At 45.6% G+C, this 71,546-nt stretch overlaps 1 protein-coding gene across 1 annotated transcript; it reads right to left on the reverse strand.

Moving 5' to 3' along the window:
- Nucleotides 1-25,587: 25,587 nt before the first annotated feature.
- CALCOCO1 (calcium binding and coiled-coil domain 1) lies at nucleotides 25,588-42,811 on the reverse strand. Its single transcript, XM_049783382.1, has 14 exons — nucleotides 42,646-42,811; nucleotides 42,294-42,396; nucleotides 41,087-41,277; nucleotides 36,662-36,820; nucleotides 36,010-36,158; nucleotides 33,363-33,453; nucleotides 31,434-31,589; nucleotides 30,983-31,237; nucleotides 29,617-29,742; nucleotides 29,068-29,163; nucleotides 28,610-28,718; nucleotides 28,215-28,414; nucleotides 27,666-27,772; nucleotides 25,588-26,645 (listed from the first exon to the last, which is right to left on the reverse strand). Exons 1-14 carry the CDS (start codon nucleotides 42,799-42,801, stop codon nucleotides 26,468-26,470), a joined length of 2,076 nt encoding a protein of 691 aa, XP_049639339.1. The 5' UTR covers nucleotides 42,802-42,811; the 3' UTR covers nucleotides 25,588-26,467.
- Between the last annotated feature and the right edge of the window lie 28,735 nt (nucleotides 42,812-71,546).

The following is a 71,546-nucleotide window of genomic DNA, read 5'->3' on the forward strand; positions in this document are numbered from 1 at the left end:
TTTGTATTATTCAGGTTGTTGAGTTATGAGAGTTGTGTTAATCATAATAAAATGTTATTATTGAAATATTTATTATGTGCTAGATATTGTACTGATTTCACTACATGAATTATCTAAGTCCTAACAACAACCAATCATAGGTAGAATTATTAGCTCAACCTTACAGAAGAGCAAATGCAATGTACAGAGAGCTACTAAGCAGAAAAGTCAGGATTTGAATCCAGGAAACTTGATTCCACTTTGTGCTGTCTCTATACTTAATTAGGAGAGAAGAAATAAGTTCTAGAGCGGGCCTTGTCATTTTTTTGCTATAAGATGTGTAGAATTTGTTTCACTGCCATCTAATAGCTAAGAGCTACCACACTGGTTTCAAGGCACTTTTTTTGAATTCAAGTCCTATGCTCTTTGTAGCAGCATTACCTGCCCAAATCTTGTGATGAGTTTCAAAATTATTTTGCGGGGAGATTAATGCTTGGCTCTGCTCAGGGCTTATTCCAGGCTGTGTGCTCAGGGACTACTCCTGGTGGTGATCAGGGGATCATATATGGTGCCCAAGATCAAACCAGGGTTGACTGTGTGCAAGGTAAGCACCTGACCTGTTGTATTTTCTTTTCCACCCAAGCTCCTAAATCTTATCTTTTATATCTTTGTGGTTTCAGGGTCAGCTATTGTAATTCATAAAACAAGCTTTTTATTTATTAATTTTCTGAGAACCATGAGGGATCAAAACTGGGTGTTCTGTTCATAAAGTATATGAGCCTGGGGCCAGAGTGGTAGCACAGTGGTAGGGCATTTGCCTTGCATGCAGCTGACCCAGAATGGACCCAGGACGGACCCAGGATGGACCTAAAATGGATGCAGGCTCAATCCCCGGCATCCCACATGGTTCCCCAAGCCAGGGTCGATTTCTGAGTGAAGACCCAGTTTAGATACATGCAAGGCAAGCGCCATACCCATTGTGCTATTGCTTCTGCCCCAAGTTGCCTCTTTTAAATACATATGAGTATATATGAATATATATACACACATACATATATTTACTTCTTCATATCTTATGAGGCCAGGCCTCTCTATGCTTTGTATGCACTCAGCCCATTGAGTTATCTCTCCAGTCTGAAGATCTTGATAGCTTCATGAAAGGTGTGGTTGAGAGGGCATAAAGAGAACTGCAGGACACTTGATCCTGACTTTTGCCCCATAACTCCATCTCTCATTCTTAGGCTTACAGGAGAATATTGGTTAGAGATATAGCTCAGTCCTACAGTGCATGTTTTGTATGTGTTTGATCCCCAGAAATCCCCCTCCAAAAAAAAAAAAAAAGAGAGAGAGAGAGAGAGAGAGAGAGAGAGAGAGAGAGAGAGAAACATTTCCCTATTAGATTGCTATACAGAATACTTGCTATTTTTTGTTGTTTGGTTTGGTTTTGGTTCACATCCAGTGGTGCTCTGGGCTACTTCTTGACCTAGTCCATGGGGTTGCTCTCACTATGAGGTGCTCTGGATGGAATGTGGACATTCTCAGTGTGTTCTGGACTATTGACCTAACTCTCTAGCCTCCAGCTTTATTTTTGTCACTGTTGTTTTGGGCTCATATCTGGCAATGCTCAGGGGTTCAGAGTTACTCTTAGTCTTACTCAGAGAACCATGTCCTGACAGGGATTAAATCCTGGCCTCCCACATGCAAAGCAGACACTCAATCCATTGAGCTATTTCTCCAGCCCCCAGAATTCATTTTTGATTGTGGAATTATTTTTGGCATGGGTAAACTGAATCAGGTAACATAAAAGAGCATGCAAAGGTCAACTTATTTGTGGAGCCTCCACATAGAATCTGAAGCTGCCTAAATTCTCCGTTTTGTTTCCTCTTAGATGGATTTCTTTCTTCCTATGGTATGCAGACAAAGGATAATTATCTGCAAGGTTGGCTGGCATCAGTCAGTGTTTTAAATTGGTGTGCTTGAATAAAAATTGGCTTGCTCAACCCCCCCTTTTTTGACTTCAGTTCTCTCTTTAATCTCTGTTGTCTGATATCAGAAGTAGCTCTCGGTTCTGATCTCCCCAGGGCAGATCTTTTGGCTGTTGGGGGAGGGAAGTTCTGCTAATGTCTTTCCTGAGAAGGCCTTTATAGTCCTAACTCGGTCTTTCAAGCTTCTAGTTTTATCTTATTATTTTGTAAAGCAATGGCATGGTTTTAATTTGCCTTTTTCCAACCTACTTCTCTATTTTTGCTTACAGTGCTTTAAAGAGCACAAATTCTCAGGACACCCCCTACTCGTGCTTTTCTATACTCCCCAATATCCAATGTACTGTTACTCCCAAAATAAACAGCAGTGATGACAAGACTTTTTGCACTCTTCTGAAGTTCTTAAAGAGCAGAATTATTTTTCTTTCTTTTTTTCTTTTCCATTTTTTTGGGCCACACCCAGCGATACTCAGGGCTTACACCTAGCTCTGAGCTCAGGAATCACTCCTGGTGGGGCTCAGGGGACCTTTTGGGATGCTAAGGACCAATCAAGCTCAGGTCAGCAAGCACCTCTGTACTCTCTGATTCCAAAAGGCTAGAGTTTCTGAAGCAACATTTACTGCATTTACTTATGCAGCTGGGGACCTTGGTGCCTTGTGATTTGGGATGTCTTCACGAGGATGTGAAATGTTTGTAAATAGGGTTTTTGTTTTTTTCCCCCCCACCAGCAGAATGGTAGCCTGGAAAGAAGATCAGATCAGACTTTAAAGTGTGTGTGTTGGAGGAAGGTGGGGGAACCAGGGTATATGGGGGGCTCATATTTAAGAAAAGCATATACCCTGGTATATGCCTAGATCTCTGGGGGATCTGGGGGCGACTTTGATTCCGATTTAAGTAAACTGGGTTTGCGGGGCCTGCAAAGGACCCCTGCAGAGGACCACTTGGTTTCCTAAGCCACAAGCAAAGGCCTGCAAATAGATTGACGCAGGAACCGCCGAGAAAGCAAGCCGGGGCCAAGGCCAAGGCCGCAATGAGAGCCAGAAGGCAAAGCCGCTTGCAGGCAGCGGCTCCAGGGCCCTCTGGGGCTGGGCTGGCGGGGTGGGGACAGGCACCCCTCTTCTTCCACCCCTTTTCTCCCCGGCTAATCTCCCGACACCTCTTCAAATCCAATTATCGAATTAATTGACGGACGGGACCGAGAGGCAAACAGAAAGGGGCGGCAGAGCCCGGGCCACTCAGATTTATCCTCCGGCCTCCTTGGGGCCCGGCCGGTTAGATTTACTAGGCCTCGAACACGGCGGCCGATCAAGCCTTTGATTAATCATGTTTTTCTCCCGGCCCCATAATTTAGTTGCTGCTTTTTTTTTTCCCCCTCTCTCTCCCTCCCTGTCTTTTTTTTTTTTTTATCAGCGGAAACAGAGTCAGAGTCGTCAGCTTCAATTACAAATATTAAGCCCCCGGACAGTACTTTGACAGAGAGGCGTCCTGCCACCCCACCGCCTGCCCGCCCCCCTAAATCATCCCCGAATTAACATCACAATCGGCGGCTGGCGCGCGCTCCCATGTAAATGGTGGCATATTGTTCGCGGCTGGTGCGGTGCAGCCCGTCGGGAGCCCGGCCCCCCGGTCGGATGCCCCCCGCCTCTGCTCGCTCTGTCTGCTGCTGCCCGGCTCTGGGCCTCCGGAGGCGGCGACTGGGGGAGCTTCGGGAGGGCTCTGGCGCTCGGTCTCCAGCAGGGGGTGCAACACGCGGGGGTGTCTGCTGGGGGGCAGGCTGGCTGGCAGGGAGAGGTGGGTGTGCTTGGGTTGGGTCCGAGTGGGACCTGGGTTGGGATACTCAGAGATTCTAATCGAGGCATCAAAAACGATGAGCTAGGGAAGGCCTCTAAAATGCACGTTCCCCCCACTTTTTGTTTTTTGTTTTTTGGGCTATGCTGCAGTGGCTAAGGGTTACTTCTGGCTCTGCACTTTGGAATTACTCCTGCTGGGCTTAGGGGCCGGGCTGTATTACTACTTGTCCAGCCTTAACATGCCCTTTGGCAGAACACAGGCTGTTTTGTTCCCTCTCCCGGTTTGCAGGACATCTCTGGGTCGAAGTGGAGAGACCAGGGCATAGGGAACTCTCCTTTTCGACGTTGTGCTTCGGTATATGGAGGAAGCATGCGTGTGCAAGGACTTTTCCTTTTCTGAGCATGTTAAAATTTTTTATCCCTGACATGGGGCAATATAGGTCTCACCCCTGGAAGGACTTCTCCAGTAGCCAAACAGGGCTGGAGGTTGAAATCGATGGGGGGGAATTTTGAATGACAAATTCTTCCAAGTAGCAAGATTTCTCTAAAGTTTCATGGAAAGGTGCAACTATGTGGCTGATTCCCCTGAAATGAAAGAAAAAAGGGGAAAAAGTGAAAGTTATTCCCCCCCCCCATTAATCCTTTTAGAATAAAGTAGTTTGCGAAGAAAAACATGTCAACCCAAGAGCCTAGCTTTCCCAGATGCTTCGCTGTCTATCTACCTGTCTCTTCCCTCTTCCGGGCATCAATTTCCTGGACCCCATTTTTGCCCAGCAACATCACAACCAATCAAGATGCAATTATGTCTGGCAGCTGGGCGCATCCTTCACTGCGATTGGTCGCTCGCTGGAGGCACTTACCGAGCTCTCATTGGCTGATGGCCACCTGGATGGAAATGAGAATGACAGGGGACTCAGCCCGTTCTCCCAGATGTGGACCTGTGGCTCACTGCACTGAAACCTGCGAGATCAGAGGGAGCGAGAACCCGTGGGCTGCTTTCTTTCTTTGCCCTCCGCCTAATTTCTCAGGGACATTTCTGATAGTGATATCAGAAATCCCCTCCATCTGCCTGAGGCCTAGGCGGAAAGATCAAATAACGCAGAAATAATGCGGATTTGTATGTGGGTTATTTTATTTTATTTTTTATTTTTCATACCCTCCCGGGTTCAATGTCAAGAATCTCCCCCTTTTGACCAAGGCCCCTATTTCTCAGCTACCTTAGCCCAAGGGGTGGCAGTTCTCTGTAGAGTCTTTTAGTCCAGGTTCTGGATGCCCTGAAATCTTCAACTCCAATTCCTGATTGCACTCCCCTTCACTTAGGATCTATCTAAGGCGTCTGGCCCAACAATCTGAAGCTCAGTTTAGGTGGGGAGAGGACCCCTAAAAAAAAAAAAAAAAAAACAACCTCCATCCTCACTTCCCATCCATTTTCTCCGAGGGAGCCGAGTTTGACAGCGAATTCATTCCGAGCGGGGAGGGTGATTTATTCTTCAAATATACCGACAAGTGCGGGCATGATGGAGCCCATTAAAATGTTGGGAGATTGTTTTTATGATTGAAGTCTGTATTACTCCAACCATAAAGAAAGAGAGCAAGGAGTCATTAGCATTTTCATGATGGTGTATTTCTGCTTGTCTCCCCGCCATCACTCATCTTTACTGCCCGTCCCTTTGCTCTCGCTCTGCTACAACGAGGAGAGACTGCAGCCCGAGTTGGGGTTGGGGGTGGGGAGAGGCATGGGCCAGAGATCCCCCAGCCGCTGTGCCCTTCACGCCAAATCCTCTCTCCCTGGGATGCAGAGCTAGGGGTGAGAGACTGGACACCACCATCGGCTTGTGCCTCCGCTTGCTCATGCCGGCAGCCTCTGAGCTGAAATGAAGGCAAGAGGGGCTTGTGAATTTGGGCAGTTTGAGTCCAGGCAAGGGAAGTACCATTTAGAGTTCTCTAGAGCTACCTATATAGGAGAGATCAAGGAGACCCAGAGTTCTTGGCTCTGGGAACTGTTGACAAGAAGATGGGTGTCCAAACATGTGGCTTCTGTCTCTGGGATGGGTTTAGGTCTCCTGTCTTCATTTCCATTCTACCTCTCCTTTCTCCTCTTTATTTTGTACGTTCTTTGAGCATTTATAGGACTCGCCTGTACTCCAAGTAACGAATCTATACATACTCTCCATGTAAATAATGGAGAATATATATATAGATGGTCTCTGCCATATGCTAGGGGGAGAACCCAAAGATGGTTAGTCATTTGCCTCTCACCCTGACTCCTGAAAGACACTCACCAGAAAGAAACATTCATAGGAGGCTTAGCACAATCTGCCTGCCAGTCTGATCAATCAGATTGTATGTGAGTAACTGAATAGGGTGGTTGGGAGAAAAGCTAGTTAAGGGGTGATGGAAAAAGGAAATGTTAATGAGTAAGATCATTTTAAGTGGCCCACTTTCTTATTGGGCCAGTGTTTCCCCACTAAGATCTCATACAACCTGAAAAAGGTAGATTTTATTACTGCCATTTCATAGATGAGGAAACCAGATCAAATGAGTTTGTATGTGAGATATCCAAGGTCATGCAGCTAGTCAACACAAGAATCAATATCTAACAGTGAGGTTTCATTTTCTCAAGCTGCTTGAGAAGTTCAACAGCACAAAAGTGGGAGCTAGGATGACTGATTACCCCAGTATCGTATCTGAGATCATAAAAAAAAAAGTGGAAGACTCTGAAAGTGCTTCAAGTTTTAGAAAGAACTCCCAAGAAGTATTCATCTCTTGGTCATTGCAACTGCATAGTTGGGTGGTGATAGTTTTGTTGGGATTGTCTCCTCAACCAGGGAACATTTATTGAGCAACTATTATGTGTCGCTTTTTGACTGACCACACGCCCCTTTTAAAGGCTTTCTCCCCTGTGAAGATGGGTAACTACTAGGGCTCTAGGGTCTTGGGCAGGAGAATATCCTCCATTTGTCCATTTGGCTGGACAGAGATAGAGCAAAAGGGGGGGGGTGTACACGGCAGTAACAACCCCCTTTCAGTCTGCACAGTGCCCAGAGGCGGCTGCAGCAGCGGCCCCAGATTTACAGCTGCCCTGGTGCTGATGCCATAAAAGCAAACGATCCTTCTCTGTACTAATTTCTGTGTAATTAGATCTCTCCTGGCATGGAAAGTGAGGAGTGGGGGTGACCAGGAAGGGAGGGTGCCAAGGACTCTTCACAGAGGCGGGAGCAGGAGTTACAGAATATGCATAACTTTATGTGGGGTAGTTGGGTACACGGACCTGCATGTATAGTGACAGATGAGAAGCGTGATGATGCACACATGGAAGGTGAGGAGACAGATGAGTCCTGATATGACAACACCCATACCAGGTGGGGACAGACAAGCATAGGATCTCATCCAAAGAGCCTAAAATCAGACGAGCTCCTGGCGGATCTGTGCACAGAGCATTCAAATCCTTGGAGAAGGTTGACAGAATCTCTCACTGGGAGTGAAATACAGATATCTTTCAGAAGCTTTTGTAAAGAATTTCTACCCATTGCATTGCTACCTTTATAGAGCCACATATACATTTATATGTATATACACACTTATCTACATGAGAGCAGGTGCAGACACACACACTTTAATGCAAAAATTTACAGCATCTGTACTAACTAGAAGCTTAGATATTTGTTGTCCCCCACCCCACATGGCCTGTTTATCTTTTTTTTTTTTTTTTTGGTGTGGCTTTTGGGTCACACCCGGCAGTGCTCAGGGGTTATTCCTGGCTCCATGCTCAGAAATTGCTCCTGGCAGGCACGGGGGACCATATGGGATGCCGGGATTAGAACCGATGACCTTCTGCATGAAAGGCAAACGTCTTACCTCAATGCTATCTCTCTGGTCCCGGCCTGTTTATCTTTTAGGGTGAAAGGTTAAGGAGGATTTCCTTCTGCGGGGAGCACACGAGGCAGTGCTCAGGAGCTACTCCTGTCTCTGCACTCAGAAATTACTCCTGGAGAGGCCAGAGCGGTGGCACAGTGGTAGGGCATTTTCCTTGCATGCGGCTGATCCAGGACGAACCTGGGTTTGATCCACAGCATCCCACGTGGTCCCTCAAGCCAGGAGCAATTTCTGAGAGTATAGCCAGGAGTACCCCTGAGCGTCACTGGGTGTGGCCCAAAAACCAAAAAAGAAAAAGAAAAAGAAAATACTCCTGGCAAGCTCAGCATCACAAGGGATGTTGGGGTTTGAACCTGGGTCAGCCTCGTGCAATGCAAATGCCCTACCTGCTGTGCTAGAGTCCTGGCTCCAGAACTCTTCCCCTATTAAAAGGGGTGCCCATGGTAAGAATAATTGTAGAGCAGAATCTAGAAGTGGCTTCATGTTTTCGAGAGAATGTCTCCCTGCCTCCTCATAGTTTCCAGTGCTCCACACATTCAGAGAAGCTTTTCCAGTGATGACCTATAGGACTCTTCCCTCCAAGTAGAATTGCAAAGCCCCTTTTTTAAGAATGACTTTCTTGTGGGAGCTCAAGAGATAGTACAGTAGGTACATGTGCCTTGCACAAAGGCAATTCGAGTTTGATCTCCAGCACCTCATATGGCCTTGTGTGAGGCATGCCAAGAGTAATTCTTGAGTGCAGAGATGGAAGTAAGCATTGAGCAGCCCTGTGTGAGACCCCAAAACAAACAACAACAAAAGAAAGACTTTCTTGGGCTGGAAAGGTCGATCAATGTGCTGCTTTGCATGTTAGAGGTCTGTGTAATAAAGAATCTTTTGGTCCCCCAATTACCTCTCAGTACACTGGGTGAAACCCATCACTCAGCACCAAGAATAAAAAGAAAAAAAAATTTTTTTTGACTTTTGGCTCATACCTAGCTGTGCTCAGGTGTTACTCCTGGCTCTGCACTCAGGATTAATTCCTGGCAGTGCACGGGGGATCATAGGGGATGCTGGGGATCTAATTTGAATACAAGGTAAGCATCCTACTTGCTATGCTATCACTCTGGCCCCCAAAAGCTTTTTTTTTTTTTTTAAATCTCAAAGGTGAACTCTTTCAGGTCAAGAAAAAAAATTGCAAAAGAAACAAAATCAGTGGGGACCAGGGCTGATGTGGTTAGAGAGGAAAAATCTTGCTTTTTGCCAGGACTAACTGCCTCAGAGAGGAAGGAATATACTTGTTATTATTACTTTCCTCTCCATCTCCTCCACCCCAGTGACAGAGACCCCTGGTTAAGGTAGCATTGCCATTTGGAACAACTCTTCTTCCAAGCTAAGTATTTATTATGCACTGGAGTGTATTTGTAAAGGGACCTCAGAGAGTCTCTTATCCAATCTCCCTCTGCAGCGGAATTGCTTTCACAGTGAGTCTGCTGGGAGCTAGCCAGCCTCTGCTTCTGCACTGCTGCTGAAACGGAGCTCTTTACTTGGAAGTACTTTGGCCCTTGCACTGGACAGCTGCGGGGCTTAGAATATTCTGCTGTGGAATTGAAATCAGTCTTTTCTCCTTGAGTTCTTCTAATGTTTTAAGGCTGGTTCAATCAAGGCATTAATGATCCCCCCACAACAGCAATAACCATTAGATAACCATTGAAAAATCAGGAGATTCTGATCTCCACAGATGACTGTCATGTACTTATCTTAAGCCCTTGTTCTAATGGGTAATTCCTGATTAACCTGAGTAATGAAAATGTATCACAATAAGGAAAGATTTGTCATGCCTTGTTATCACTTCATAAGGTCATTCTTCTAGACACACCCATCCAGATACCAGGTTTTCTCTTTCTTTCTTTCTTTCTTTCTTTCTTTTCTTTCTTCTTTCTTTATCTTTCCTTTTTCTTTCTTTTTCTTATTTCTTCTTCTTTCTTCTTTCTTTCTTTCTTTTTTCTTTCTTTCTTTCTTTCTTCTTTCTTTCTTTCTTTCTTCTTCTTTCTTTCTTTCTTTCTTTTTCTTTTCTTTCTTTCTTTCTTTCTTTCTTTCTTTCTTTCTTTCTTTCTTTCTTTTCTTTCTTTCTTTCTTTTCTTTCTTTCTTTCTTTTCTCTTTCTTTCTTTCTTCTTCCTTCCTTCTTCTTCTTCTTCTTCTTCCTCTTCTCTCTCTCTCTCTCTCTCTCTCTCTCTCTTTCTTTCTTTCTTTTTCTTTCTTTCTTTCTTTCTTTCTTTCTTTCTTTCTTTCTTTCTTTCTCCTTCCTTCCTTCCTTCCTTCCTTCCTTCCTTCCTTCCTTCCTTCCTTCCTTCCTTCCTTCCTTCCTTCCTTCCTTCTTTCTTTCTTTCTTTCTTTCTTTTTTCTTCTTTCTTTTTCTTTCTTTCTTTTTCTTCTTTTTTCTTTTCCTTCTTTTCTTTCTTTTCTTTCTTCTTTTCTTTCCTTTCTTTCTTTCTTTCTTTCTTTCTTTCTTTCTTTCTTTCTTTTCTTCTTTCTTTCTTTTTTCTTTCTTCTTTTCTTTCTTCTTTCTTTCTTTCTTTCTTTCTTTCTTTTTTCTTTCTTTCTTTCTTTCTTTCTTCTTTCTTTCTTTCTTTCTTTCTTTCTTTCTTTCTTTCTTTCTTTCTTTCTCTTTCTCTCTTTCTCTCTTTCTCTCTTCTCTCTTCTCTCTTCCTTCCTTCCTTCCTTCCTTCCTTCCTTCCTTCCTTCCTTCCTTCCTTCCTTCCTTCCTTCCTTCCTTCCGTCCTTCCTACCTTCCTTCCTTCCTTCCTTCCTTCCTTCCTTCCTTCCTTCCTTCCATCCTTTTTTTTTTTTTTTGGCCACACCTGGCTTTGCTCAGGGGTTACTCCTGGCTGTCTGCTCAGAAATAGCTCCTGGCAGGCACGGGGGACACCGGGATTCGAACCAACCACCTTAGGTCCTGGATCGGCTGCTTGCAAGGCAAACACTGCTGTGCTATTTCTCCAGACCCTTTCTTTTTTCTTGCTCTCTCTCTCTCTCTCTCTCTCTCTCTCTCTCTCTCTCTCTTCCTTCCTTTCTTGGCATCAAATCCAGTGCCTCATCCATGGATATTTTATTTTTCTTTTCTTTTCTTTCCTTTTCTTTTTCTCTTTTGGCTATACCTGGCAGTGCTCAGAGGTTAGTCCTGGCTCTGCACTCAGAAATTAATCCCAGAGGACTGGACTGGCAGGATCATATGAGATGCTGGGGTGTGTGTGTTGAACCTGGGTTAGTACTATATGAGATGATGGGGGGGTCAAATCTGGGTTAGTGGCGAGCAAGGTAAACACCTGACCCACTGTACGATTGCTCTGGCCCCATTCACCAGAATATTTCTATTCTAATAAAACATAATCATGATGATGTGCTTGGCTAATAAAAAGGGAAAAAGCAAGCATTAAAAATGTGTTTAAAATGATTGGCCAGAGTGATGTCAATATAAAACTCTGCCATCAGCATTGTCAATATCATCCTTGGTTTATTTGCCTTTTGAAATTCTTGCCTGAGCTTGGGAGTAGAAAGTAGCTAAAGGGGGAAAGAGGCAGAAAATCGGTATCTATTAAATGCTTCTGATCGCCAGGCCCTGTGCTAAGTGCTCCCAAGGCCTGTGCTGAACAGAGAAAACTGGACTTGAAGTCATACCACTTGCCCGAAGAAATCCTACACTAATTACTGGCGATTGAAAATTTATTTTATTTTTTAGTTTTTGGGCTACACTCAGTGATGCGCAGAGATTATTCCTGGCTCGGAACCCAGGAATTACTCCTGGTAGTGCAAAGGGGATCATATGGGATGCCAGGGATGGAACCCTAGTTGGGCATGTACATGCAAGGCACGCGCCCTACCCCCTGTGCTGTCGCTCTGGCTCTGGGATTGGAATTTTAGACCCAAAACTTCTTCCCCTAGCTAGGAAGGACTTGGTGGCCACAGAGCCATAGCCAGAGCATCTAGACTTCTGATGTAATAGTGCAGCTCCAGACCACACCTTCCCAGATCCCCACACACCCCGAAGTCATCGAGGAGTTCAAAGCCCAAAAACTGTGATTCTGTATTGGTCACATTATCGTGGTCCCCAGAGGGACCAGCACATGCCCGGTTGCACAGAGACACTCTCATATTGCAGGTTCACCTTTTGCTCACGGGGCCTTCCAGAGGAGCAGCTCCGTAGCAGTGGAGTGTGTGGCCAGCAGGGGTCGCCGGCACACCAGGAATTACAACTACCTGGGTCGGCACTTCAGGCCTTCAATCGGGAAGGAAAAGTTCTTCCTCTTCGGTTCTCCTAAGACTGCTGCAAATTGCTCCCCTTCCCGGTTTTCCTCTTCCATCCGCGCCCCCCAAAGACTCCATCGGTTACTGGCAACGAGTTGAGCAGTTGCCCACTATGCAACCCTAAACTGGCTCAGTCCTGCTTTAGGAATGGCCTGCAAATGGCAGGAAGCCTGCTTACAGGGTCTGGCTTCTGCTTCCCCCCTTTTAGGAGAGCAGATTGTTTCCTCTTGTTGTTCCTCAATATCCATTGTTTCTTAGTAGTCTTCACCACACCCTGTCTTGATCACCCAATGTTCATGTAAGCATTTACCCCAGAAATCCTCAGAATCCAAAGGGCCCTATAGCTTCTTTCCTCCTGTTGGGAGACCTAGGAATGAAGAAAGCCAATTCTCCTTCATTCCCAAAGAGGTATGGTAGCTATAACGAGGGAGTTAGCTGTGGCCTGTAGCTTGGGTTCTGTGAGAAAGCTTGGTTTGGGGAGTACAAGTGAGGGACCTGGGACACCCCTCTCCCCAGCGCAGGGGCTATGGATGCCTTTTTCGTTTGTTGTGTTTTGTTTGTTTTGGGGGACAGACCTGGTCAAGCTCAGGAGTCACTCCAGGCTCTACCCTCAAGGAGTTACTCCTGCTGATGCTCTGGGGACCATATGGGATGCCTGGAATCTAGTATGGGTCAGTTATGTGCAAGGCAAGTTCCTATCTGCTGTACTTTCTCTATCTCTGCTGCTTGGTAGTGGCACCCTCACCCCCCTCTTTTCTGCCTTCCTCCTCCCCTGCTGTAGCAACAGTGCCTGGCTTTTCAAACCCCCATCTCTGCAGCTCCCTCCCCACAATTCCCGGGGAGCCCGGTGATTGGCGGCTGCCTGCTGCAGGGCCGGCAGGGTTTATGGCTTTGCGGCAGCTGGGGGAGAGAACGAGGCCAGAGACAGGAAAATGGAAACCGACCAAGAAAGAAATTGAGAAGGATCAAAGAGAGTGAGACAGAGATCGAGGCAGAAAGGACTCAACATGACAGATACCAAAAATCTAAGTGATGGAGGGACAAGCTGAAACAGAGATGAACACAAAGAAAGACTTGAAGATGAAGAAAGGTGATAGGGATGGGGAGAAAAGAGAGAGAAAAATACTAACCAGGAAACATCTAGCTCACTCCAGAGAAAAGGGATGGATAGGCTGGTCAGGGAGTGGGACTGGCTAGTAGTTACAGAGGTCAGGTGAACACTGAGAGATTCCCTAACAGTCTATGGTACAGAAGAAGCTGGAAGACCTTGGGACATATCTAGATCTTTCCATACTTGGGCCTCTTTCTTTCTTGTCTCCAAACTCATGGAATTTGGAAATTGCTGTAATAGTTTCCTCCTAAAAGATGAATCAGGACCTGGTGTGAAAGACCTTGTCCAGCTTTCATAAAATAAGGGAGAAAACAAAACTGGAGTGTGTGAGGGGTTAATATTCAAGTTGCCCTTCGTTGAACATAGGTTAATTTGTCAGACTGTTGGCTGGTGTGACGCCTCAAATTGTCACAGATCGCATTTACCTTCTATCATAGTAATTCCTCTGCCTGTCCTTTTTACTAGTATACAAGCTCCTTAGCAGCAGATCTGTGTCTGGCTTCCTTTGTAGCTCCCATAGTGCCTTGTTCTTGTTTATTGAGTGAACCAGTGAATGGCCCCTGGAGATGTTTAAGCAGAGGCTGGATGACTACCAATGAGGAATGGAGTCCAGGGAATTTCTGCGCTGAATAAGAAGTTGGAAATAAATCTTGACGTATCCTTTTAGTTTTGAGATTCTATGAGTTCCTATAGACAAACCTGTTTGCTCTGATTATTTTTCTCTTTCTTTGAATAGGTCGGGTCAAAATACAAAGTGGAAATTACAAAATTACAAAACACTAACTGTGCGCCAGGCTCTGTATAAGACACTTGACATGGCTGACTTCACGGAATCATTTCAGTAACTTTTACAGATCAGTCATTAATATTTTGTAGACAAGGGCTTAAAGAGATGATGAACTATTTTAACCTGGTGACAGGAAGTACAACAAATTAGGTCCAGAGATCTCAAAAGTCACTGTGATGGCCTCAGCATCTCTCACTTGGGAGATTTCCAGCTTGAGAAAGGAAAAAATGAGAAATGGGGAAAATGAGGATATGACTTCTAAATTTAGAATTGGGAGAAAGATTCTGGGCAATAAACCACTTTAATGAGAAATTATTTTTATCTCACCTGGTTGCCAATTGTAAAGGAAAAACATGTAAGAACCAGGTCAACTAGTCAGGCTACTAAGCCCTGGGATCCTCTGACATAGGGCATGGCATTGAGTGCCATTGAGATAGGACAAAGGGGTGCATCTAGAGGACAGTTTTGGGAATTCCAGGAATTTTCTTCCTCCTAGGAAGAATGCTGAGAGACTTGAAGCCCTCAGGATTCCAGGTTCTATGGTTCCTATTCAGTGGCAGGATTTAGGTGCGTGTTGGGTAGTGGAAGCAATCTGGGTGATGGGTATGTTTTTCTAATACCCACATTTAGAAAGCAAGAGAGAGAGATCCTCCATGGACTGAGTGTGAGTTTTACATGCAGGAGGTTTAGTTCAATCCCTTGGCATTACATGATTCCCCGAACAACTCTGGAAGTGACCTCAAAACCCTGAGCTGAAGAACTGAGAACTACTAGGTGTGGCTCAAAAATAAACAAACAAACAAATAGTAAAAAGACTCTAAGAGATGTAAGGCACTTGCCTTGCATGCAACACAGTTTAATTCAATTCCTGCACTGAATATGTTCTCCTAAGAACTACCAGGAGTGATTGTTGAGCATAGCAGAGCCAGAAGTAAGTCCTGAGCACCACTGGATATGGCCCCCAAAGAAAAACAACAGCAACAAAAAGAATTAGGGGCCAGAAATATAGTGCAGGAGGTTAGGCATTTGCTTTACATGCAGCCAACTCTAGTTTGCTCTGTAGCATTGCATATGTCCCCCACCTCCCACCGCGCTCAAAAAATGATTCTTGAGCATAGAGCCCAAAGTACGCCTTGAGTACAGCCAGCTGTGGCTGCCCAAACTTTATTTACTTATTACTTTTGGGCCACACCCCAATAGTACTTAGGGCTTGGTCAATATTTAAAATTGAAGGCTCTATGCTCAGGGTGCTCAGGGATGGGACCCAGCTTGTCTGTCTGCGAAGTCTTCACTCAGTCCATTGAGTGCTGTCTCTGGATCATCTTTATTTTTATTTATTTATTTTTAACTATTTTTTGAAACTTTTCTGCAAACTGCCCTTACAATCTTTTATCTCAGATAAATAGTATTAAAATATATTATTTTAGGAGCTTAGCAATAGTCTAGTGGGGAAGGTGTTAGTCTTGCACATGGCCAACCTAGGCTAAATCTCAGCATCCCATATGGTCCCCAAGCATAGCCAGGAGTAATTTTTGAGTGCAGAGCTGCCAGCAGTAAACCCTGAGCATCATCAGATGTGGCCAAAAAACATCATTTTAGTAGGCCTTAGCGGTCATACAGATAGTACAGCTACCATCCCCTTGTGAATTGGTCACTTAAAATGGGTGGGTGAGCCAGAGCAATAGTATAGTGTGGGTAGGGTGCTTGCCTTGTATGTGATCGACACGGCTTCAATTTGCAGCATAACATAAAATCCCCTAATCTCTGCCAAGAGCGATCTCTAAGAACTGATTTTAGGAGTAAGCTCTGAGCAATGCCAGGTGTGGCTCAAAACCAAAAAACAAACAAACCCCTCCAAAACAAAAACCCAAACCCAAAACAAATCTTGTTTATTTCTATTTACTTTTTGTTTTGTTTTTCATCTTAACAAGTGCTCAAGGACTATTCCTGATGATACTTGGCCCAGCTGTGCAGGCCCAAAGCTTTGGTGCCCCGGTGCAGTGGTGCAGGGGCTACCAGGGACATTCTGGCAGAGCTCAGGGCCTTGGCTTACAAGACAAGTACTCTTGGTCTTTGAATAATCTCCTGGGCCTGCATCAGCTGTATTTTGGATGGATGGAGCACGATCAGAAGTTCTCAGGGTTTACTCCTGGCTCTGTGCTCAGAGCTCATTCTTGGTGGGATTCAGGGGACCATATATTAAGCTGTAAGTTGAACCTGTGTCAGTAACATGCATGGTAAATTCCCTTCCCACTGTCCTATAGCTCCAAATCATCATCTCTATGTATTTTTTGGGGGTAACACCCTGCCATGCTCAGGTTACTCCTGACTCTGTGCTCATAGTCACACTGGCAGACTCAGGGGAAACCATATGCTGGAGATGCTGGGGATTGAACCTGAGTCATCTGAATGCAAGATAAATGCCCTGCCTACTGCCTTCTATGGCTCCAGTCCCTGCCAGCCTCATTTTTTAAATGACCAATTCATAAGGGGGTGGTGGTTGTGGGCAGCTGAGCACAAACTTAGGCCTTAAAGTACTTTAAAGTTGTGTTTCATACCTGGTGAGGCAGAGGCAGCAGGATCTTTGATGTTGAACCCAGACATGTTGGTTCCTGCCCTTGCTTTTCCTTGCATAGTGACTCAGGAGCCCTTGTTTTGAAATGTGAGTCTGGAGACAAATCCCAGTTCCCAGGAGTCAGAAGTATGCATCTGTCACAGCCTCTGCAAAGTCCAGCTGCACACAACTTCCACCTGCTCTGTGCTTTTTAGCCTCCACTTTTATACCCCGTAGCCCCCTCCGAACTGCAACTCCCACACACATTTCTAGGACTCATTTGTGGGTCTCTGCTGCAAATGCATCTGCCACAGCTGCTTTCCCTGGCCTTCCTCCCTCTCGAGTTGCTTCTTCCCTGTCCTGTGGATCCCTGTCTTCCCAATGTTGTGTAGCCTCCTTTTCTGTGCACTGTCTCCTGGGTTTTGTCCTTGGCCCTGCTTCTCTCTCCTTTATATGTAGGGAGAGAGAATCACTTCACTTGCATCATCTTGACTTTTAAGGACTCCAGCTCCTACTCCAAGCTCTCCTGAGCTCAGTATTTATCCAGTTGCCTACTGTCTTTGTCTCTGTTGTTCCTCTCTATGTTGAACTTAGATCCTCACAAATGGGAGGTATGTGTTCTATCCCTGAGCCTTAACTCTAGCCCTGACTCTCTCATTTTTCCCAGAAAATCTCAAAGATCTTTGGGAATTCAAGTCAAAATTGTATAAGCAAATTCTCCCTCAGCTGTATTTCTCCATTTTGTATTATTTATTTGGTGAAAGGCATCTCTAGTTATCTTATCATTGAAACTAGAAACCTGGGATCAACTTGACCTCTTCTGCTCACATCTCCTCTCTCATTATCAAGTCTCATCCATTCTGCATCCTAAAGCATTTTGCCTCTTTGACACTGCTTCAGTTTGGTGCCCATACTTTGGGCTGGGTGATTACCACAGGTTCCTGATTGGTTTCTTGGGGATTTCATGATCTGGACAATAAGGAGGGGCTCATGACGGTCTGTATTGCTCTTGCTGTTTCCCCGGTGCCTGGATCAGCACATGCATGGCCCATAGCAGGTGCTCTTGTTTGTTGAGTGAATGTGGAAGCAATGTTAATGCGCCATCTTTCAAGTCTCATTTCATACTGTCATGGTCTTCAACTGGCAGCACAACCCCAAATGTTTGGACTTCTGAGCAAGTTACAGAATTGTACCTTTTCTGGGGTGCGTACACCTAGGTAATGCTCAGGGGTTGCTCCTGCTCTGCACTCAGAGATTCCTCCAGATGGGGGCTGGATAGATAGTACAGTGATAGGGTGTTTATCTTTCAAGTGGCCAACCTGGATTCAGTAACAGGCATCCCATATGGTCTTCTGAGCACCACCAGGAGTGATTCTGGTGAATGCCTGAGCATTGTCAGGTGTGACTCCCAAACAACAACAACAACAACAACAACAGCAACAATACCAAAAAGAATCACTCTTGGCAATGTTTGGGAGACTCTAGGGATGTTGGAGATCAAACTTAGTTTGCTGCATGTAAGGCAAAAGCCCTAGCCACTGTACTATCATCCTGGCCACTGCTTTGACATTTTGTCTTTTCTGTCTGCAAGCACTTGGCACACGTCTACTCATTCTTTATGACACAGACCCCACTTTGTATCTCATGGAAAATTCTTTCTCTCAAAATCTTGATGGAGCACCCCTCCTCTATGGCCCTAAACACTAATGTGGTATTTCTTTTGTTTTCTTCTTTTTGTAGACTTGTATTAATTATGAACTCTTTGAGGAAAGAGTTTTCAGTTTCCTTCTCTTCCCAGTATCTGACCTATACAGAGAACTTCACCATACATTTTAAAAATAAATATGGAATACGGTCAAATATGTCACCTATGTGATGCATGTTCTTTAAATAAAGTAAATTAAAAATAAATACGTTGGAAAGTAAATAAAAAAATAAATACATTGGAAAAAATGTAAGAACCAGGAGAGGGGACTGTTTAGGCTACTAAGCCCTGGGATCTTTGACATAGGGCATGGCATTGAGTGCATAGGACTAAGGGGTGCAACCCTAGTTGCCCTCTAGGGCTGTCTTGGAAATTCCAGGAATTTTCTTCCTCCTAAAATCCTGATTAACTGACATTTTGTTCTTTCAAGCCATAAAGGGATTTCAATGGACTTGGTAATTTTAATATGCTAATTAATTTGGTTCTCAGAGCCCACACCTGGGTAGTCTTTAGAGGCTGCTCCTGGTTCTATGCTCAAGGATCATTCTTAGTGGTGCTTCGAAGACCTGGTGGTGCCAACGATTGAACTAGGGTTGATCATAATCAAGGCAAGCACACCTTTCACCCTGATCTATCTCTGATCCTGTAATTTTATTTTTGTGTGGGAGGGTTTTTGGTCACATTCAGTAATGCTCAGGGGTATCTCCTTGTTCTATACTCAGGAGTCACTCCTAGAGGTGTTTGCGGACCTTATATAGGATGTCAGGGATGTCAGATCAGCCAAGTGTAAGGCTGAACTATCTTGCTTGTGGTTCAGTAATTTTTTGTTGTTGTTTATTTTGGGCCACACTCGGGGTTATTTTGGATACTCAGGGCTTATTCCTGGCTCTGAACTCAGAAATCACTCCTGGAAGGCTTGGGGGATCATACAGGATGCCAGGGATTGAATCTGCGTTCATCCTGAGTCAGCTGAGTGCAAGGCAAATGCCTTACTTCTGTGCTACCATTCTGGCCCTTAGCAATTTTTTGATAGCACTTCCCCTCTATGGTACTTGGAGGGATCTTTGGTGACAACTGCTGGCAATGGTTGACCAGGTAGTATGAATGTGATAGGTTAGTGCTTGGCCTAGTGGTAGTATTTGGCACCTTGCAGTATTTGGGCCTGGGCCTACGGTACCAGAGACAATTTGAACCTAGCATTGCCTTGTATGTTCACCACTTTGAAATGATGTCTCCCTGGCTCCAGGACTAGTAAACTGTGTGTGTGTGTGTGTGTGTGTGTGTGTGTGTGTGTGCCATATGGGATGCCAGGATTTGAACCGGGGTCCATCCTGTGTTGGCTGCATGCAAGGCAAATGCCTTATCGCTGTGCTATCATCGCTCTGGCCCCTGAACCCAGTCTTATTTGTGAATGTGCACTCCACCACTAGCTACATTCCTACCCTGGTAGTGCTGTAACTTTCCTAACCCCTTTCTCTCTCTTTCTTTTTTGGTTTTTGGGCCACACCTGGCAGTACTTGGGTTACTCCTGGCTCTGTGCTCAGAAATGGCCCCTGGCAGGTTTGGGGGACCATAAAGATGCAGGGAATCAAACCCAGATTTTTCTCGGTTGCTATGTGCAAGGCAAGTGTCCTACCACTTTGCTATTGCTCTGGCCCCTTTCTTTCTCTTTTGTTGCTGCAACTGTATGTACATGCTTGGTGTGGGCTTGTTAGGGCAATGTCCCTGGCTGTACTGTGTCAGAGTTAGCAGCACACTGTGGCACCAGCGGTTTCAAGGGAGTTTTACTACTCTTTAAGGTAATTCTTAGAATTAGACTCATGATATCCTAAGAGCTGGGAATATAGCTCCATAGTAGAGAACTTTCCTTTCATGTGTGAGGTTTTGAGTTCAATTTTATTTTTTTATTTTTTATTTTTTTGTGGTTTTTGGGTCACATCCGGCAGTGCTCAGGGGAAACTCCTGGCTCCATGCTCAGAAGTTGCTCCTGGCAGGCATGGGGGACCATATGGGAAGCCAGATTCGAACTGATGATCTTCTGCAGGAAAGGCAAACACCTTACCTCCATGCTATCTCTCTTGGTGTTGCCAAAATGCAAACAAACAACAAAACAGTCTTAGGGACTAGAGAGATAGTACAGCAGTTAGGGTGCATGCCTTGCATGCTTCTGATCTAGTTTCGACACTAAGCTCCCATATAATTTTCCTGAGCCTGCTGGGGCATGACTTGATGCAGAGCCAAGAGTAAGCTCTGAGCACTTCTGGGTATGGCCCTAAACAAAAACAAACAAACAAACAAAAAAGAAATAAAGGAATGGAGAAGGACAGAAAGAGAGGGAAAGAGAAGAGGAAAGAGAAAGGAAGAAGAAAAAAGAATGAAAGAAAAGAGAAAAAAAAAGAAAGAAAACACCAAAAGGTTTTTATGCTAAGGAGTTAGCTCAAGAGCTGATTCGCATGTGTTTGACCTCTGAGCTTTGGTACTGCATAGTCATGCTTTGTGTGATTCTCCCTCCCCCCCAAAAAAACCTAATCCTTTGCTTGCAATGAAAGTGCTTTTAGCCACTGGGTCATCTTCAGGGCTTGGTAGTGTGTTAAATTTTTTTTTTATTTTTTATTTTTTTGATTTTTTGGGCCACACCCGTTGACGCTCAGAGGTTACTCCTGGCTATGCGCTCAGAAGTCACTCCTGGCTTGGGGGACCATATGGGACGCCGGGGGATCGAACAGCGGTCCGTCCAAGGCTAGCGCAGGTAAGGCAGGCATCTTACCTCCAGCGCCACCGCCCGGCCCCAGAACTTGACTTTTTTTTTTTTTTTGGTTTTTGGGCCACACCCGGTAACGCTCAGGGGTTACTCCTGGCTATGCGCTCAGAAGTCGCTCCTGGCTTGGGGGACCATATGGGACGCCGGGGGATTGAACTGCGGTCCGTCCAAGGCTAGCGCAGGTAAGGCAGGCACCTTACCTCCAGCGCCACCGCCCGGCCCCATATTAAATTTTTTTTAAATTTAGTTATCATGCTTTATAAAGTTGTGTACAACGGGTTTTAGGTATACTATGCTCCTAACTCCAGTCCTCCATCTTAAGACCCCATCTCTCCACCCATGACCCTAGGCTCCTTTATTCCCAACCTGACTCCTCGACACTTTTTTTTTTTTGGTTTTTGGGTCACACCTGGCAGCGCTCAGGGGTTACTCCTGCCTCTATGCTCAGAAATCATTCCTGGCAGGCTTGGGGGGACCATATGGGATGCTGGGATTCGAACCACCAACCTTTTGCATGCAAGGCAAATGCCCTACCTCCATGCTATCTCTCCAGCCCCAACAGAAACATTTTGAGACTAATTATTGTAGTTCTGGTTTTATGCTTACAGTATGTTGGGCCTAGTGATTTAGATACATACATTTATCTCATCTCCACACCCATACTACCTCTTGCCCCTATACTACTTCCAGATTTTGCTTGCTGCTCCTGTATTTCTCTCCTTCCTAGGCATTTTTGTCTGATAACTTTTTTTTTTTGTTTGTTTTTGGGTCACACCCAGCGGTGCTCAGGGGTTACTCCTGGCTGTCTGCTCAGAAATAGCTCCTGGCAGGCATGGGGGACCATATGGGACACCGGGATTCGAACCAACCACCTTTGGTCCTGGATCGGCTGCTTGCAAGGCAAACGCAGCTGTGCTATCTCTCCGGGCTCCTGATAACTTTTTTATGTTTGTGTATTTTAAAAGCTGATTTAGTTCATGATGCTTTCCTTTATTCTTTAAGTATATGTGTATATATATATTTTTTGGGTGAAGCCTATATATGTGTGATGTATATATATGTCTATATATTCTATTTTCAGCTGTTCTTGGGGCTTACTCCTGGCTCTGCACTCAGAGATCACTCCTGGAAAGGCTTGAGAGGGCCATATGTGATACCAGGAATCAAACCCAGATTATCTCTATACAAGACAAGAGCCCAAGCCACTGTATAATCAATCTCTCTACCCACTAGACATATTCTTTCATATGCACAAAGTATTTTATTAAAATAATGGAAAATTGTGGCCAGAGTGATAGTACAATGGTAGGTAGGGTGTTTGCCTTATTCAGGACTGATTCAGATTTGAATCCTGGCATCCCATATAGGCTTCCAAACACCACCAGGAGTAATTCCTGAGTGCATGGCCAGGATTAACCCCTAAACATTACCAGACGTGGCCCCCCAAAATCAAATATTTTTTGTAATATGTAACCCTCTGTACTGGACTTTAGAAACATGAGATTACAAAAATATAATGTCCCCTCAAGTGGCTTATAAAGAGAAGGAAAACTAAACAAGATGTGTGTTTTCCCAAGGGAGCCACTGAGTGGGGTTAGCTCATAGAGTAGACTGACTTTGAGCTGAAGAGAAAGCATATGATTTGAAATACATAGAACTAAGCCTTGTAGGTACTGGAGTGATAACACAGCAGGTAGGGTGTTTGCCTTGCATGAAGCTGACCTGGGTTTGAGCCCTAGCATCCCATATGATCCCTTGAGTCTGCCAGGAGTGATTTCTGAGCATAGAGCCAGAAGTAACCCCTGATCACCACCAGGTGTGGCTCAAAACCAAAAACCAAAACCAAGCAAACAAAAAAGTAGGGCTTGTTTTGATGGAGTGGAGTTGTAAAGCTGGGGTACAGAGTTCCCAGAATTGATGGAAAATGGGAGGTAAAGTCAGACTAAATGGAGAAGATCTTGTGCATAATACTAATGATAGATGCTTCTGGTCCTAACAGGATACAGGCGATGTCCAAGATTCTGAGAGTGAGGACTGAGGTCTAGTCCTCATCTCTCATTGAATACTCACACCCAAATTCCAATCTGCTGATACTTGAACTGATGATGGGTTCAGGACCCTTCAGGTACATCAGTTTCTGCAAGGGTGTTGGGAAGAGGGATGTCGGTAGGGGTGGCAAAGGAATCATTTATAGGAGGGATAGTTTAGCAAGGCTAAGCTGCTAAATATCACAAGAGATTAAAGGAAGACTTGCATTGGGGTCAGAGACAGCATATAGGATAAGGCATGTGCCTTGCATGCAATCCAACCCAATCCTTGGTACCACCTGCTAGGAGTAATCCCTGAGTACAGAGCCGAGAATAAGCCCTGAGCACTGCCAGGTATGGCAAAGAAGACTTAAAACTAGTCTTGGAACCCAGTTTCCCATTCTTCTATTTTCTCCCAAGTCTTCCCACTCTACTCTGCACTCTGAGCGTTGCATTGGAGCTTAAGACAGGTACACAGGCAGGAAGAGAGGGAGTTCTTGACTCCTGCGTGAATGCCCAGTCAGACCTAGCAAGGGATAGAGGGGACTCTGGAAAGTAAGTGTTGGAATTGAGGAGTCTGAGGAGGCTTTTTAGTGGAAGGGAGCATGGAGCAAGTTTGGGGAGGTGAATAACTGGGCGGAGAAGATGAGAAGTGATGAATCACACTGTGAGATGGGCAAGAACCTCTACTTTGTAGTCGCATGTCTGCCAGCTCTGCATAAAAGGCCTTACCGTGTGGTTCCTCTGCCATTGTCTGTGGTTCCCTGACGGGTGGATGTGGCTTAGCAGAGACTCTGGGGTTGGGAGCAGGGTTTGTTTCTGTGTCCCTTCTTCTTTTTTCCTGTAGTAGGGGCCCCTCTTTGAGAAGCCAGGATGTCTGGGTTCCAGATTTTTCCATCCCCAACCTCCTCCAGACATAAATCACAAGTGATTTTTATTAAATGCACCTCCTGCTGGGGATGTTGGCTCATAATTCCTCTCTGATTAACCCCCACTACCCCGGCAAGTTTATAGGCCAAGAGAGGGAGGGGCTCGAAGGAGGGGAAAAGGAGGGTTGGGGGGAATCCCGGGCTGGTGATTGATGCCTCTGTCAGCCCAGCTCGTATTTATTAATAGTCTTAATACGGGAAGCAATAAAGGAAGAGAGGGATTCTATTAATTAAATCATTGTTATAATTAACTTTCATTAAAGGAGGATCAATAAAGAGGAGTTGAGATGGAGAGAGGAGAGATCCATTATCTCTAATTTCCTTGGAAGAGATTCAGGGAATGAGATGGGGTTGCTAGGAGACCGTGAGTGAGGGAAGGAGGAAGGATGTGAGATGTCATCCAGGTAGGGCTGGAAGGGGGGTAGAAAAGGAGGGGGAGAGGGAACATCAGTCCCACCTCTCCATTCAGGCACCCTAAAGGGACTGGAGAGTGCCAAGGAGCTGCAAGGAGCTGCTTGCAGGGATGAGCCGGGGCCAGGGACCTGGTTGTTTGGATCCTGCAGTGCTTTGCGAACTTCCCAGGTCCTTCATAAACACTTTATGACGCTACGTGCCTAGACTGGGAAGCTAGAAGTTTGAGAAGGCGACTGAGTTTTGTGACTTGCAGTCAAGAATGTGTGTTTGGGTGCATAAGGACAGTGAGAGAGGGAGGAAGGGATGGGAAGATTAATATTTTACTTAGACCTTTTTTTTTTTTTTGGTTTTTGGGCCACACCCGGCGGTGCTCAGGGGTTACTCCTGGCAGGCACAGGAGACCATATGGGACACCAGGATTTGAACCAACCACCTTTGGTCCTGGATCGGTTGCTTGCAAAGCAAACGCCGCTGTGCTATCTCTCCGGGCCCCACTTAGACATTTTTTGTGAGGGGACAGATAGCAGAGAGGTTTGATCCCTGGCATTGCGAATGGTCCACTAAGCATCACCAGGATAAGCTCTGAGCACAGTGGGGCATGTCTCTAAAACAAAACAAAATTTCTGTGGGGCATGTATGCTGGAGGCAAGTGCTCTCTTAAGGAGTCTCATTCTTGGTCCTTCAAATATCTTTTTTACAAATGGCCACACCCAGTAGTGTTCAGGGGTTTCCTGGTGATGCTTGGGGGACCATATGGGGTGTCTAGGATCAAACCTGCATCAGCCACCTGCAAGCAAGTGCCCTACTGACTGTATATCTCTTCAGTCTACCCACCCCCCCCATTTTGGATATACCAGTGGTGTTCAGTGCTTACTTCTGGCTTTGCTCAAGGATCACTCCTCATGGGGCCAGGTATTGAACTCAGATAGGGTGTGTGAAAGGTAAGCTTCCTACTAACTGTACTATCTCTCTGGCCCCTCATATGATCTTTAGGGATACAGGGGTTTAAAGTATGTTACAATAAGTGGATGCTCAAAGGTGTTACCTGTGGATGTTACTGAGATGGAGCCAAGAGCCTCACACACAGCCTGTGTGTGGAGTTTCACCCTTGGCAGGATGACACCTATTCTTTGGCCCAGTGTATGTGATGGCTGCTTTGGCTGGTGAAGATCTAAGCTCAGGGGATTCAACTTGCCTTTGAGACAACCACCTTGACCCTGGCCCTGGGTCCAAGGCCTGAACAGGACAGGCTCTCCAGGCGCAAGCAGGGGCTGGGAAGGGGAAATACTGTCAGCAGCTTCCAGCAAGTACGAGGAGGAACCCCCATGACCTCTCCTGGGTCTGAGTTACATGACTGCACCATCTGGGTCTCTGCTCTAGTCACATGTCATGATAAGAACACATTTTATTAGAATAATTATACATATCATATAAATATATTTGCTCAAACTACAGCTGGGGGGCTGACGGAAGCTCTTATTGCTGTGAGGGGACAGGGAGGCAGGGCTGGGAAACAGGAATACCTGGGACCATTTGTTCCCCCCATCCATCACAGAAGGCACAAATGCATTATTTCTTTCCATGTGAGGATCCTGGGGGCAGGGGATGACAAGGAGAGGTAGGGGAGAGAATGCACTAAACCTCAAAAATACAAAAGAAACATCCAAACTTAATATTTAACCGTATAGAAAAGGTTGAGGCAGGTGTGGAAGGCAACAGGGGAAACAGAAAGGAACCAATGAAATTTGGAACCGCAGACCTGAAAAGGCTGTGACATCCATGCTGCTGCCTCAAGGAGACCCCGGGAAAAGGCAGGTAAACAAACACAGACCCCAAATAAGAGGGTGGGGGCCCCGGGAATTGGCTTTGGGGCACCAGAGGGGTGTGTGTGTGCATGAGTGTATGAATGTCAGAGGTGGATGGTGGCTGGCAAGTAGCAGAATGACCAGGGCTGGGAGGGACTCTGGGTCCCCGGGAGGCCTCCTTCACCCTGGGTCCTTTCAAACTACTTTCTGAGGGAAATGGCAGCCACTGCTTGCAAGAAGGACCCTGCCTGGATCAAAGAGCCAGGTAGGGCCGAATCAAGTTGGTGGGGCTTGGGAGGAACCCAGCTCCTGGGAGTGTTTCTGAGGGAACAGAGGATCCTGGGCCCAGGGCAATGGAGATGGGCATGTGACCTACATGGATGTCTGTGCATGAGGTGTGTGCATATGTGCATGCGTGCACATGTGTGTGTGTGTCTATGACTGGACTCGGGAGGGGTGAGGTCACTCAAAAGTGAAGGAGTCCTGGGTACTGTAGTAGAAGTGTCCATCCATGTGGTCTTCCAGGACATCCTTGTCACTGTCAGCAGGGAAGTGCTCCTTACATATCGGGCATTCCTTCCACGGTGGGGTGGCCGGCCCACCAGTACTGGCCTCTGCCAAGGGATCCACTGCAAAGACACTATTGAGAGACAGGGGTGGGGGTGGACAAAAAGGTCGGTCAGTGTGTTTTCCTGTGTTCCAGACCACAGGGAAATGAACCTGGGTACCTGGGCTCCTAGAAAACTCTGTGGCAGACCCTTCCTCTCCAGCGGTGGCGCCCTGGGCCCTGCCCTCTCTTCCTTCCTGACAGGCTGGGCTGCAGTGCGGAACCCAACCCCCAACCTCCAGCTCTCTTCCCTCCATCTCCGTCTGCTGCCTAATGAGGCTGAAAATGAGTATGACATCGTCCTTCATCTTCCTGCTGGAGCTGAGAAGGATGACAGTGTCGCCCTCCCCTCCCCTCTTGGAGCCCAAGTCACATGCATCCAGGCAAAGCTAGGGGCAAGAAGATAAAACATCTCTACCTCTGCCTTCCCCTCCTGGCCTGGGGCAAGACACAGGAAGGCAGAGGGGTTACCCACCTCCACCCTTATAATCACTGCCTCGAGAGTCCCCAGAAAAAAGGGATAGCATCTCAGAGGTTCCCCAAAGGATTTCATCACCCCCTTTTCAGAAAAAAACATTAACTTGGAACCTCTCTGAAAACCTACCTTATTTAAGTAAATAAAAAGAAAGCACACACCCCAGTTGCATCTGAAGTGATTACTGACCCCAGATCATTTCAGCATGCCCACTGGGGGGAACACACACATCTCTCACTTCCTGTTCCTTGGGCCTTGGTTACTCCCCTTCTCCCCCCAACAGAGCTGGATACCTACATGGTGGTTGGGGAGTGGGGGAGGGACAGGTGAGAGGGGATGCAAGGCAATTTGGGCTCCACAGAAGACACAGAAGCCAGTGACAGGCAGGGACCCTGAGTGTGCAAACGCAGTGAGGAGATGGGGGAGAATTACTTGAAGGAATCTGGGCTGTGGGGTGATGGGTGATTTGCTGGGTCACTCACATCTAGACTTCCTTTCCTTGGCTGAGGTCAAGGCACAGATACTTGGTCCAGGGGAATCTGCTCACCCCTGTCCAGAGCTCCCACTCCTGCACTCACCTAGCCATGTCATAGAAGGCACCGCCCAACTCCGGAAGCAGCAGGTTGGCCTCCTCACCCCCACACTGTACAGCAGCCATCAAGACTGACTTCTCATCTTCAGCCTCCTGGGAACCAAAGAGACAGGGATGTGTTTTGGGGGTGGTGTCTCAAGATGAGGGAGTAATACCCTGGGGGGGGGGGCTGGGTAGGGTGGAGCAGGGCAGTCTAGGACACTGAACGAGAAGTAAGGGGTGGTGGGTAGGGTGTGGGGAGAGTATGAGGAAAATAAGTCGGGGCTGGAACAATATTAACAGCAGGTAAGGTGCTTGTCTTGCATGCAGTTGACTGGATTGATCCCTGGCACCCTATATGGTGCTCCCAGTCCTGCCAAGAGAGCACCACTGGGTGTGACCCGAAAACTAAAAAATGAAGAATAGGCGTGGGGAGCAGGGTAAAGATAAATCATTGGGTCAAACTGGGTTTGGGGTGGTATCTCTTGAGTGGTCTTGGGAGGTCAGGCTCCTCGGCCCTAAGCCCATCCACCTGGTCTCTCTGACCTTCCCTCACCGAGTCAGAGCTGTTGTCCTCAGTGGGCCCGGAGAGGTGGGGCGCAATGGGTGCTGGCTGGCTGATGATGACAAGGGGAGAAGCCTCATGGAAGCCAGTGGAAGATGAGCTGGGGTCCCCACGCTCACACAGGCCATAGGGAGGAAGCCTCATGTCTTCTGGAGATTCGTCCTCGGAGTCTGTCAGTGCTGCAGGGCAGCCTATAAGCACCGTAGTAGATGAGAAAAAGGTAGATATATCATTATCGGTTGGTTCACAGCAGCTTATTCCCCCAGCTGAGGTGCTTTAAACTAAATGGGGGGGAAAATGGCAAAGCACACAGAGCAAGATGGATCCCAGAGAGGCCACCAAGGAGGGGAGGTAGAAGATGTGTTACAAGATTGGGTGTACAGAACTCAGCCCTGTAGAAGCCTCTTCGTCCTCTGTGGCTGCGTCCTCATTCCACTTCTCATCTGCCACCTTGTCCAAGCGGGCCTCCAGCTTTCTCATATACTCGAGCAGTTCCTGGGGGTGCAGAAAGGAGTGGGGAGGAGGTTCAGAAGAGCCTTGGCTTCACCCTGATCATCTGCAAGCTCCTCAGTGGAGAATGCTTTTGCCACAAGGTGAAGTGGTTTAGGGTGGATCCCCTGGCCCAGGAGCCCTCCCCTTTATCCCTTACACACCCCAACCCCAGCAAGCATCCCCACCCCCCACCCCCCCATGGTCCTGCTGAGGTAACTAAAGAGGAGCCAATTACTTGTCACCTCCAGGCCCTCTGGAGAAACCAATTTCTCAGGAAATGGAGAGCACAGTTTCTAGCCCTTCCTTAAGCCTTCAAGTTGGACATCTAGAGGCATGAAGTTACGGTTCTTACCTGCTTCTCCTCCAGCAGCTGCTCCTTCTCCTTCTGGAGCACCCGCAGGGCAGAGCGCAACTCCATCAGCTCCCGCTTACTCTCAGACAGCTGCACCTGAGGGCCAGCATAGGGTGGAATTGAGATGTCAGGTATCCCTGAGCAACTGGCTTTGTGGCTTGAACTCTCTGACCCAGAACACATGTCCCATGGTTCTACTCCTCTCCTGCCATGACCACATGTCAGAGGAATATACCTTACTTCTCTTCTGGGAGTACCAGTCTCATCCTCTTGAGAGCAACTCTGGGACCTAATGAGCTCAGGTCTTGGCCATAGTAGAATTCTCTTAAATCACACCTAACTAGGCCCAGAATATGTGCTCAAGAGTAGAGATAAATGCCACACACACTTCACACCAGTGAGGGGTGGATCCAACGGCAAATAACATGTTTCCCAACGGCCCTGTGAGTGCCTGGCATGTGTGACCTCCCCCACTCCCTTGCCATAGCTGAGGGGCAAAGTGTCTCAGGAGGCAGGAGGTCCCAGGCTCATGGATGGCTGGGACCTCACCAGGCTTGAATCCTTTTCCCGGGCCAGTTCGGTCTTGAGTACTTGATTCTGGGTTCTCTCCTCCTGCACTGCCTTTTCCAGTCGAAGTATCTCTGCACTTAGCTTCAGGATCTTGTCCTTCTCTGCCTGTGAAATAGCCATAAAGGACACAGAAGGGTGAGTGCAGGGAAAAGGGGGTAACTGGAAAGGCAGCTTCCCCTTGCTGTATCTCTTCCTTATATTTAGGTAGAACATTTTCTTAAAATGTCTTTTGTTTTGTTTTTATTTTTTGGTCACACCCAGCAGTGCTTAGGTTACTCCTAGCTCTGTTCTCAAGAATCACTCCTAGTGGTGCTCAGAGAACCATGAGGGATCAAACTCAAATCAGCTGTGCACTAGGCAAACATCTTACCACTGTATTATCATTTTAGCCTCTTCTTAAATGTTTTTTCTTTGGGGGGGGTTTGGGCCACACCCATTTGATGCTCAGGGGTTACTCCTGGCTAAGCGCTCAGAAATCGCCCCTGGCTTGGGGGGACCATATGGGACGCCAGGGGATCGAACCTCAGTCCTTCCTTGGCTAGCGCTTGCGAAGCAGACACCTTACCTCTAGTGCCACCTCACCGGCCCCCTTCTTAAATGTCTTAAATAAAAACTATACTAGGGCCTCAATCATGCAAGGCAAACTCTTCCACTTGGCTGATACCAGGATATATTCAACTAAGATGAGCAACTCCTCCTTCTTTGTTTCTGGGCCATATCCGGTGGTGCTTGAGGTGGGGAGGGGAATCACTCCCACTGATACTTGGGGGACCATATGGTGCCAAGGCTCATACATGGGGATCCATACACAAAATACGTGATCGAGTCATGAGCTATCTCCCTACCCTGAGTGTCTCCTTGCCTTCTTCCTTCCCTGGACCCTAAAATGAGTGAGAATGCCAGCAGGCCCCAACGGACAAGGAATGGCATTATGAAAGAGCCTGTGCCCAAGGCAATGCATGCTCTGGGCCAATATGATAACCAAGGAGCCAGTACAGTGGGTAGGGCACTTGCTTTGTGGTTGCTGGATTCAATCCCAAACATCACATATAGTTCTACAGCACTAGCAGGAGTAATTTCTGAGTGTAGAGTGAGGAGTAATCCCTTGAGCATCCTAGGGTGTGGCCCCCCCAACAAAACAAAAAGATGGTAATCAAAGAAGGTGCTTTGCAAGTGAGCGTAGAGGCACTTGAGTTAGAAGCAGTCCCCACTGGACAGAGACAGGTCCTCTCTCATACCCTTTCCTGACCCAGAAGCCCTGTACTCCTAGACCCTCACCCTTGATCTTTCCTCTAGGGACTCTGACCACATAGAGAAAGACTGAAATTTCTTCATTTCCCCCTACCTCCACACTCTGCAGCAGCCCTGCTCGTTCTTTGCTCCACTGGCTTTTTTCCTCCTTCAAGTGCAGACTGAGCTCGGCCAGCCTGCCATTAACTCCAGCCACTTCTAAACGGCTACGGTGCAATTCAGCGATGGTACGGTCCCTGGCTCCTGCTGCGCTGGCCAACTCTTCCCCAAGAAGGACAGCTTTCTGCTGGCTTGAGGCTGCCAGCTCCTGGGCTCCTCGAAGCTGCTCCTTCAGTGGCTCCAGTTCAGCCTTCAGAGAAAGGAGAGGGAAAAGGCCATTTTCCAGGGACTCGCTGTTGAGCCCGAAAGGTGTGTAGGCCTCTTTACCAGGATGACTTTGGTATTTATCTTTACCCATTTACCCTCTCATTTTTGGTCACCACTGCTTTCTATACTAGCCCTTGAATTTTTTTCTGCTTCCTATTGCCTGGAGGGCCTTCACTCACCACCCGCTGCTGGGTCTGGCCCAAGGTGTCCTTCATCTGGGCCACCTTGTCCTTTAGCTGCTGTGCCTGAGCACCCAGTTCCTCCTGCCGGTCCTTAGTCTCCTGCAGCTCCAAATTCAAGCGGCAGTTCTCCTGCTGTGTCACCTGGAGCTCGGCCTAAGGGAGGTAGGGAGTAGTTAAGGAAAGGGTACATGTGTTTGGAGTTGCTAAAGGGGTGAACCCTGTGATGATAAGAATGAGGATTCCACTTAGATTTAATACTAACTCAAGCATTCAGCCCTTGTCAGCTCTTCTTGGATTCTCAGGACTCAAACTAGAACACTCTGTTCTCCAGCTTCCTAAGTGAGAGATCTGGCCTCAGAGCCTAAGTCTTACATTCTAGATAGCCCATGTCCCAGTTCTATCTCCCCACTCTTCCTTTGGTTTTTGTTGTTTGGCCACACACAATGATGCTCAGGGGGTCATTCCTTATTGGTATTTAGGGGGCCATGCAGTGATCAAGGGCCATTGGCTCTGAGTTCAAGTGTCTTGGGGACTACATGTGGTGCCAGGGATTAACCCAAGATTGTCTTCATTGCAAGGCAAGTGCCTGTACTATCTCTCTTGCCATCCATATATGGTCATTTTTGCTTGTACCACTGAATAATTGGTAAGGAATTAATGTTCCATAGGCAATCATATTTACTCTTCTTTAAGTACATTTCTTCAAGTACATCTGACCTAACCTCATCTCAAACTTTTACCCTTGCACACACACATTCAACTCAAAGTTCTGAACTCTAGCCTTGACTTATGTCTTTATCACCAGATTGGCTTCCTTTCATTTCTGCTTAACAGTGCCTATGACTGCTGAGATATGATTTCCAAATAATCTTCTAGAAAGGCACAGAGTGCTGAGGAAGCATTTTAGGGGTTTTGCAAATAATATTTTGTATTTCTTCTAAATTATTAAGCATTACATTAAAAACATTACAGATCACCAATTCATGGATGTGCTGCCAGGTTAATTCACAGTAGTCAAACCTCAGAATAAAGTTTCTATTGTGTCTTCTACCAAAGAGCAAACTGAGATCACAAGGTGTACAGTTTAAAAATTGTAATCATTGTATATACCCAGGCTGACCTGGGTACAATCCCTGATATCCTAATGGTTCCTGAGCACTGCCAGGAGTGATTCCTGAGTACAGAGTCAGGAGTAAGCCCTGAGTACCACCAGGTACGGCAAAAACAAACAAAAAAATGGTTATCATTTGTACCTACTTGTGTGTGACTCAAGGTGTTCTGAATATTGTATAACCACGACAAAATGCAGAAATAAGTTAGCTGCTGAGTCATTCAAAAGCTCCAATTTAAAATTATGGTATCCATCAAAGTGATCAGTTGCTTTCATTACCTTGGCCTTACCAAGGTATGATGTTATCTTCTTAAATTTATAAAAGTAAATTATAGCAATGAGATACTCCATTTACTGTGATGTTCCACAAACTTCCCTGGGAGGTGGTAAAGTAAAGGCTTTGCTCCTTGAAAAGTATGGAAATATTAGGTTAGTTGATGCCTATTTATTAGTTTTTGGGTCACACCCAGCAGCGCTCAATGCTCTACACTCAGAAATCACTCCTGGAAGGCTTGGGGGACCATATGGGATGCTGGGATTTGAACCACCGTCCTTCTGTGTCTAAGGCAAACGCTCTACTGCTGTGCTATCTCTCTGGCCCTGCATTTAGCTCTTTTAAAAATATCCCAACAAGAGGTATCACTGCTTCTGAAATGTTATTTCTGTTTCTCAGAAATATCTTACTTGGGTATATGGCTTTGGCTCCTTGGAGAGTACATACTCCTTTAGGCTTGTGTCCTTTTTGGAGCCAGTACTCAGAAGGCACGCAATAAACACTGGAAGGATAAGAGAAAAACCAATTCTGAGCCTCTTACCTCACTCTGATCCTTGTCTGCCTGCACTTCTTTCAGTTGCCCAAGAAGCTTCTCCTGCTCCCGAGTCAACACCTTCACTGTGTCTCTAACCCTGGACATGAGAAGACAGCAAGTTAGTCAACAGAAAAGGGATAAAGGACTCTGACTTCCTTTTATTAATTTTAAATTTTATTTATTTTTGTTTTCTTGGGCCATATCCAGTGGTACTCAGGGATTATTCCTGGCTTTGCACTTAAAAATCATTCCTGGTGGGTTCAGGGGAACATAGGAGATGCAGGGGATTGAATCCAGGTTGACTATGTGCAATGTAAATGCCCTACCTACCTATTGTACCATTGCTCTGGCCTCAGTCTTCCTTTTTTTTAAATCTTTTTTATTTTGTTGTTTTGGGCCACACCTAGGGTGTTTAGGTCTTATTCCTAGCTCAGAGATCACTCCTGGCAGTTCTTAGGGGATCATCTGGGGTGCCAAGGATCAAAGACAGGTCAACCTCATTCAAGGCAAGCATCCTGTCCACTGTTCGATCTCTCAGGTCTCAGGACTCAAACTTCTGTCCTGAGTTCATTTCCTGGAGCACAGATATCTCCACTTTTTTTCCCCAAACTCAGATGCTCCTATCCTAAATCTCAAATACCTGAGATTCCTAGATCTATAGCACAATCTCAAAACAAACCTTTTTTTCTAGCTACGTACCACTTTCAGAAATGTTCTGGTATGGCTCCAAAGGTTTTGTATCTCAATCAGAGATCAAAACCCAATCTTTAATTTTTTTATTTGTTTGTTTTGGGGCTACAACTATAGGTGCTCAGAACTTACTCTTGGCCAGACCATATGAGGTGCCAAGGACTGAACCCGGGTTGGCCACATGCAAAACAAGTATTATCTCTCAGTTCCAGAACCCAATCTTTTCGAGACAGATTTAAACTTTTGGTATATATCAGAAGTTGGTAAAATCTTTCTGCAAGAGGACCCATGAATACATCTGGTTTACAGTGTACATATTCCCTATGATTACTCTGCTCCTGGAGAAATAGATATGTAAAAGAACAAATGTGGCTCTTCCCTAAAATTTTATTTATGAAAACAGAAATCTGAATTTAATATAACCTTTACACATCACAAAGTAGTCTTTTTGACTTGTTTTACAATTATTAAAACTGTCAAAACCATCTTACCAAATAGGTTGGAACATAGATTTTTCAGGTATCATATTTTACTGATCTTGGTCTATATAGGCTCTAGTCTTTTCCAGAAGTTCAGTTTGATATTTTCTTTTTGTATGGGGAATGGGGTGTGTTGAGTCACAACAATAAGTCGGGGCTACTCTGGGCTCTGTACTCAGGATTTACTTCTGGTGGTGATTTGGGGGATCATATGTGGTATCAGTGAAAAAAATAGTATATTACTTACCTTACTTACCTCCTGAAGTATCTTTCTGGCTCTGATTTTCTTTCTATTCCATAACTTAGAATATCAACGTTTAGTAGGCAAGACTAAGGAAGTCTCAGGAATCAACTTACTTAATATTCTGGCCCTTGAATAGAATACCACTTTCCTTTAAACGGTTTTCAAATTATCAACTCTATCAGTAATGAATGAAACTTAAAATACATTATTTGGTGAAGAAAAAGCTAAAACTTTATCAGAAATGAGAGGTGATCAATACATGCCCTATCTGATAGAAGCAACCGTTCATCCAGAAGAAGAGTACAAATTTCTATGCTGTTCCAGAGGACTAACCCAGGAACAATGGGTTAAAGTCGAATGAGAACAGAGTTTAACTCAATAAAAGAAATAGAATTACAGTTGTCCAATACTGAAAAGGCTCCACTGAGAAAGTGATCTTCTCTTACAAACTTACATATTCCCTTCTTTGGGAGAATGTAGGGTTTCTGGGGTTAAATATATGTAAAGCATGAGCTGTATCCCCTTCTCCCTCTTACTCATCAAATTACCTTTCATTCTTCCCAATGCTAAGAATCTATGATTGATACCTTTCTTCCAAGGAAAATAATACATAACATTCTGGGATCACCGGTTCTCATATTTCCAAATAGCCAGAGTTGAATATCATTCTTTCCTGTGGTAAAAACTTAAATGTACTCTATCATTTTGTTTCAAGTGTTCTATCCATTCTTTTCTTAATCTTTAAATTGGGGGTGGGGGGTTTCGGGTCATACCCAGCAGCACTCAGAAATTTCTTCTGGCAGGCATGGGGACTATATGGGATGACAGGAATTAAATCCAGGTCTGTTCCAGGTCTGCTGCATGCAAGGCAAATGCCCTACTGTTGTGCTATCGGTCTGACCCCATTAAATTAAAAAAAATTGGGGGGGTTGGGTTAATCTTTATCCCTTCATCCTTAGCTCCTACTTGCTTAGCTTCTGTTTTACAATATGTGGAAACTATTATTTCTGAAAGTGAGAGATACAGAATAGTATCCCTCTTATCTAGCAACATCAATAGTGTTGATGAAGATATCTCTGCAGAAAGATAGCTATCTCAGTAACTGGGATCTCTTGGGTGAGGCTGAGAGGGGAAGGAGAAGCCATATTAATCAAGGAGACTTGCCTCCTGAAACTGGAAGTTGGAATTCAGGGTTCAAGAAAATAAAAGCAAGTAATGAGGGTAGAGGTAGTCTCCGAACCTGTCCAGCTCCACCTCTTTCGTCAGCACTTTCTCACTGATGATTTGAATGTCATCTTCCAGTTCTAAAATGCGAGCCACGTGATCTCCCTGCTGCCGGCTCAAGACATTCCTCTCTTCTGTTAGCTCCCCATGGGATCGGGACAGCCCCTAGGATTAAGGTTACACCAGAAGAAAGCAGTTGACCGTCTCTCAAGGAGCAGAGCAAAGATTAGGAGAAGCATACCAGAGCTTGACTGTTTCCATCGCAACCACCTCACCTTCCAAATGACACTGTACGAGAATTTACCCTTAACTGGCAAATCTGATCACCTCCACTATAGTACCCTAATACCCTATGTTGAAAATACTAATAATGTCTTAGAATAATAAAGAACTCCTGGTTCTGTACTTAGTAATCATGCTGAGTGGTGCTGATCATCAAACAGGGGTTAGCCGTATGCATGGCAATCATCTTACCCCATACAATCTCTCTGACCTAAAACCTACTTCTTTATGTATATGTATGTGCAAGGATCAAACCCAGGACATCATACATGTGAGGCATATTGAACCTAAGCCCATTTTTTGATTCAAGAATATCTTAAAAGTTTGTTACTATCTCCCTTTATCCTCTTGTGTTCAGATTTTGTACCCTGATTCCATCTTCATACCTTGTACTGCTCTGTGAGTTCTGCGTAATCCTGCCTGGTGCCGGTCAGAGCCTTCTCTAGCTCCTGCACTCGGTTGCGAAGTTCTGTCACTTGCCCCTCCAGCTGCAGCTTCAACTGCATCAGGTCATTCCGCTCTTGTTGGGTTTCATCCAGCTGGCTCTGTAGGGAAAAAGAGAAGGGATATATGCCTGTAAGACATCCATTTTCAGGTGGTTCCCATCCCTCTGCAGATGCATTTGGAATCAGGAACTTACACTGCTGGAGTTTATAAAGAGGCAGGAGGAGACTTGGCAAGCTACTGAATCTTGCCTACCACCCATTAGACAAGAGTTTCTGGCATTCTTAATCGTTGTCTTCTTTCTTACCTTGTATTTTCAGTTAACACTATTTTGAATTTTTGGGCAACACAGAGCTATGTCTAGCTTGGTGCTCAGTAGGAGTACCCTGATGGTGCTTGGGAAAAAAATATATGGTGCCAGGGATTCAAATCGAGGACAGAAAGATACAAGGCATGCACCTTAGAATCCTGGACTAGTGGCTGGAGAGATAGCATGGAGGTAAGGTGTTTGCCTTTTTTTTTTTTTTTGGTTTTTGGGTCACACCGGCAGTGCTCAGGGGTTACTCCTGGCTGTCTGCTCAGAAATAGCTCCTGGCAGGCACGAGGGACCATATGGGACACCAGGATTCGAACCAACCACCTTTGGTCCTGGATTGGCTGCTTGCAAGGCAACGCCACTGTGCTATCTCTCCGGGCCCTGCCTTTCATGCAGAAGGATGGTGGTTCAAATCCCGGCATCCCATATGGTCCCCTGTGCCTGCCAGGGGTGATTTCTGAGCATAGGGCTAGGAGCAACCCCTGAGCACTCCTGGGTGTGACCCAAAAACCAAAACAAACAAACAAAAAGAATCCTGGACTAGCTATTTCTTTTCTTATTTTGGCGCCTTACCCAGTAGTGATCTGGGCTTATCCTGGCTCTGTATTCAGGAATCACTCCTGATTGATATGGATTGAACACGAGTCAGCCTCATGCAAGGCAAGTACCCTAATCTTGTACTATCTCTTTGGTTCATCTGTCACTCAGGCAGGCCCTTCTTTACCAGGAATTCCTTGTCTGACAGAAGTCTTTCTCAATGCATACCAATAGAAGGCTCTCTTAAGTTTACCCTTTCTGCTCTTGAGTCAAATAAATGCAGATTTAAACCAATTTTTTGGGGTAGAGGACACTACCTGTTATGTTCAGGTCTTATTCCTGGTGACAAATTAGATATCTTAAGTAACTGTGAACAGGTTATTTTCCCTGAGTCTCTGTGTTCTCATCTGCAACGTAACTCCTTACTTGCATTGTCATAGGTAATTAAAGTAAGAATAACATAAATATGGAATAGAAACTCACACACAAAACTTAGATTAAGACTTATCTTCCCATTCACTTATCCTGTAGGTTTACTTAATTTAGGGAGGCCTCCTAAGCAACATTCCAGTTATACTTGGTAGTGTTTGGGAGTACCATATAGTGCTACAGAGAAAACTTAGAACCAACACATGCCAGACAAGCACAGCATCTCTTTGAGCAATCTCTCCAGCTCAGATTGTTTGGAAGGTTCCAGAGGAAAAAGGTTGTCTAAATCAGCATTTCCTTTTGTTTTTGTCTTTGGGCCGCACCCGGCAGTGCTCAGGGGTTACTCCTGGCTTGGCACTCAGAAATAGCCCCTGGCTGGCTCAGAGGACTATATGAGATGCTAGGATTCAAATCACGGTCTGTTCTGGGTAGGCTGTGTGCAAGGCAAACGCTCTACCACTGTGCTCTCTCTCCGGCCCCAAAATCAGCATTTCATAATGGGGGCTGTATGATTCCCTGAGGACCTTAGGATATTCTAAGGGGCCACAAGTGAAAATTGTATAAATGGGGGCCACAGCATGAGACTACAGGGCCCACCTGTAGGACAGGAGTGCTACCAGATCAGAAGGGGCCATGGTCAGAAAAAGTTGAAGAGGCGGGGGTGGGGGAAAAAAAAGAAAAAAGTTGAAGAACGTTTGTCTAAAATTCAGTAATCCTCAAACTATGGCCCATGGGACACATATTGTATTTGTTCCCATATTGTTTCTTCACTTCAAAGTAAGATATATTCAGTGTGCAAAGGAATTTGTTCATGTTCATTACAATGATAATTCATTATTTTTACTATAGTCCGGCCCTCCAACGGTCTGAGGGACAGTGAACTGGCCCCCTGTTTAAAAAGTCTGAGGACCACTAAATCATGACAACCTTCTTCCTTACCTTCTGAGCCTTTCTCAGGCATCTCTTCTGAGGAGGAACACACTTTTACCTGGTTGCCACCCTCACCTTCTTTCAGGAAAACTTTCCTTTTTTTTTTTTTGGAGGGTGATAATGCTCAGGGCTTACTCCTGGCTCTGAATTAATCAAGAACTACTAAAAGGGCCCAGAGAGATAGCACAGTGGTGTTTGCCTTGCAAGCAGCCGATCCAAAACCAAAGGTGGTTGGTTCGAATCCCGGTGTCCCATATGGTCCCCCGTGCCTGCCAGGAGCTATTTCTGAGCAGACAGCCAGGAGTAACCCCTGAGCACCGCTGGGTGTGGCCCCCCCAAAACAAAAAAAAACAAAACCAAAAAAACAAAACAAAGAACTACTAAAAAAAAAAAAAAAAAAGAACTACTCTTGGGACTACTCAGGGGACAATATAAAATGCTGGGGATTGAATTGGGACTGGCACATGCAAGACAAGTGTTTTAATTGTTGTACTCTCTCTAGCACTAGGAAAAGCTTCCATTCGAGGGGCTGGGCGGTGGCGCTAGAGGTAAGGTGCCTGCCTTGCCTGCGCTAGCTTTGGACGGACCACGGTTCGATCCCTCGGCGTCCCATATGGTCCCCCAAGCCAGGAGCAACTTCTGAGTGCATAGCCAGGAGTAACCCCTGAGCGTTACTGGGTGTGGCCCAAAAACCAAAAAAAAAAAAAAAAAAAAAAAAAAAAAGCTTCCATTTGCATATACCTTCATCCCCTAATTCTCCATCTGTTTATTCAGCTTAATACAAAAATAACACAAATCACGCCTCATTTTCAAGCAGATACTTTAAGCTAGTAAAAAACAGGTGAAATAATTTTTTTTCTTTTAGTATTTTGGTTTTTGGACCACACCTGGCAGTGCTCAAGGCCTTTTCCAGCTCTGTGCTCAGGGGATATGGTGTTTAGGGACTGAGTTAGGGTCAGCTGTATGAAAAGCAAGTGGTTACCTCTTCTACTGTCTCTCTGGCCCAAGTAAATTAATTTAAACAGTATTTTATATGACCTAGATACAAGTATAATATTTATACATGCTTTGCATGAATGGGTCTGTGATTTCCAGCATTACATAGTACCGAGTAACATCAGTGGTGACTCCAAACACAGAGCCTGGGAGGTCATGTATGGACACTGAACATTGGATATGACCCAAATCTAAGAAGAAAAAATATTGGGGTCTTTTATGTTTCTTTGGGCCACCAACTGTGCTCAGGTATTACTTATTGGCAATACTCGGGAACTGAAGCCAGGTTGGCCGTGTACAAGGCAAGCAATCTACATGCTTACTATTTGGCCCTACGTTCAATTTTTTTTTGGGGGGGCATATCTGGTGACATTCAGTGATTACTCCTGGCTATGCACTCAGAAATCACCCCTGGCTGGGGGCACTATATGGGACGTAGGGGGATCAAACTGTGGTCCGTCCTAGGCTAGCGCGAGCAAGGCAGATGCCTTCCTTACCGCTTGCACCACTGCTCCGGCCCCCAATTTTTTTTTATAGCAAGGCAATATATAGTTCAGTGTATTTTATTCACAGAGTACATCCAAATTTAGACTAGTCATATTTCAAGAGGTCAATGCCATGTGGCTAGTATTTCTGGGGTTGGACAGCAGGGCCCCAAACATTACCTATTCTGCCACTCCTCTCTGTGAATGTTCCTTCCCTGAAGTGGCCTCTCTGGCTCTTTCTCTAGGGCCTCAGCAGGAAGTAGTACACAGAAAAAAGCAAGCTCAGGGATGGAGTAATAGCACAGCAGGTAGGGTATTTGCTTTGCACACAGATGACCCAGGTTCAATCTCCGACATCCATCTGGTCCCACAAGCCAGGAATAACCCTTTGAATATCAACCAGGTATGGCCCAAAAAACAAAAACAAAAAATGTAAAACCAGGCTTAAAGAGTTGTCAAGAAATCTTGAATTTGGCTGGCTGGTAGGTGGCCTAATTTCCCGACACCATATTTGGGTCTGTTAAATTGAGACTTGATAAATACCAGATTTTATATCACTCTTCAGAGCTTTGGCTAAAGCTATGGGTGGGGATTGGATAAGGGCCTGTGCAATGTTGTCCTCCTACTTCTTTGCCCAGAACAGATGCTACTTGTTGCTGTTGTTCTGCCCTCACCTGTAGCACAGTTGCCTTGGGGACAACCAGCAGGATGTCAGAGCCCCCATCTGTCTCTTCTACAGTCACAAGTTCATCCATGGGCCGTGGCTCTCGGAACTGGAAAGCAGGGCTCTGACCACACACTCGGCCCTGGCGGTTCACATATCGGAACTGGTAGAGCTGGGCACCCGGTTTGGGCAAGTAGCTGGCTGTGGGAAGAAGAATGGACCCAATATGATCCCAGGCCCTCAGAACTCAGCAGGTGTCCCTTCTCCTTGGTGGGTCATATCAACTACTTTCTTTGCCTTCATTCCCCACATCTTGTTCCATGAACTGTATTTTCTCTTCCCCACCTCCCACAGGTTATATCTGCCAGGGTATTGTTCTCTTTCCTCTTTGCCTTGTCTTCTTCTCTTTCTCGAATCAGTATAGTAGTAATGATAATAAACAAATTACAATAATTCATTTTATTGAATGCTCACTAGCTCTCCGACCCTGTTAACAACTTTACTAACATAATTTCACTTTTTTTTTTGTAGTGCCAGAGACTGAACACACGGCTTCCTCATGCTCAAGGCTCTACCACTGATCCTGAGCCTCACTTGTATCAATTTAAAACCTCATACTGTATCTGAAAGCCTGAAATGCTCTTTACTGATTAATAGAGAGGATGAGTAATTGGCTCAAATTCAAACAGCTAATAGTGAGTGGAAGCTGAATCTGGATTTTACAGAATCTAATGAACACCACTTCTCAATCTTTCCTTCCTATGTACCCAAGAGGAGTTCCTCCTTCTTTTGGCAGGTGAAATTAGCTGTCATCACAGACCCTTCCACCTCCAAATTCTTGACTCTGTGATAGTCCCAAAGTTCTCTATCTACTGAGCTCAGCTGACCATGTTTTTTAATTTTAATTTATTTACACTTAAAAAAATTCTCATTGTCTTATGTATTTATGAGCTCAATCTTTAGCCTCCCAACTTCTTTTTTTTTTTTTTTGGTTTTTGGGTCACACCCGGCAGTACTCAGGGGATACTATTGGCTATGCACTCAGAAATCATTCCTGGCAAGCTCGGGGGACCACATAGGATGCCGGGATTAGAACCACCGTCCGTCCTGGATCAGCTGTGCACAAGGAAAACAACCTACCACTGTGCTATCTCTCTGGCCCAGCCTCCCAACTTCTAATCCTTTGTTTCCTCCAAGTTTTTCTTTTTCCTTTGTACCTTGGAACTGGACACTGGCATGGATGGGGGAACCATGAGCCGTACTTTCAGGCACTGAAGACCATACAAACGTGTGGTAGTCTCGAACACAGGCAGCCTCCACCTATGAAAGTCCAAAGTGGGAGAGATGACAGAGAGGATGGTGTTATAGTGATCTGAGGAGAGGAAAAGGACTCTAACCTATTACTAAGATGGGGAGAAAATCTTTGCTTATATAGAAGGCTTCTATGCTATATGACAATTTTCTCTCTCCTCCATCAATTAAAATAGAAAATCCAAGAATCTAGCCATTCCCCTTATTCCAATCAATTCATGACCCATTAACCTGGGTCAAAGAGGGTTCCAGGGGTACCTTGAAGATGCCGATCCAGTCGCTAGTACTGGGCACGGTGCCTGGGGGAAGGGTGTAGTGACATTCCACCTTGGTGTTGGGGATGTAGGTCCGGGCTACATTCAGAAAGGTGACTCCGCCCCGGGATGGTGCCCGGCTTAGTGACGCCTCTTCCATCTTGCACTGGGGATCTCTGTCCTCCTATGAAGCAAAGGGTTAACACCCTGATTTCTCTCCTGTCTATTTCTCTCTCATCTCCATGGCCCTGGTCATGAGGTGTATCTGATTCCCAGCTCCTGAGCATTATAGGACCATTAATTAGAGTGTCATTCTGAGTTTCTAAGATGTAGGCCTAACCCTCTGCATCAGTTTCCATCCTGTCTCACACTGTACCCTTTCTGACTCTTCCTAGAGTTACAATCTTTAATTTATACTCCCATTTCACTACCCCATTAACTAAATCTCAGTATGCCAGGGTCATTCCTCCTCAATAATAGAAATGGAGTGTTGCACGACATAGTGTTGCTATTCGGGGATGTCCTAGTGGAGCTTAGGGGAACCATATGTGGTACTGGAGATAAAATCAGGTTGGCTGCAAGCAAGGCAAGTGCTTCAATACCTGTCTTATATTTTTGGCTCCTTTCCCCCCACTTTTTAGTATCCTCAAATATTCCAAAATCTTCAGTTTCTCCCATCCCATTCCCACACCTTCTGACCTATTTTTCCTTCCTACTCCTGAGCTTGTTGATTCAGCTGCACCCTGGAACTCCTTATACTCAAAAACTCATCTCTGAAAAATAATGATTGTAACTTCCAAGCTGAAATATAATTGGAGGGACCAAAAACTCAGTGCTTCAGATTCCTTGGCACTCCATTCTAACTTCATCTCTGAATTGTCTATCCTTATGAATATATTAATATACAATAACTACAATATACAATGAATTTCCCGCTTTCATACAAGATAAAAAGGGAAAGGAAAGACAGGTTTTGACTTCAACGACTGTTCTACAGAGTCAAGAATTCTGGAGGCGGCTGCTTCAAGGGTGGAGTGAACACAGCAGGAACGTGGTGGTGTGTGTGTGGGGGAGGAATGCGGGGGACTAGAGCCAGGAAAGCCCCACCCCTGTCAGGGGAAAGACAGGAAGGTGGGACGTCCTAAACTTCCAAGGAGGGCCTATATCAATAATATTGAGAGAAGAGTGTGTTCAAAGGGCAAGCTAACATTCTTCTCTTCAATTCCAACCTGGAGAACTAGAAACCTGACTGATTGGACTCTACATTAACCCTGCTCCAGCATTTATTTTTCCTTTTCCATTTTCTCTCCAATTCTCTTAGCCTCAATTCTAAGATCCTGCATCCTTCCATCTACTTGGTTTGGTTGTTTGCGGTGCCCCACATAGGACGAAACTCAGGGGAAGAATCTCATATAGGATGAGATTCAGGTCTGAGTTGGCGGGAGAGTTCACTGGAAAATATGGGGGGTCAGGTGAGGAAAGAGAACAGTAACAATCAGGCTGACAGGTGGCCCCCTCTTCATCACTTCCCTCCTGCACATGCACTGCACTGTCCTCCAGCGACCACACGGCTCATTGGGGCCAATCAAGTGGGTGAGGGGTGGGGGTGGGGAATAACCAGTCCTGCACTGGCCCCAAAACTCAAACTCCCCAAACCCACCTTCAGTCAGTCAGGAATTCGGAAAGTTCTCAGAAACTCATTAGAAAAAGGAAAGCTCTGCAAAAATGGAACCATTTGTCCCTTTAAAAGCAGGCCAAGAGGTTTTTCTTGGGCTGTCAGGTCTCAAACCTCCCTTTTGTGAAAACTGGTCCGATTCTGCTGTAAAAAATAAAAAACAAAACAAAACAAAAAAACTGACTCTCTACGAGGGTGGGGGATTAACTGTCTCCAGATATCTAAGCCTGGAGCTTCATCAAATACTTGCACACATCAAATCCTTAACAGCTGGAGACCAGCCCTAGCAAGTAGGCCTGAAAGCCAGCCCTGGGCACCTGCGGTGAACGTGTGTCTCCAGATTCGATTGTTCGCGTGAGGGGTGCCCTATTCCTCCCGACTCTGTCAGGGCTCTAGAGTTCCACAAGAGCCTGATTCTCGGAGGGGGGGGGCACCCCTGGATTCTGCGTAGAAAAGGCCTTGTGGGCTGGAGGGAGGTTTGTCTCTTAAGTCTTTTCTGAGGGCGAATGAACAAAGCTTTCCGTCTCCCCTCCAACCCCAGTCTTCTAAGAGCAAGAAGTTGAACCCCAGAAGGTCTGAGACAGCAGTCAGGGGGTGGCCCCCCCAAAGCAGCAGCGTCCCACCCCCACCGGCACCTCTTATCTGACCAAGAACTCCTCAAACAGGGGGAGGATGATTTCTCCAGGATGGCTATCCTCCCTCCTGATGTTCTCCTTTCCCAGACCCCAAAAGTGAGGTGACCCCCTTTTCTAAGATCGCTTCGCCCAATTAGGCCAAGTTTCTTACCCCACGGACGGATCAGCTGTTCCCCTCACCTTTCACCAACAACAAAAACAGCACCCCGACTCCGGGAGGGGAGGGAGGAGGACGGGCGCGTGGGCTTCTGGGCTTGTGGTTCTCCTGGAACGACTGTCGGCGAGCACGCACACACCACGGACTCCAAATCCCGGAAGGCACTGCGTGGGGAAGGCGGGGCAAATGGAGGCCCGATCTGCGGCCTCCCCACTGCATTCTGGGAGATGTAGTTCGTGCTTCTATACTAGCCAGCGAGGGCGTGGCTACCAAAGGACTTCATGACCCATAATTCCTCAGGAGGGGGGCCGGGCTATGCTAGTGGTGACTGAGAGTTTGTAACGTGCGTGTTGGGGGTGGGCGAAGAGGATTTTAACGGCTCCTGGGTTGTTAGTTTTTTTAGTCCAGACTGGGCACGTTGGGAAAGATTTTCTGATATTCTCTTCAGTGCCTGTGAAATAGGGAGTGTTGTTATTCACATTTTACAGTTGAAGGAAGTAAAAAGCCCGGACGGTTAAGAGATGGGGCCTAAGGATCTAAGTTATGAGATGGTCAAAGCTGTGGCAGCAGATCTTTGCTTCATGCACAGCTCTTGTCATTCTTTTCCTAACGGTCGTCCTCAGGGCTCGTGGTCAACACACCCGGGCTAGGCTCTTCTCGAATGTTCTCTGAATCTAGGAAGACGCTGGGGGGTGGCCATGAGAGGGAGAACTGAGAAGAATAAAGTTTTAGCAAGAGGAAAATCCAGCACAAACAAGCCTCTTCCTAAAGGAGCCAGCTGGCCTAAGCCAAAATTTTAACTGGCTTACATCCAATAGAAGAACAATATTTGCCATTGCTCCTGTTTTTATTTAGTAGTGGCGAAAGATTCACAATCCTCCCACTTGTTATATTAAAGACTTGGGCACCTTTACCTCTTCCTCTTCCCTGACCTTCCAGAGAGTTTGAAGCATTCAAAACAGATCTCCCTGAATCTGTATTATGAGATTATAGTCAAGGATTGATTTGTTCTTCCTAAGTGGCCGATTTAATACTTGGCTTTACTAAGTTATGGAGCTTCTGTCTTTTCCAAGTTTTTTTGGGGTAGTATTTTGCTTTTATGGCTGAAGAGGGTGTCTGTTGCCTGCCCTTGGGTGCCTTTCATCTGAAGATCCCCAAGTACTTAACAATAAGTCACTGGGCTTCACAAACATTAAGGTGACATGTCTGTGTTATTACTCAGAATTTATGAGGTAAGGAACAAACTGCTGCATGAGAAGAGGCTCAAGGTTCTGGGATGGGTTGAGTCAGTCCTGTTCAAGGACCCAAGGCTCATATTTTTGGTTTTTTGTCTTCCGACCAGAATAAAGGCTATCTGAAAAGTTGGAGCCGAAAATTAAAATAGTTTTTGTTTATTGGGTGGTTACAATGCCATGTGTTTAAACTATGCCAAGAATGTTTCTATTAATACAACAGCCTCATGTAATAATAGGGCCCATAATTATCCTTATTTTACACCTGACAATTGATTATTAAGTGACTGACCTGGGGTCATCCAACAAGTCAGAACTCAAGCATAAGTTAGCCAGTACACCATATTCTCAACCTAGAAACTCCTGGTATGTGGTTAACCTGGGATCAACTGTTCACTGAACATTTATATCCAAGGCTGGTGTGTGTGTGTGTGTGTGTGTGTGTGTGTGTGTGAGAAACAAATTCAACAAATATGTATATTGATTCTCTGAAGAGGACATATGGTGGGCTGATAGGCATGTGAAAAAGTATTCATTGTCACTTTTTATCAGAAATAGAAATCAAAAAGGACAGATGGCTCACACCAATGAGAATGACATATTAAAAAGATTGGAAATGGGCTGGAGAGATAGTACAGTGGGTAATGTGATTACTCCAGTATTATCAAGGAATATGGTGAAAAAGAAATCCTTGGTTTGGCCTCTATGGACAATAGTATGGAAACTTCTCAAGTAAGACTAGAGTTTCCTGGGGCCGGAGAGATAGCATGAAGGTAAGGTGTTTGCCTTGCATGCAGAAGGTCGGTGGTTCGAATTCTGGCATCCTATATGGTCCCCTGAGCCTGCCAGAAGCAATTTCTGAGCATTGAGCCAGGAGTAACTCCTGAGCGCTGCCGGGTGTGACCCAAAAACCAAAACCCAAACAAACAAAACCCCAAAGATTAGAGCTTCTATATGACCCAATATAAAAACATTAATTCAAAAAGATTTGCACACCAATGTGCATTATATCTCAACGCAATACTCAGGATATGGAAACAACTGAAAGAAATTATGGCATATAAACACAATGGGATACTATAAGAAAAGATGAAATCTTGTAGTTTGCAGCAATTTGGAATGGAAGGGCATCATGTTTAGTGAAATATGCCAGAGGTAAAAGAACAAAAATCAAGTGATTTCACTTATCTGTATATAGATAAACAAAAACAGACAATATTGATGAAGATAAGTCTTTGGCATTTTTTGGAGGGGTGTGGGAGGACTTCAGCTCTCTGTGCTCAGGGATCACTCCTGGCTATGCGTGGGGAATGAATGTAGTGTTGCTTCCTCTTGCAAGTTCCTTAATTCCTGTTCTATCTCACCAGCCCCCCAAATCCATATTACCAAGCAATGAGGTGTGAGGGATAGATAGAGAAGGAAGTCTCAAGTATTGGGTATTTTGTTTCGTTTTGTTTTTTTTTTTGTTTTTGGGCCACACCCGGCGTTGCTCAGGGGTTACTCCTGGCTGTCTGCTCAGAAATAGCTCCTGGCAGGCATGGGGGACCATATGGGACACCGGGATTCGAACCAACCACCTTTGGTCCTGGATAGGCTGCTTACAAGGCAAACACCGCTGTACTATCTCTCCGGGCCCAAGTATTGGGTATTTTGTCGTGGGTATTTTGATGATGGTGAAGATTGTAGTAACTGTACATCAAAACTGAAAATCAACATAAACGTAAATATGTTACCTAAACGATATAAAATTTTATTTTCTAGTATAAATTTAGTTATTGCAGAAAATATAAGCAAAACAAAAATGTGCCAGTTACTAAACTAGATGTTCAATACATTTTATTGGAAGATTAATATATATAAGAATACACATAAAAATAAATATATAAAACACAGATATTTGAAGGGTGGAATTAATCTTTTTTGTTTTTGGGTCACACCCAGCAGTGCTCAGGGGTTACTTCTAGCTCTGTACTCAGAAATCGCTCCTGGCAGGCTCAGGGGACCATATGGGATGCCAGGGATTCAAACTATCACCCTGCGTGCAAGGCAAATGCCCTACCTCCATGCTATCTCTTCGGCCCCTGGAATTAATTTGAATAGATTGATAGAAGGATAAAATTCAGGTGGAATCATGCAATGCTTCAGAGGCAGAAATATGCAATATTACTAGAACCTAGAATAGCACATTATGGACTGGAGAGAGAGTCTGTGCATGCCTTGCGCATCACCAATCCAGATTCACTACTGGTCCCCCCATATGATTTCTTTAGCACTGCCAGGAGTGATCATTGAGTTCAGAGCTAGAAGTCAGCTCTGAACACTACCAGGTGTATCCTCAAAACAAATGAGGAAAATAGCACTTTAGGGGGCTAGAGAGATAAGTACATCAGATAGGCACTAATTTTGCTTGTGATGAACTAGGGTTCCATCCTGGGCACTGCATATTGTCTCTCAAAAACTCCTAGGAATGGGGCCGGAGAGATAGCATGGAGGTAAGGCGTTTGCCTTTCATGCAGAAGGTCATCGATTCAAATCCTGGCGTCCCATATGGTCCCCCGTGCCTGCCAGGAGCAATTTCTGAGCATGGAGCCAGGAGTAACCCCTGAGCACTGGCGGTGTGACCCAAAAACCACAAAAACAAACAAACAAACAAAAAAAACAAAAAATAACTCCTAGGAATGATCCCAGAGTACAGTACCAGAAATAAGTGATCCTTGAGGAGGCCTTCCTTAAAACAAAACAAAACAAAAAGCATTTAGTTGCTATAGTTATTACAATGAAGGGTGGAGCACTGTTGGTTGTCATGCTCATCAGGGGCATGCTTTTTACTCTCTTCTTGGGCAGCACCCATTTCTGGTTGTAGCTCTCTGACCTGGGTAAGCTTACATTCATGACTGCCCAGAGTCCCACTTCTTACCCACAGAACTTATATGTATACAGCTTGTCTGTGGTGATTGCCAGGGATCCCAAGCTCTTGTAGGGCTCACACCTCTGGAGATCACACACTGTTGAGGTACCAGGGTTGCCAGAGAGTTGAGCTACCAAAACCACACTTTATTTAGGAGGCTTAGGCATGGAAGTCATGACCTAATGCTTGCAAGAAGGTGCTTTTGGCCCACTGAGGCATACTCCAGACCCTAATTTCACCCTTTTTTCCCTTCAAACTCAGATGATTTGTAATGACTGCTTGAAGTGCTGTGCTAAGAAGGGGTCTGAGAAAAGGGTGCTGGAAGTAATGAGTAATATCTGTCTTTGTACTTCACATGAAAGAGGGAGTTGTAGGAGATTGATTTATTGTTTAAAATTATTTTACCTTTTCCCTCCTTGCTCATTGCCATGTGACTCGCAATAGTCCCAGAAGAAGTGTGTTTCATTTAATGGGCTTGGGGCTTGATAATGTTTCATATTTTGGCCAGGGGGTTATGAGAAGATGTGACTCATGCTGTGCTTGAGTGTGTGAGTTTCCAGTTTCTTATTTTTCTCTGCCACTGGACTGGGCAGATTTCATATGAGGTACATAAGATGACCCATGAAGCAGAACTGACATAAGTTGGACACAAGTCAGAAATAAATCTTTGTTTCTGTAAGCCTCTGAGATTTTGGGTTTTTACTGAAATAAAATTGACTATTAGTAATGCCTGGGTAATTATTTCAAGTTTGAAAGGTAAATGGCATTAAGCTTGAAAAATAAAGCATGAATGGTAGCTACAATTAAGGCAGAATATAAAGAATCCTGACTGATTGTTCAGGCATACCTTCTATGTGTTTATTAGAATACTTTTTTCTCTTTTTCTTGAACATGCAGCTGGACCACATTTTTCAGTTTTCCTTTGAGAGAAATGTTCCATTTTCAGACTTGGCCCATGAAAATCCTAAGGGAGACACTTGATGTTTCTTCCTTTCTGTCTAGATGCCTATGCCATTAAGCTTAGTGACCTTGAAAGTCACATGTTAAAGATGGTGGAGCAACAGAAATAAATCTGGTTTATTGAATCATCCCTTTGCAGAGAATTGTCCATATTAAATGGAAACACTCAGTTTGGAACTCACTTTTTAATATTGTTAACTAACAAATTTGTGCCCTAATATTTTAAAGTAGCTATTGTTTTCCTCATGATTACATCAAGTTTAAAAGTTTGCAGTTAAGGGGCTGGAGAGATAGCATGGAAGCAGGGTGTTTGCCTTGCATGCAGAAGGATGGTGGTTCGAATCCTGGCATCCTATATGGTTCCCCGAGTCTGCCAGGAGTGATATCTAGAGCAAGGAGTAACCCCTGAGCGCTGCTGGATGCGACCCCAAACCAAACCAAAACGAAACAAAAAGTTTGCAGTTAGGGGCCAAAGTGATAGTACAGTGGATAGGAGACTTGCCTTGCACATAGATGACCTAGGTTCAATCGCCGACACCCCAGATGATCCCCGAGAACCACCAGGAATGATCCCTAAGCGCAGAGTCAGGAGTAAGCTCTAATCATAGCCAGGTGTAGAACTCATCTCTCAAAAAGTTTCGCAATTAATGCCCATTAAAAAAAAAAAAGTCAGGCTGGAGCTTATAGTACAGTAAATAGGGTGTTTACCTTGCACACGGCAATCTAGGATTAATCCCCCCATCTCATATGGTCCCTGAGCCCTCCAGGAGTGATACTGAACTCAGAGCCAGGAGTAACCCCTGAGCATTTCTGGGTGTGCCCCCAAAACAAAACAAACAAAAACAATTGTTAGTGACAATCACTGACATTTTTTTTTTTTTGCACAGGAGAATAATACTGTGACTACAGTAGCAGTTATAGTTACAGAGATTTGAGATTACTTCTGAATGAGCTTGTGAGATCTTGCTACTTGTTCTTTTCTGAATAAGGCTAGCTTCTGACAAGTACTGGAAGACTGACATTATCTTTGGATGACTTTCTGGAGGCTATGGAAAATCAGTGCTTCCAAATAAAACCTGTCTTCCTGAACATTAAAATCTCTTCTATGAGAGACAGAGACAGAGAGAGAGGGAAAGAGTTTGCCTTTACCTTAAGTTTCTTCTATGAGAGTGATAGAGAGGGAGAGGGAGAGAGAGAGAGAGAGAAAGAGAGAGATAGATAGATAGAAAGAGAGAGAGTCTGATATAGAGCCAGGCTGGTGGAGGGGGACAAAAGGGAAACAGGAAATTGGTGGCAGGAAATGAACAATGGTAATGGGATGGGTGTTGGAACATTGTATGACAAATTCAACTATCAACAGCTTTTTTTTTTTACCTCTGTATCTCACTGTGATTCAATAAAAATTTTTTTTAATAAAATAGTTTCTGTCTATGGGGCTGGAGAGATAGCATGAAGGCAGGGCATTTGCCTTGCATGCAGAAGGACGGTGGTTCAAATTCCGGCATCCCATATGGTCCCCTGAGCCTGCCAGAAGTGATTTCTGAGCATAGAGTCAGGAGTAACCCCTGAGCACTGCTGGGTGTGACCCCCCCCCAAAAAAAAACCACACACACAAAAAAAACACAAAAGTAAAGTTTCTGTCTAAAGCCTTAACCCTGACATTATTTTATGTAGTCCAGTACTTGATAGTGCCTGATACCTAAGATATATTGTGTAGAACCTGGTCCTGACTTCTTGCAAAACTGAGGGGCTATCCAACCCTATTTATGTGCCTCTTGTGAGAGAGGTCTTGTTCACCTGTCAAAGCATCACAACAGGGAACCAGAGCAATAGTACAACTGGTAGAGTTTTTGCTTTGCATGCGACTGACCTGGGTTTAATCCCCAGCATTCTATATGGTCCCCTGAACACCACCAGGAATAATTCTTGAGTGCAGAGTCAGCCATTATTCCTAAGCATTGTTGGGTGTGGCTCAAAAACAAAACAAAACAAAAAGTAATCTCTTTAACAAGTAACTCCCTTAAAGGGGGCTCCCCACAATCGACAGATAAAGGAATTGAAACTCTAAGAAGAATTTACCCAAGGTCTCAGAATACAGGTCCTGAAAGCCATACTTTTCTGAATATAACAAGATATTTTCTCAGAAAGCAATGGCTCATATCTGAGTGCCTGCCATGTGCCAAGTACTCTGCTGGGTGCTTTATAAACATATAAAAACAGCTGGTGGATCAGATAAAGTAAGTTGTTACTAGGGTTTCCAAACTGTGGACACTGAGAAGCAGGTGTCTTAGTTTGCTCAGCATTCTTTAACTTTTTTACACCTGTGGCCTGCACCTGTTCTGCATGCCAGTGGAGACTGGCAGTTAGGACCAAAGAGGGACACCAGTGATGTTCTATGCCTGCAGAGTGCCACTGGTCTGTGTGTAGGTGGTTGAAGACCACTGGATTAAACTATAGGAATTTGTTTCTCATATATTTTAGAGACCAAATGCAATTGTGACCAAAATGCAAATGAAATTGTGACTTATTTGTTTTTTGAGGAGGACTCTTTTCCTGGCTGTGGGAAGCTGATTTCTCACTGTGTCCTGACTGCCAAGAACGTGGGGAATAGTAACTTCTCTGACTTCTTATAAGGATACCAATTCTATCTTGAGTTCTACTCTCTGACCTCATCTAATTACCTTCCAAATGCTCCATCGACAAATATGATTACATTGCTGTTGGACACATGAATTTTAGGCAGATTCATTCAGTCCATAATACTAGAAAAATCATTAAAATACTTTCAGCACAAAAACTAATTCTTTTGGACTTTTTAACCCCTGTCACATTTTTTTTATTCTCTTAAGTTTTTTTTTTTTGGTTTTTAGGCCACACCCGGCGTTGCTCAAGGGTTACTCCTGGCTGTCTGCTCAGAAATAACTCCTGGCAGGCACGGGGGACCATATGGGACACTGGGATTCGAACCAACCACCTTTGGTCCTGGATCAGCTGCTTGCAAGGCAAACGCTGCTGTGCTATCTCTCCGGGCCCTTTTTTTTTTTTTTTTTTTTTTTTGACCTGGCAGTGCTCAGAGGCTACTCCTGGCAGGCTCGGGGGACCATATAGGAAGGATGCAGGGATTCGAACCACCATTCTTCTGCATGCAAGGCAAATGTCTTACATCCATGCTTTCTCTCTTCTCTTAGTTTTAGGCTCAATTACCTATGCTATATAATAAGGAATAACCAAAGACTGGGAGTCAAACTTAGGAACCTCACATGTGCTAAACATATACTCTGCCACTGGAGCCACATTCTCATCTTCTAAAGTATTACTAAGAACTCTAAAGCAGGGCTGGAGTAATAGCACAGCAGGTCAGGCATTTTTGCCTTGCCTATGACTGGCAAGTTCGATCCTCAGCATCCCATATGGTCCCCCAGGCCTGTCAAGAGTGCCTGAGCACAGAGCCAGAAATAACTCTTGAGCGCTGCTGGGTGTGGCTCTAAACCAAACCAAAACCCAACCAAAACAAAACCAAAAAAAGAACTCTAAATCTAGATCTCAGTGCTGTAACTAGATAAGGTGGTATGTATCACATTTGTCTATTGTGCTCAGATGACAAAGGAATCCAGATTTTTTGCAAACTATGCATCTGCAATCTTCAACATCTGGCTTCAGATTGCCCAGGTGTCATCCTGCTAGCAGGGGGAAAAGAAAACATGTGGAAAAAGCACAACTGTTCTTGACTTCCTCTGCTATGTTTCTTCCCTCTGTTTATATTCCACTGGTGATAATGACTCATGTCATTGCAAAGGGGTTGGAGATCAAGTTTAGCCATGAGATATTCCAGGCTCTTTTAACCTGAAATTGGGTCAATGTTCAAGGTTGACAGTGTTGTCATGGGAGAAGTTATGCCTCTGGAGAGACCTTTAATTCTAATCACCAGTTCACATCTTTTTTTTTTTTTTTTTTTTTTTGGTTTTTGGTTTTTGGGCCACACCCGGCAGTGCTCAGGGGTTACTCCTGGCTGTCTGCTCAGAAATAGCTCCTGGCAGGCACGGGGGACCATATGGGACACCGGGATTCGAACCAACCACCTTTGGTCCTGGATCGGTTGCTTGCAAGGCAAACGCCGCTGTGCTATCTCTCCGGGCCCAAGTTCACATCTTTATCTGTTTTGTTTTTGTTTTTTTGGAAGTGGGTCCTCCAAGCAGTGTTCCAAGCAGAGATATTTGGTCTGATAGTGCTAAGGGTCATCAGGACCACACCTGGTGGTGCTCTGTGCTTATTCCTGGCTTTGTGCTCAGAAAACAATCATGGAAGGTTCAGGAAACCATAATGGATGATGGGGTTCGAATTTGGGTTGGTTGCATGCAAGGCAAGTTCCTTACTTGCTGTACTATTGCTCCTGCCCCAACACACTTTTATTTGTTTTTCATTCAATCTACTAGAATTCTTGGGGCACTGAAATTGTAAAACACTCATTGAAAAGATCTTACTGAAGAAGAGATTGGAACCTTGCCCACCAAAACATTGGGCAACATGCCACAGGGTAATTGGCAGTGAACGTGACCATAACTTCTCAAGATAATGTGATTCATTTTTCTTTTTTTTTAATCTGTAAAATAGTTTGAAAATATTTATGCTGTTATCAAGGTAACAGTGCTGTGTTGTGGCCATAATTTATGTAGTCAATTTCATGCACCGAGCTGTTTTATCTGGCAATTGCAAAATACTTCTCTCTGGGAAAGTGTGGAAGGGCATGTGCTTCTTGGCCTCTCCTTTGCATGGGTACAGAAATGGTCAATCTTGAGAAAGCAGAAAGGAGTCAGCTCAGTCATCGTACTGGAAACTGACTCTCATCTGCTAGAAAATGGAGCAAAATGGGTGGACATGAAAGGGATTAAAAGAAAATAACATGATGGGGCCGGAGAGATAGCATGGAGGAAAGGCATTTGCAAATCCCGGCATCCCATTTGGTCCCCTGTGCCTGCCAGGGGTGATTTTCTGAGCATAGAGCCAGTAGTAACTCCTGAGCGTTGCCGGGTGTGACCCCCCCAAAAAAAATAACATGAGAGAAGGTGGGTTGGGGAGAAGGAATCAGGACATTCTCATTTTTTAAAAATATTTTGAATCTTGTGGAAGTGTGACCCTAACCAAAATAAATTGGACTGGACAAATAGTACAGGGATAAGGTGCTTGTCTTATAGGCACTTGGCGCTGGTTTGATCCCCAGCATTGGGTAGCATCCCCTGATGTGTTCAAGGACCACCAAGAATGATTCCTTAGCACAGAGCCAGGGGTAAAGCCCTGAGCACTAATGGGTGTGGCCCTGATATCAAGAACAAACTAAACAACCCCCCCTAAACTTTTATTATTATTTATTTATGTTTTGAATTTGAATTTGTCTTTATTGAGGGTACAGAGTGTCAACCAAGTGTCCTTTTTCGTTTTCCTGAGATTGTTTTTGTGATTTTTTTTTTCTCTTTCTTGTTACTACCACTGCTCTTACTGCTGCAACCAGCTTCTTCAGGGCTACTGAGTGGCTCCTCCTTAAGGGAGAATTCCCGCTTCTTTTTCTTGGAAACCTTGTTTTCGGCTTCTTCCAGATCACTATCTGGTGACTTCTTCCTCTTGGGAAGACTTACATTGACAATGGTCTCTTCAAGATCATCACTATTAACTCACTCTTCCTTGGAAAAAGCCTTTTTCTTCTTGGGTTTGGAGATAGAGGGTTCTTTATCCATCCCATTCTCTAAAGGCACATCCCATTTTTTTTTCTTTCTTCTTTTTGGGCCTTTCACTTGGCTCCTCACACTTCTCAGTAAACTTTTAGATTTAATTTTTTTTAATTTATTTTTCCTGGGGGCTGGAGTGGTGGTGCAGGTGGTAGGGAGTTTGCCTTGCACGCTCTAAACCTAAGATAAACCTCGGTTCAATCTCCCTGGCGTCCCATATGGACCCCCAATCCAGGGGTGATTTCTGAGCACATAGCCAGGAGTAACCCCTGAGCATCACCAGGTGTGGCCCAAAATTCCCCCCCCCCCAAATAAATAAAATAAAAAATCTAAACTTTATTTTTTATGTTTATTTTGGGGCTACACCTGGCGGAATTCAAAGCTTACTTATAGCTCTGTGCTCATGGCAGGACTCTGGGGACCATTTGGGGTGCTGTGGATCAAATCTGAGTTGACAACAGGCAAAACAAGCACTCTACCCATTGTACCATTGCCTTGGCCCCACTTTTTACTTTTAAAAATAATTTTTGGTGCCAGAGACAGCATACAAATTAAGACATTCACCTTGCACCCCTAAGAACAAAGGCAGGAAGTCCCTGAGAATTTCCAGGTGTGGCTCAACACCCATCCACCTCTCCACCTCACAAATAATAGTTGCAAGAGGGTGGAGAAATAGCACAGGGGTTAAGGTCCTGCATGTTGTTGACTCTGGTTTTATCCCTGGCATATGCTTTCCTGAGCACTGACAGGGATCCCTCCAGACCAAAGAGGCAGAAGTAGCCCCTAACTACCAGGTATTCCCCCACCCCAAGTAATAATAGCTGTCATACTTGCTTGACAGCAATACTTGAAAGTTGAAATAATATAGAAAATAATATAGGGACCGGAGAGATAGCATGGAGGTAGAGCGTTTGCCTTTCATGCAGAAGGTCATTGGTTTGAATCCCGGCATCCCATATGGTCCCCTGAGCCTGCCAGGAGTAATTTCTGAGCCTCAAACCAGGAGTAACCCCTGAGCACTGCTGGGTGTGACCCAAAAACAAAAACAAAAACAAAAAAAAAAAAAGAAAGAAAGAAAATAATATAGAAAACATGTCTCTGTAAGGATGGCATATAAATGTACTGTTTTATATTTTTTGTGCAGTTTTATATATACCATATATATGTATATATATGTGTGTGTATATACATATGTGTATATATATATATATATATATATATATACATGAAAGTATGAAGCTAAGCCCATGAATATACTTGGGGCTGAGGAGATAGCTCAAAGCATTAGAGTTTGTTTGTTTGGTTTTTTTTTTTTGGTTTTTGGGTCACACCCGGCGGTGCTCAGGGATTACTCCTGGCTGTCTGCTCAGAAATAGCTACTGGCAGGCACAGGGGACCATATGGGACACCGGGATTCGAACCAACCACCTTTGGTCCTGGATCGGCTGCTTGCAAGGCAAACACCGCTATGCTATCTCTCCAGGCCCAAAGCATTAGAGCTTTGAGCTCTAATTAAATTAAATTAATTAAGTGCTGAACCTTGAGTTCAAGTCCCAGAAGCACAGGATCTTCTAAGCAAACAAGCACAGAGCAAGGAATACTTTGGGTGTGGCCAAAAATTATTGAGATTAAAATCAATGATAAATTCATGAAAAATAAATAAAAATGCAATGCTAGGAGAGATACCAAAAAGTTCTTTTTTTATTTTGTTTTGTTTTTTCTTGGGGACACACCCACATGTGTTCAAGGCTTAAACCCTAGTTAGTTCTGTATTCAAAGGCCCGTCCTGGTGGTGCTAAGTAATGGGGATTGAACCCAGACTGGCTGCATGCAAAGCAAGTGTTTTACCCCCTGTACTCTCTCCAGTCTTAGGAACAGAGATTTTTATTTACTATTTTTACTGAGGTACTATGGTTTACAATACACATTATACTTTCTATGTCTACATACTCACCACTAGAGTGCCTGTTTCCTTCCACCAACGTCCCAAAGATTCATCTCATCATTCACCCTCACTCTCCACTCCTGGGTAGGAACAGAGAAAGAGAGTATGTTCAAGAGAGAACACATTTTTTTCCAGAATGGAAAAAGCCAGTACACATCTTAGATAGCTCTGCAATGAATTTTCAAGATGGAGAACACATTAAAAAAAAATACACAGGAAGAGGTGTGAGGCATTTCCCCTTCTTAAAAGTATACATCTAAAATCTTGGCAAGTGCTAGAACAGAAAATCTATTTCATTTTTGGGTCACACCCAGTGGTGTTCAGGAATTTTCCCAACTTTCTGCTCAGGGATCACTTCTGGCAGGGCTTGAGACCATATGGGGTGTCTGGGATCAAACCTGGGTTGGCTGTGTGCAAACCAAGTGTCTTACCCACTGAATTAATGCTCCAGCCCGTTGGAACAGAAACTTCTTATGTAAAATGTTGGAAGGAAGGAAACACTAAATCCTCAGTAGGTCCAAGTACCCTACTGAAAAAAAAATGGCTGAAGCAATAGCAAAGCAGGTACAGAGTATGCCTTGCACATGGCCAACCAAGGTTAGATCCTCGACATCCTATATGGTCTCTAGGCCCCTCAGTATGACCGGGGTGATTCTTGAGCCAGGAGTACATTTTGAGAATTGCTAGGCATGGCCCCAAAACAAAACAAAACAACAAAAAAAAATCTCTATTTAAGATGATAATGAGTAAGGGACAGGAGATTAAAAAGAATATTTAGGACTAGTGGAATATTCAGGACTGGGTGGGTGGTAATATTATACCTCTAAAACATATAAATAGTATATTCTTGTAAATCAATGTGACCTCAATAAAAATAAATTTTAGAAATGTTATCTAAGGGGCTGAAATGATAGTACAGTGGATAAGGCATTTGCCTGGCACATTTTAATTCCTGGTTTCCCATATGGTCCCTGAGCCTGCCAGGAATGACTCCTGAGCACCTCTAGGTATGCCCCCCAAACAAAAAGAAAACAAAAAATATCACTTAAAACCTGAATGTAGTTCAGCAGTAGGGCACTTGCCTTGCATGTATGAATGAGACCCTGGCCTCAATCCTTGACACCACACACACACACAAATAAATACATACATAAATAAATAAAAACTAAATAGGGCCGAAGTGGTGGCACAAGCGGTAAGGCGTCTGCCTTGGCCACGCTAGCCTAGGATGGACCGTGGTTTAATCCCCCCATCCCATATGGTCCCCCAAGCCAGGAGTGATTTCTGAGCGCATAGCCAGGAGGGAGTAACCCTTGAGAGTCACCAGGTGTGGCCCAAACACACACACACACACACACACACACACACACACACACACACACACACACACACACACACACACACACACACACACACACACACACACACAAAGGAAACTATCAGTAAATCAATGTTTGCTGCAGACTCTCTAATGCAGGGACAAAGAAGTCATGGCTAATCCCAGGTTTCTGGCTTGGGCGCATGAGCAGATGGTGATTCCTTCTTGAAATGGGGGACCTTGGCAGAGGAGTAGGTTTTGGGGATGGATTGGGTAGGGTTGGAAAGGGAAAGGCTGTTCTACCTCTTGACAGAGAATTTGAAATTCTTGGCTTACAGAAACTTCTTATACTGCGAGACAGCCTTCATGGCCATCTTTCTGAAGCTCTGAACTTGGTCTTATTTATTTTTTTTTAGTTGAATCATCTTGAGATATGCAGTTGCAACCTTGTTGATGGTTGAGTTTCAGTCATACAATGTTCCAGTATCTATCCTTCACCAGGACACATTTCTCACCATCAATGTCCTCAGTTTTCCTTTCTCTCTTGTTCTTCACCCCCATTTCCACTACTATGGTAGACACCTCTCTCTTCTCTCTCTCTTAATATCTCTCTCTTAATCTCTCTCTCTCTCTCACCCTTTTCCCTTTTAGGCATTGTGGTTTGTAATATTGTTACTGAAGGGGTATCATGCTTATCATTTTACTTCCTTTTAGCACCCAGTTCTTGTCTAGGTCTTGTCTTGATCATTTCCAACTACCATTGTCATAGCGGACCCTTCTGTGTCATAACTGCATTCCCTCCCACCTACTTTGTGCCAAGCTTCCTCCCATGGACCAGTCCTCCTGGACTTCATCTCTATTGTCTTTGGGCTTTATTCTCATGCTATTTTTTGGTATCCCTCAAATGAATGTAATCATTCTGTCTTTCCCTCTACCGCTGACTCATTTCCTCAGCATAATATTCTTAATGTCTATTTATGTATAAGTCAATTTCTGAACTTTGTCTTAAAGGAGAACAGGAAGCGCAAGTCAGACATTTCAAAGGCTAGGGGAAATAGGTACTAATCATAGATAAAGTAGATAATATGCCGTATGTTTAGATGACATGTGTGCATATGTGCATACATGTGTGTGCACCATTAGAAGCAAGGGCCTGACCTGATTGCTCAGTGGGTTGAAAGACATGTTTTGTAAGTAAGAGTTCTGGGTTTAATCCTTACACCACTTGGTCCCTGAGTACTGCTGGGTATGGGCCTCTCAGCACTGAGCCAGGAATAACCCCTAACTACTGATAGGTTAGTTCAAAAACTCAAATAATATCAACAACAAGGACAACAATAAACATTAAGAGTGGGACTGATTTCACGAAGACAATAGATGATCATATGCATTGCATAACATTTGCACATTGATTAGCACATAGGAAATACATAGAGACACACCTTCCATACCAAGTCTCAGCCTCTTTCATAACTGAGGAATCCTCGTCCTCCTCTTTTTTGTTGCACCCCCAACATCCTAGTCCTGTTGCATTAATTGGGCGGATCTAGCAAATGAATAACTGGTTCAGCGAACACCCCTTTGGTCAGTGAAGAATGATGAACCCAACTAGGTGAGAGTTATGGAGGTGGGAGGGGTGAGGGGCCAGGATAAAGGCTGAAATGGGCTTAGTTTTGTCCCAGGGGTATCCTTGTCAGTATCTATCTCTCTCTTTCTGTCGCTTTCCACTCACAGATTGTGTGGCATTTTGGAGGGTGGAGAGCCCAGGCACTTAGCCCACTACTTCCTGCCCCAATCTGGCCCTTGGGCACAAGCCACATGGTGCAGGCCATCAGCCTGGACCCTTGCCCATCCATTATAGTCTCAGCTGCCATTTTGGCACAGATACCAAAAAGAACATCTCCTAGCCCTGCCTTCCCTTAATTCTGTGCCCAAGTTTGAAGTGGAGGAGAGTGAGATAGAGACAGTTTTCTCTGGGCTGGGAAGTCAATGCTGACATACATTGGTGGTAGAAGAGCATAGATGCCTTGAGGAAGATGGAAGGGGACTAGACTGTAATCAATGGGGAAGGTTAGTGTATACGGGTGGGATAGTGTAGGATAGAGACAAGAAGCCATTGCCGGATCTGGGGTGAAGAAGATGCCCTAACAATTGCTAGGAGTTGTTTCGCTGTCTATGTTTTTCTGTCTGCCTGCCTGTCTGTCTCTCTTGTGTGTGTGTGTGTGTGTGTGTGTGTGTGTGTGTGTGTGTGTGTGTATGCACCTCCTTGCTGAGGATACATTCTGGGGTTGAAGTGTATGCAGGGGCTTGGATTCTTGGGGTGTGGCCTTTAGCCAGTAAAGCTGAGCCAAGGTGAACCTAAGGTGAACACTGCATGACAAGTTTGTGAATCTGTCTTACATGAGATTATCACCTGTAAGACTGCTGTCAGGGGGGCCGGGCGGTGGCGCTGGAGGTAAGGTGCCTGCCTTGCCTGCGCTAGCCTAGGACGGACCGCGGTTCGATCCCCCGGCGTCCCATATGGTCCCCCAAGAAGCCAGGAGCAACTTCTGAGCGCATAGCCAGGAGTAACCCCTGAGCGTCACAGGGTGTGGCCCAAAAACCAAAAAAAAAAGACTGCTGTCAGGGCACAGGAGAACAAGCACACCAAGACTGGGGACCTTCCAATCTCTGGCAACGTGTCAGCTGATGCTGCCCGGTGGGGGCCATGAGCACAGGTAGCTCCCCTTTTCCGGTTTGCCATTGCACCTCACTTTCAAGAAAGATCTCTTTTTGTGCGTGTTTTTGCTAACAGAAAGAAATTCAAAGATTTTTCCCTCTTATAACAAAAGGAAAAAAAAAAAGAAGTGAAATAGCTTTTATTTTATTTTATTTTATTTTATTTTATTTTATTTTATTTTATTTTATTTTATACAAAGTGACCTTTTAGGAAAGAATTCAGAAGAATGCTCATCTCTCAGACAGTGAAGGGAACAGGGTCTCATCCAGCTATGGATGACATGTCCTCTTATTCCTGCTAGCAGCAGCCTGACCCAGGGGCAGTTCTCATGCAGGCATGGCAATGAGGTATGGTCTCAGGGAGCAGAGTGTCTCTGGAGTTCTGGTCATGATGTGCCCATGTGAATTGTATGTTCAAATGTGTGAATCCCCTAGAGAGATACTGGGTGGTGGTGGTGGTGGGGCAATGCGGGAAGTCTGAAAAAGATGGAGAATTTATGAGCTGCTTTTGTCAGGAGACAGTCGTAATGAAGAAAATTCAATTTTCTGCAGCTCGGAGAGTCAATATGTTAAATCTCGGAGAAGCTATAGAATGACAGCAGAATGGCAAAGTCAATGGGACGTGCGTGTGTGCGTGTGTAAGCTGTCTCTCTGGGTCTGCAGTGAAGCTGCCGATCCTCTCTATACCCTTGAACTGCAGCCAGGGGACAAGAGAGAACCAGGCGTCTGCCTTTCTGGAACTGCCTCTCTCCCCCTTCTTCCTCTACCTCAGGGGTTGTCTTCTCTCTTGTGCCTCCGGCTTCCTGGGAGAAAGCCTACTCTTGCCCAGGCTCTATCTTATCCTTGCATCATCTCAGGAAGTTCTTGCTGTCTTACTAGCACTGCCTCTTGCTGCAATTACTAACTTCACAGTGAATTTTACTTTACTTTTCTTTTTTCTTTCTGGTTTTAGGGTCACACCCGGCAGCACTTAGGGGTTACCCCTAGTCTAAGCTCAGATGTCGCTCCTGGCAGGGTCAGGGTCTATATGAAATGCTGGGATTCGAACCACCATCCTGCATGCAAGACAAAGCCCTACCTCCATGCTATCTCTTCGGCCCCCACAGTGAATCTTTCTGACCCAAAGTGCTGAGTTAGAAAAAGTTTCTGGTCTTTCTAATATTTTTTTGTTTTGTTTTTGGGGGGCATACCCGTTGACACTCAGGGGTTATTTTTGGCCATTTACTCAGAAATCACTCCTGGCTTGGGGGACCATATGGAACGCTGGGGGATCGAACTGTGGTCTGTCCTAGGTCAGTGCGTAGCAAGGCAAATGCCCTACTGCTGTGCCATGCTCTGGCCTCTGGTCTTTCTAACTTTTAGTTAATCCCATGATGGTTGGCTTCTTGCTTTCTAGCAACTTTCAGCTTCTCCTCTCTTCCATTCTCCTGTTCTGGGAGGCTGAGGTGGGAGGCAGAAGGAAAGCTGGCGATTTCTCTACAAGCCACAGTGTGTGTCACCAGAAGCGTGATTAGCCGAGCTGCTGGCTGTGTAATTGGTGTGTGCCCGCATCCCGGGGGTCTGGTGTGTTAACAGCGGGTCCCTGCGGTGAATAACGACACGGTGCCCATGGATGGCTGCACACAGTAATTAATTAGTGCTCTTCTGGTGTCGAGGAATGAGGAGGAGGTTGAGGAAGAGGTGTCTCAAAGCCTGAGAGCAGAGTTCTTCCGAACCCAGGGGTCACTAAGGTGCTGCCAGAATGAGAGCACTCAGGGCTCAGGAATCTGGGTCTACTGGCTGAAGAGAGGTTGTGTGGGGCTCTTTATGGGTCTAGGCTCTTGGTGGTGGGTGTTCAGGCTGGGCAGGTGAAAGTGGGTGCAGGGGAGGCCTCCCTCAGAGCTTAGGGAGGGCTCCAATTCCAGTTAGTTCCAACATCCTCTCTCCAGGAGGCCTACAGATGGAAAAAGGAGCAGGGGGTTTTCCAGATCCTTCTAACCTTGTTTCTATCATTTCATTTTTTGGCCATAGCCAGCAGTGTTCAAGGGGTCACTCCTGGCTCTGTACTTAGGAATCACTGTTGGCCATGATTTGGGGACCATATGAGATGCTAGGATATAACCGAGGTTGACTACACACAAGGCAAGTGCCCTGCCCACTGCACTTTTATTCCTGGCCCCCTTCCAGCCTCATTTCTGTCTTAACCCACCTCACCTCATAAAACCCAACTTCTTCAGCCGGCTTTTCAAACTTCTCAATACACTTGATATTTATCATTACTGAGTGCACAGAGAGCCAAAGTGCTCCAGAACTCTCACCATGGAAGTGCCTTCCCTTTATCACCCAGGAAAGCACCCAGAGTCCTCAGCCGCTGTTTTTACCTTATTGTCCGAAACTCTAGCCTGGGTCCTGGAATGAGACATGTGGGAGCACTACAGTGAAAAGCCTAAGGAACTGAAGCGGGGAGAGAGAAAACACAATTCCTCAGGTAGGGTCCATTATAGCAGCAAGCAAGATTGAAGCAAGATAAGAGGAAGAACTTCCAGTCACACTTGTTTTGGGAGGCAGAAATTCTGAAGCAGGAACCAAGAGGAAATGGACTCTGGTGGGCATCTTTCCTCACCTGAATGCTGTGATCCAGCATAGGGGTGGCAGGGGGTGGTGTGGTGGTGGTGGGGAGGAAGAAGACGGGGGCTACAAAACAGGAACCAGGTAATAAAGATGAGAGTGTGGCGGGGAATCTTTGGCTGCGGAGCGGAGGCGCCAGCCCCGTTCCTGCACACGGTAATTGCTAAATTACCCGCCATCTGCTCTGCTCCCAGACATAAATTACCCGCCAGGAGAAAAAGACGCAGCGGCTGCGCACTTTCCTCCCTCCCCACACCCCGAAACCCGCGCCACGACGAGCTGTGGGGCGTCTTCCCGGGAAGGCGAAGGTGTGGGACTCCCCGATGGGAAAGTCACCATTTGCCCGAGGCTCCTCCGGAGGGGAGGGATTTGGGGGTGACAGCAGCCCAGAGTCCCCGCGGACATAGCCCAGGGCCCCCACCCCAGGCCTCAGGGCTCCCCATTGCTCCCGGATAATCCCTTGGGGCAGGTTTCTTTTGGGAGGGTTGTCTCCCCAAAACCCCTCTGCAACGTCGCTGGTGGGGAAAGGGCTCTTCAGCTCAAGATTCAACAGGGCTGCCAGAAGAAAGAGAGGGAGAAGGGCTGACAGCATTAGGCAGGAGGAAAGAGAGAGAGAGAGAGAGAGAGAGAGAGAGAGAGAGAGAGAGAGAGAGAGAGAGAGAGAGAGAGAGAGAGAGAGAGAGAGAGAGAGAGAGAGACAGAGAGAGAGAGAGACAGAGAGAGAGAGAGAGAGACAGAGAGAGAGAGAGAGAGAGAGAGAGAAGGAGGGAGAGAGAGAGAAAAGGAGGGGCAGAGGAGAGAGAAAAGGGGGGCCCAGAGGTGGTAGAAATGAGGAGAGACCACATGGTTTAGAAATGAGGCAGCATGGTAGCAAGCCAGCAGGTTGGAGAAATGAGCTGATGGAAAGAAAAGTGAGGCACCTTGGAAGTGGGGTGTCTTGGGAGAGGGTGCGCAGGGTGGAAGGTGGTTAGGAGGGGGAGCTGAGCAGGGTGGGCAGGGTGAGGGGGTCAGAGCCTTGTAGGGGCAGAGGGAGGGGAGGCGGTGGAAACAGGAGATGGACACCCTAGAGCAGTCTGGAGGGAGAGGCCAGGAGAAGGAGAGGGGTGTGCATGAGGGACCCCAGGTCCGGAGGAGGTGGGGCCTTGGAAAAAAGCAAGGCTCAGAGCCTTGGTAAGGAAAGCAGGGAGTTTGGGTTCCTGGGGGTCCTAGAAAGGTAGGAGTAACGCTGCCACGGCTTGAGGCCTAGGCCTAATGCTGCTGGGAGGCCAGCCAGGGGGTCCCTTGAGCAGCCAGGGCAGGGTCGGTGCGACCCTCACCCGCCCCCCCTACAGTGTACACCCCCAAGGTGGGGCCCCGGCCCGGACGCTTCCTACCTAAGCGCGGAAGCTAGCGGGGTTTCTTCCAAACGATTGTTTAGTATTCATGGGGCGACGCAATCTCTCCCACATCTGCTTAGCACAGCAAGTCCTGTCATATAACTGTCTCCCGCACTGTCTGTCCATAAAGAATGTCTCGGAATTGGTGTAATTCAGAGAAATTAATGACGACTTTCCGCGGGACGGCTCCCTGGGGGATGATTAACACTTCATCGTCCATCTGATGCGCGGGGCCCAGCGCTCCATCGCGAACATTTGGGCCGTGGCCAGCCGCATTAAAGGTTATTACGGAAAACGCGACCTGCAAACGGGCGGGCGAGAGGCATGATGGACCAGGAGGGGCCGGGCAGGGCCGGGGCTGGCAAGAGGGTGGTGGTGGTGGTGGTAGTGTTGGTGGTGAGCTGGCCGTGTCCAGTTTCTAACTTTCTCGAGGTGTGTGACCTGGGGTTTGAAGTCCAAGGGGAACACTGAGGGCTTGTTTCAGCGTCTGCCTGCGGGACAGGTGGCTGCTGCCCAGCCGCCCATCATGGGGCTGGGGTCTGGCAGGGAGAGCTTTCCTTTCGTGATAGTGATCACGCTGCTTTCCCAGTTTTTCTGGGGGAGAAACTCTTCCCAGAAGTGCTCAGGAGACCCGGTGCTTTCCTAGAGTTGCTCTGTGCGACTGTGAGGGCCTGATGGTTCTACGTTGTGGACCATGGCTTTCTAGTGGAGATATTGGAGTCCAGGGCTATAAAAGGCAGTGCTGGGAGTGGGGAAGCACATTTGGGAATCAAACTTGAGGCTTTCTGCACTCTGGATAGCCTTTTCAACTCCTTCCAGTCAATACATCTTAACATGATTGGGCAAATTTGATAAATCCCACATTGAGGTTCAGAGAAGCAAAGTAAGTCAGGCCCAAGGTCAGTCAGTCATTTTACTCATAGGCACAGGCAGAATTAACCTCAGAGCCTTTTGTTTTGTTTTGTTTTGGGGTCATATCTGGCTGTGCTCAGAGCTTACTCCTAGCTCTGTATTCAGGGATCACTCCTGGCAGGCTCAGGGGAGCATATATAGTCTGTGGATCACACCCAAGATCAGCCGTGTGCAAAGCCGTGTGCAAAATAAATAAATGTCTTACCTGCTGTACTATTGCTCTGACCTGTGATATTCTTTCTACCATATCAGGGGAACAGGTAGTCTTCTGTGTCAGCCTCAGCTTCAAACCTGAGGGTTTTGGAAAGTGCTATATAAATGGGTAAGTCATCTTGGCAGGGGCAACTGTCTCAGAGTGGGCCAGAATCCTCAGATTCTGGTTTCAGGAAAAAGGATATAGCCAAGGAATTTCAGTGAGGGTCAGGAAACTAGGAATAGGTTTCCTGAAGTTTCTCATGCCCTCAGCGCCCCTCATTTGAAACTTCTGGAAGTTAGAATACTGGGCTCTTGATCCTCGTCAGAAGGATGTGTGTGTGTGTGTGTGTGTGTGTGTGTGTGTGTGTGTGTGTGAGCGGGAAGACAAAAGCAGAAGAGGGAAGCTATTCGGGATGTAGGGACATGATTCGCCTAGGCAGTGGGTGCCTCTGCTCTGCTCTGCTCTGGTCGGTGGGATGGTGTCAGGCCTCAGGTCTAAGGCTGATGGAGTCTAGGTCTGAGGCCTTTTTTCAAAGTTTACATGGGAAAGGCCCAGAGGCCCTCTCTAATGGTTTAGAGCAAGGAAGAACTGGGGACAGAAGGGCAGGTACCTCAGATATAGGGCTTTCAGGCCTGTTGCCTTCCTCTTCTCACTGCTAGTTTTTGGGTATTATCTTTTGAACCAGGCTGAAATTTCTAACTCTAGGTTAAACCTCTTTTGTCTAACAGCAGAAGTCTAGTGACTTTAACCATATCCACAACTTGTCAGGATCACCCAGACAGGTCAGGAACAATCTCCCTGGATATTCTGGAGGCCTCTGAAGGCCTCTGCTAAGTCCACACATGCATTCTCTGGAATTTCACACCAGTAGAGTCTTTCAGACCCCTGGTGCTGGAAAGTCCTTCCTGTTCAAGCCTCAGATCTTCAGGTTGTATAATCCAGGCTGAGTTTGTGAAATTGAACCCCTGCCCCAAGGAGCAGAGGCCCTGAGCCTGGGGGATCACAGAACAGATGCCTTATGGGGAGGAGGGCAAGGGTCAGCCCTCCCAAGAAGGGAAGTAAAGAGACCATCCTTTCTAAGTCTTTGACTTTAATGACAAGACCAGGGACCTCATGGAAGGGAAGTGTCCTTTATTATGTGGCAGCTGCTTCGGCAAAACCCAAGGCTCTAACTCCTGGCCCAGGAGTCCTTCTTACCTATTTAGGGGCTTATATTAGAAGCCTTGGCTCCAATTTGTTTTTTGACATAAAAAGGGGGAGGACAGAGGGAAGACGTACTTTAACTAGACTGAGTGTGGCCCCATTTTGTGATGAGTACTTCTAGCCTTCCAGCTGGGTGTCAGTTCCTCTCACCCAGAAATCTCTCTGTTCCTTCAACATTCCAAACTCTTCTTCCCCAAGACTCACCAACCTCTTAGCTGCATGTTGCAGCCATTCCAGAATTCAGCCTTCCTTCCCACACTCTGTGCCCAGTTTGAACCATGCCTCTTCTGACTCTACAATATAGCCGCTTGGCCCTTTGGTGTGTGGCCCCAATTCCCCTCTGGGGTATCTTTCTTGAATCAATCCTCCTGGTTATGAACCTCAAATCTTTGCAAAACATTGTCAAGCTACCTACAGACCTCTTGAGTTCTCCTTACTCATTCTTTCTTGAATGTCCTGTTTGTCCTTATTCCCTTTTTTTTCTTAACTACCCCTCAAATGTTGGGTAGCAATAGCCCTCTAGGGGTAGAGCTATCTCTTCTTCCCTCCCCAAGGACCAGTCTCCAGGCACTGAGAGTGGAGAATAGCTTAAACCCCTTGATGCTTTCTGTTTGTTTATTTTTTTAAATTATGGCCACACCCAGTTGTGACCAGGCTTGCTTTTGGATTGAGGGATCACTTCTGGTTATATTCAGGGGACCACATACGGGGCTGGGGACTAAACCTGGGTCCACTGCATGCAAGGTATGCACCTTACCCACTCCCAACTCCCTTGCCTGTTTTCTGGATTCTGCAAATGGCAGAGATAATGGCAACTGTGTCACCACCTTAAGAGGGAGGTGACTAGAAGATGCTTCCTTGTTTGTATCCTGATGCTTGCTTCTGGTTTAGGCCTCACCCCAGCTCCTTATCCTCTTCCTGTTCCTGGTTTCTTCTGGCCCAGGAGCTTCTGAATGCTGGGCCTGGTGTACAAAATGGCAGGCAGCCCCAGTGTGGTTCTCTGCATGGTCTTCTCCCTACATCCCTATTGGGTTGTTCAGGTCTGCTTTTCTCTCTCAGGTTCCTTCACCACTCTTCCATTCATTTTCAAATTCAGTCCTCACCTCAAATCCTGACTTTTTTTTTTTTAAGCAACCCTTCCTTTTCAGAGACCCTTAACACGCTGCCCAGAGCAGAATTGGGGGGGGTGGAAATTTGGGTGAAGGATTGTTCTGGTGAGGAACCAGGTTTAGCTCTGGATCAATGGATGAATTGGCCGCCATCGTGTGGCAGATACGGAGTACTGCAGTGTTGGGACCCACTGCAAAGTGGATTCTTCTGGCGAGGGAGAGAAATAATGGTACTTGTGCATTAAGAGGACAGAGTAGTCCTGTCAATGAAGATTTCTTCAGGGGGTCATTGAATTTCTAATGTACAGGGGAGTAGGAACCTGTGAATATATTAGGGGAAGGACAGTTGAGCCAAAGATCTCTGGTTGGATATTACTGAATTGGTGTCCTCAAATCTCAAACCCACTATTTACATTCTCCCTCCTTCTGAGCACCTCATAGGGAAAGCATCTGAAACAGCCAGGTCTGACCTGCAGAAGAACTTCCCAATAAGACCAAAAGTGTTTTATGCAGTGCCACTGCTTCTGACAGCTGTCCATTTTTTTCAAAGTGCCCCCAACCTCAAGTCTCCCATCCCATCATACATAGCTCACTGCATCCATTCAGAACAGCCCCGTGACTTGGTCATATCTTCATCTGGGAAGTCCCGTGATCTCACTGCAGTCTTTCTGGTAACTCTAGAGAGAGCAGAGCTGCAGATGGGAAGGTGGCTGGAGAAAGGACCCTGTGAGGAAGCTTTTAGAGAGGGAAGTTCTGCCTCGGTTTCTCCCTTGCCTTCCCCTCCCCCATTGGATCCTTGGAACTGAAGGGGGAAAATGGATCCCTTTTATTAAAGAACTTTCTCTAGGGCTTCAGGGTTTCCAGGTGTTGAGTACAGAGTAAACCCTGAGTTCCATGCATGGCCCTTCTTATTTTTCTCTGGAGCATGATATTAGGGGAAGGGCAGTTGGGGATGTGGTTATCTCCATTAACTGAAACTCTTCCAGAATTCCATATAAATATTTTCCTCTGCCTATTCTTCCTAATTTCAAAATCTAAATCTCTGTTTTTCCAAATACACACATTGAATTTGTATTGTATTGGGTGGTTTCTCCCACCCCATTCTAGGATGTTGACTATCACCCAATCTTCCCTCTCATCTTCCCTCTTCTTCCCCGGGTCTGCTTGGACATTTTGGCCAGAAGCCCTGCAGCTCAGGTGGGGGCTGTGCCCGGTACCCTCCCTCCCAGGTGCCATCCTCCTCTGCCTCATTTGCTGCCGCTGACCTTACTGAGTTAAATTAAAAAGCAATGTTCTGTGTGTGGCTCCAGCCCCATGGAGCTTGACTCTGGAAAGATGAAGACAATTACCGGCCCCTCCGTCTCCCTCTCGTCTGGCTGCCTTATAATTTTTTTCCCTCACTGCCTGGTATGCAACATTTATGTTTTTAATAACACCGAAATGGTTTTGACCTTGGGAATTCATAGTGAAATGGCACCGCGAGAAGCCCTGACGTGATTGGCGTTTGTCTCAGTCCTTTGGAGGGAAGGAAGCTCTGGTGCTTTCTCCCCACCAGGCCCAGGTCCTGCGGGCTGGGTTCCAAGGGCCTAGGGGTGGGGTGGGCTGAATTTCAAGAAGTGGAGTGGGCAAAGGAAAACAAGAAAGGGCAGCAAAACAAAACAAAAACAACAACAAAAAGAAAGGGCAGGTTTCATGTTCCAGTTTTCTCCAGGAATAAATCTGGCTAAGGTATTTGAGAAACTGGGATGTTTTTCTCCTTTGGTTTTATAATACAAAGTCCTAGAATAGAGGAATGACAGAGAACAAGTAGTAGGGGATTGGGGATCTGTATTGTGGAGGAGGTATGGCTATGTGTTTGTACTTTGTCTCTCAGTCCATGAGATTGCATGTGCCCCTACCCTCAGTTGGCTCCATTCTCATGAAATAACCAAGTCCACAACTCTCACCTTCATTTGCTCTCTATACTCCAATGAGCATGAATTAAAATGAGAATTCTCCAGAAGTCTGGAGCAGTCAAAGCAGAACTTCCCAGCAGTGGGGATGGGGAGATAATACAGTGGGCAAGGCTCTTGCCTTGCATGTAGCAGATCAAGTTGCATCTCTCATCCCCATGTGGTTCCTGGAGCCCTAGAAGTAATTTCTGGGTATAGAGCCAGAAGTAACCCGAGCAAATGAGGAGAGAAGAAGGATGAAAAAGAAGAAGGGGAAGAAGAAAGGAGAAGGGGAAGGAGAAA

This window comes from Suncus etruscus, chromosome 11 (genome assembly GCF_024139225.1).
Source record: "Suncus etruscus isolate mSunEtr1 chromosome 11, mSunEtr1.pri.cur, whole genome shotgun sequence".
Classification (NCBI taxonomy): domain Eukaryota; kingdom Metazoa; phylum Chordata; class Mammalia; order Eulipotyphla; family Soricidae; genus Suncus; species Suncus etruscus.

Bases quoted from the DNA above. Each gene is read 5' to 3' on its own strand.
- CALCOCO1 (XM_049783382.1), bottom strand. From the start codon at position 42,801: ATGGAAGAGGCGTCACTAAGCCGGGCACCATCCCGGGGCGGAGTCACC. The intron at 41,278-42,293 runs GTACAAAGGAAA...TTCTTCCCACAG, and splicing joins TGCCAGTGTCCAGTTCCAAG to CCAGCTACTTGCCCAAACCG. The intron at 36,159-36,661 runs GTATGAAGATGG...CCTTAATCCTAG, and splicing joins AACTCACAGAGCAGTACAAG to GGGCTGTCCCGATCCCATGG.